The sequence below is a fragment of the Salmo salar genome, unplaced genomic scaffold (genome assembly GCF_905237065.1).
Source record: "Salmo salar unplaced genomic scaffold, Ssal_v3.1, whole genome shotgun sequence".
NCBI lineage: Eukaryota > Metazoa > Chordata > Actinopteri > Salmoniformes > Salmonidae > Salmo > Salmo salar.
Window position 1 is genome coordinate 333,813 of NW_025549356.1, and position 72,089 is coordinate 405,901.

General features: G+C 43.0%; 1 protein-coding gene across 1 annotated transcript; it reads left to right on the forward strand.

The window, feature by feature from the left end:
• The first annotated feature begins 36,652 nt into the window (after positions 1 to 36,652).
• LOC123736406 (fibroblast growth factor 16-like) lies at positions 36,653 to 45,590 on the forward strand. Its single transcript, XM_045713189.1, has 2 exons — positions 36,653 to 37,539; positions 45,451 to 45,590. Exons 1-2 carry the CDS (start codon positions 37,266 to 37,268, stop codon positions 45,561 to 45,563), a joined length of 387 nt encoding a protein of 128 aa, XP_045569145.1. The 5' UTR covers positions 36,653 to 37,265; the 3' UTR covers positions 45,564 to 45,590.
• The last annotated feature ends 26,499 nt before the right edge of the window (positions 45,591 to 72,089 follow it).

The following is a 72,089-nucleotide window of genomic DNA, read 5'->3' on the forward strand; positions in this document are numbered from 1 at the left end:
TTACACTGTAACGGCTGTCTTCTGTAGAAATGGACCAAGGCGCAGCAGGTATGTGAATACTCATCTTTAATTAAAATAAAGGAGTAGAGCATCCACTTAACAATTCAAACAATATATACGACAGGAACAGTTTTGCAGGCACACAACACGCAGTGCAAAAACAACTACCCACAAAACCAAGTGACAAACACACTCCTACATATATTACTCCCAATCAGGAACAACGATCCCCAGCTGTTCCTGATCAGGAGTCACAAGACCAACACAGAACAATCACACACACAAGACTGCCACGTCCTGACCCCAAAACTACAACAACAGCTCCATCTGCTGGTCAGGACGTGAAAGTACCCCCCCTCAAGGTGCAGACCCCGGAATGCACCTAACAAACGAAAAAAACACCAACAAACAAAATCCCCAACAAAACCCATAAACAATAACCCCTAAACAATAAGGGAGGGAAGGGAGGGTGGCTGCCGTCAACGACGGCACTGTGCTACACCCTCCCTCCCCAACCCACCTATCCTGGAGGTGGCTCCGGTGCAGGACGTGGACCCTGCTCCACCCTCGGCGTCGCCCACTTCGGTGGAGCCGATAGCTGCGCCAGGCAGACGGACCCCTCGAGCCGGGCCGGAGGACAGGAGGGCCCCTCGGGCCGGGCCGGGGGACAGGAGGGCCCCTCGGGCCGGGCCGGGGACAGGAGGGCCCCTCGGGCTGGGCCGGGGGACAGGAGGGCCCCTCGGGCTGGGCCGGGGGCAGGAGGGCCCCTCGGGCTGGGCCGGGGGCAGGAGGGCCCCTCGGGCTGGGCCGGGGAGCAGGAGGGCCCCTCGGGCTGGGCCGGGGAGCAGGAGGGCCCCTCGGGCTGGGCCGGGGAGCAGGAGGGCCCCTCGGGCTGGGCCGGAGAGCAGGAGGGCCCCTCGGGCTGGGCCGGAAGGCATGCGGGCCACTCGGGCTGGGCCGGAAGGCATGCGGGCCACTCGGGCTGGGCCGGAAGGCATGCGGGCCACTCGGGCTGGGCCGGAAGGCATGCGGGCCACTCGGGCTGGGCCGGAAGGCATGCGGGCCACTCGGGCTGGGCCGGAAGGCATGCGGGCCACTCGGGCTGGGCCGGAGGGCAGGAGGACCACTCGGGCTGGGCCGGAGGGCAGGAGGACCACTCGGGCTGGACCGGAGGGCAGGAGGACCACTCGGGCTGGACCGGAGGGCAGGAGGACCACTCGGGCTGGACCGGAGGGCAGGAGGACCACTCGGGCTGATCCTGACAGGCCGGGCACCCTGGCAGATCAGGGCAGGCGGGCACCTCTGGCTGAACCGGGCAGTCTGGCCACTCTGGCAGAACAGGGCAGTCCGGCCACTCTGGCAGAACAGGGCAGTCCGGCCACTCCGGCAGAACAGGGCAGTCCGGCCACTCCGGCAGAACAGGGCAGTCCGGCCACTCCGGCAGAACAGGGCAGTCCGGCCACTCCGGCAGTTCAGGGCAGTCCGGCCACTCCGGCAGTTCAGGGCAGTCCGGCCACTCCGGCAGTTCAGGGCAGTCCGGCCACTCCGGCAGTTCAGGGCAGTCCGGCCACTCCGGCAGTTCAGGGCAGTCCGGCCACTCCGGCAGTTCAGGGCAGTCCGGCCACTCCGGCAGTTCAGTGCAGTCCGGCCACTCCGGCAGTTCAGCGCAGTCCGGCCACTCCGGCAGTTCAGCGCAGTCCGGCCACTCCGGCAGTTCAGCGCAGTCCGGCCACTCCGGCAGTTCAGCGCAGTCCGGCCACTCCGGCAGTTCAGCGCAGTCCGGCCACTCCGGCAGTTCAGCGCAGTCCGGCCACTCCGGCAGTTCAGCGCAGTCCGGCCACTCCGGCGACTGTTGACTGGCGGGCAGCTCCGACGACTGTTGACTGGCGGGCAGCTCCGACGACTGTTGACTGGCGGGCAGCTCCGACGACTGTTGACTGGCGGGCAGCTCCGCCCGACTGTTGACTGGCGGGCAACTCTGGTGACTGTTGACTGGCGGGCAGCTCTGATGACGACTGTTGACTCCTGATGCGTGGGGCAGGTATTGGACGTACCAGCCTGGAGACACGCACCTCCATGCTAGTGTGTCTAGCGGGAAACACCGGACCGAAAGGGCGCACTGGCGGTCTTGAGTGCAGGGTTGGCATCACCCCTTCCGGCTCGATGCTCCCCTTGCCCTGGCACCTGCGGGGCGCTGGTACTGGGCGAAGTGGGCTGTGCGTCCGTATAGGCGAGATGGTGCGCACCTCAGCGTAACATGACGCCCTCCACCTCGCACGCACCTCCCTGTAGTCACGGGTAGCTGGCTTACGGCTCTTCCCTGGCCTGGCCAAACTACCCGTGTGCCCCCCCCCAAAAAAATCTTGGGGCTGCCTCTCGGGTTCCCTTAGCTCCCTTAACTTGTCCGCCCAGAATTTTCTTTCGTCCTGCCAGGTCCATTCTTCCATTTTCTTCTCCTGTGGCTTCCTCCTCTTCTGCTGCTTGGTCCTTTGGTGGGTAGTTCTGTAACGGCTGTCTTCTGTAGAAATGGACCAAGGCGCAGCAGGTATGTGAATACTCATCTTTAATTCAAATAAAGGAGTAGAGCATCCACTTAACAATTCAAACAATATATATGACAGGAACAGTTTTGCAGGCACACAACACGCAGTGCAAAAACAACTACCCACAAAACCAAGTGACAAACATACTCCTACATATATGACTCCCAATCAGGAACAACGATCCCCAGCTGTTCCTGATCAGGAGTCACAAGACCAACACAGAACAATCACACACACAAGACTGCCACGTCCTGACCCCAAAACTACAACAACAGCTCCATCTGCTGGTCAGGACGTGACATACACTGACTGGTATCAGACTATTACCAGGGTTAGTTAGGGTTACACTGACTGGTATCAGACTACTACCAGGGTTAGTTAGGGTATACTGACTCCTATCAGACTATTACCAGGGTTAGTTACACTGACTGGTATCAGACTATTACCAGGGTTAGTTAGGGTTACACTGACCGGCATCAGACTGTTACCCGGGTTAGTTATGGTTACAATGACTGGTATCAGACTATTACCAGGGTTAGTTAGGGTTACATTGACTGGTATCAGACTGTTACCAGGTTTAGTTAGGGTTACACTAACTCCTAACAGACCATTTCCAAGGTTAGTTAGGGTTACACTGACTGGTATCAGACTATTAACAGGGTTAGTTACAATGACTGGTATCAGACTATTACCAGGGATAGTTACACTTACTGGTATCAGACTATTGCCAGGGTTAGTTAGGGTTACACTGAATCCTATCATACAATTACCAGAGTTAGTTACACTGACTGGTATCAGACTATTACCAGGTGTCCTTAGGGTTACACTGACAGGTATCAGACTGTTACCAGGGTTAGTTAGGGTTACACTGACTGGTATCAGACTATTACCAGGGTTAGTTATGGTTACACTGACTGGTATCAGACTATTAACAGGGTTATTTAGGGTTACACTGACTCCTAACATACCATTACCAGGGTTAGTTAGTGTTACACTGACTGGTATCAGACTATTACCATGGATTGTTAGAGTTACACTGACTGCTAACAGACTATTACCAGGGATAGTGAGGGTTACACTGACTGGTATCAGACTATTACCAGGGTTAGTTAGGGTTACACTGACTGGTATCAGACTATTACCAGGGTTAGTTAGGGTTCCACTGACTTGATCAGTCTATTACCAGGGATAGTTAGGGTTACACTGACTGGTATCAGACTATTACCAGGGTTTGTTAGGGTTACACTGACTCCTATCAGACTATTACCAGGGTTAGTTACACTGACTTGTATCAGACTATTACCAGGGTTAGTTAGGGTTACACTGACTGGTATCAGACTATTACCAGGGTTAGTTACACTGACTGGTATCAGACTATTAACAGGGTTAGTTAGGGTTAAACTGACCGGTATCAGACTATTACCAGGGTTAGTTAGGGTTACACTGACTGGTATCAGACTTATACCAGGGTTATTTAGGGTTACACTGACTGGTATCAGACTATTACCAGGGTTAGTTAGGGTTACACTGACTCCCATCAGACTATTATCAGGGTAAGTTAGGGTTACACTGACTGGTATCAGACTATTACCAGGGTTAGTTAGTGGTACACTGACTCCTATCAGACTATTACCAGGGTAAGTTATGGTTACACTGACTGGTATCAGACTATTACCAGGGTTAGTTACACTGACTGGTATCAGACTTTTACCAGGGTTAGTTAGGGTTACACTGACTGGTATCAGACTATTACGAGGGTTAGTTAGGGTTACACTGACTGCTAACAGACCATTACCATGGTTAGTTAGGGTTACACTGACTGGTATCAGACTGTTTCCAGGGTTAGTTAGGGTTACACTGACTGGTATCAGAGTATTACCAGGGTTAGTTAGTGGTACACTGACTCTTATCAGACTATTACCAGGGTAAGTTATGGTTACACTGACTGGTATCAGACTATTACCAGGGTTAGTTACACTGACTGGTATCAGACTTTTACCAGGTTTAGTTAGGGTTACACTGACTGGTATCAGACTATTACGAGGGTTAGTTAGGGTTACACTGACTGCTAACAGACCATTACCATGTTTAGTTAGGGTTACACTGACTGGTATCAGACTATTACCAGGGTTAGTTAGGGTTACACTGACCGGCATCAGACTGTTACCAGGGTAAGTTATGGTTACACTGACTGGTATCAGACTATTACCAGGGTTAGTTAGGGTTACACTGACCGGCATCAGACTGTTACCAGGGTTAGTTAGGGTTACACTGACTGGTATCAGACTATTACCAGGGTTAGTTAGGGTTACACTGACTCGTATCAGACTTATACCAGGGTTAGTTATGGTTACACTGACAGGTATCAGACTATTACCAGGGTTAGTTAGTGTTACACTGACTCCTATCAGACTATTACCAGGGTAAGTTATGGTTACACTGACTGGTATCAGACTATTACCAGGGTTAGTTACACTGACTGGTATCAGACTATTACCAGGGTTAGTTAGGGTTACACTGACTACTATCAGACCATTACCAGGTTTAGTTAGAGTTACACTGACTGGTATCAGACTGTTTCCAGGGTTAGTTAGGGTTACACTGACTGGTATCAGACTATTACCAGGGTTAGTTACACTGACTGGTATCAGACTATTACCAGGGTTAGTTAGGGTTACACCGACTCCTATCAGACTATTACCAGGGTCAGTTAGGGTTACACTGACTGGTATCAGACCATTACCAGGGTTAGTTAGGGTTACACTGACTGGTATCAGACTATTACCAGGGTTAGTTAGGGTTACAGTGACTCCTATCAGACTATTACCAGGGTTAGTTACACTGACTGGTATCAGACTATTACCAGGGTTAGTTGGGGTTACACTGACTGGCATCAGACTGTTACCAGGGTTAGTTAGGGTTACACTGACTGGTATCAGACTGTTACCAGGGTTAGTTAGGGTTACACTGACTGGTATCAGTCTATTACCAGGGTTAGTTAGGGTTACAATGACTCCTATCAGACTATTACCAGTGTTAGTTAGGGTTACACTGACTGGTATCAGACTTTTACCAGGGTTAGTTAGTGTTACACTGACTAGTATCAGACTATTACCAGGGTTAGTTAGGGTTACACTGACTGGTATCAGACTATTACCAGGGTTAAAGGGTTACACTGACTGCTAACAGACCATTACCATATTTAGTTAGGGTTACACTGACTGGTATCAGACTATTACCAGGGTTAGTTACACTGACTGGTATCAGAGTATTAACAGGGTTTGTTAGGGTTACACTGACTCCTATCAGACTGTTACCAGGGTTAGTTACACTGACTGGTATCAGACTATTACCAGGGTTTGTTAGGGTTACACTGACTGTTATCAGACTATTACCAGGGTTAGTTACACTGACTGGTATCAGACTATTACCAGGGTTAGTTAGGGTTACACTGACTGGTATCAGACTATTACCAGGGTTGAAAAGGGTTACACTGACTACAAACAGACCATTACCATATTTAGTTAGGGTTACACTGACTTGTATCAGACTATTAACAGGGTTAGATACACTGACTGGTATCAGACTATTAACAGGGTTAGTTAGGGTTACACTGACTCCTATCAGACTATTACCAGGGTTAGTTACACTGACTGGTATCAGACTATTACTAGGGTTTGTTAGGGTTACACTGACTGGTATCAGACTATTGCCAGGGTTAGTTAGGGTTACACTGACTGGAATCAGTCTATTACCAGGGTTAGTTAGGGATACACTGACTGGTATCAGACTTTTACCAGGGTTAGTTAGGGTTACACTGACTGGTATCAGACTATTACCAGGGTTAGTTAGGGTTACACTGACTGGTATCAGACTATTACCAGGGTAAGTTAGGGTTACACTGACTGGTATCAGACTATTACCAGGGTGTTAGGTTACACTGACTGGTATCAGACTATTACCAGGGTTAGTTAGGGTTACACTGACTACTATCAGACCATTACCAGGGTTAGTTAGGGTTACACTGAGTGGTATCAGACTGTTACCAGGGTTAGTTAGGGTTACACTGACTTGTATCAGACTATTAATAGGGTTAGTTAGGGTACTGACTTGTATCAGACTATTAACATGGTTTGTTAGGGTTACACTGACTGCTATCAGACTATTACCAGGGTTAGTATACACTGACTGGTATCAGACTATTACCAGGGTTAGTTAGGGTTACACTGACTCCTTTCAGACTATTACCAGGGTTAGTTAGGGTTACACTGACTGGTATCAGACTATTACCAGGGTTAGTTATGGTTACAATAACTGGTATCAGACTATTACCAGGGTTAGTTACACTGACTGGTATCAGACTATTACCAGGGTTAGTTAGGGTTACACTGACTGGTATCAGACTATTACCAGGGTTAGTTAGGGTTACACTGACTGGTATCAGACTGTTACCAGGGTTAGTTAGGGTTACACTGACTTGTAACAGACTATTACCAGGGTCAGTAACACTGACTGGTATCAGACTATTAACAGGGTTAGTTAGGGTTACACTGACTCCTATCAGTTTATTACCAGCGTTAGTTAGGGTTACACTGACTGGTATCAGACTATTACCCGGGTTAGTTATGGTTACAATGACTGGTATCAGACTATTACCAGGGTTAGTTAGGGTTACACTGACTGGTATCAGACTGTTACCAGGGTTAGTTAGGGTTACACTAACTCCTAACAGACCATTTCCAGGGTTAGTTAGGGTTACACTGACTGGTATCAGACTATTAACAGGGTTAGTTACAATGACTGGTATCAGACTATTACCAGGGATAGTTACACTTACTGGTATCAGACTATTGCCAGGGTTAGTTAGGGTTACACTGAATCCTATCATACAATTACCAGAGTTAGTTACACTGACTGGTATCAGACTATTACCAGGTTTCCTTAGGGTTACACTGACAGGTATCAGACTATTACCAGGGTTAATTAGGGTTACACTGACTGGTATCAGACTATTACCAGGGTTAGTTATGGTTACACTGACTGGTATCAAACTATTACCAGTGTTAGTTAAACTGACTGGTATCAGACTATTACCAGGGTTAGTTAGGGTTACAATTACTGTTATCAAGCTAATACCAGGGTTAGTTTGGGTTACTCTGACTGGTATAAGACTATTACCAGTGTTAGTTACACTGACTCCTATCAGAATATTACCAGGGTTAGTTAGGGTTACACTGACTGGTATCAGACTATTACCAGGGTTAGTTACACTGACTCCTATCAGACTATTACCAGGGTTAGTTACACTGACTGGTATCAGACTGTTACCAGAATTAGTTAGGGTTACAATGACTGGTATGAGACTTATACCAGGGTTAGTTAGACTGACTGGTATCAGACTATTACCAGGGTTGGTTAGGGTTACACTGACTCCTATCAGACTATTACCAGGGTTAGTTAGGGTTACACTGACTGGTATCAGACTATATCCAGGGTTATTTAGAGTTACACTGACTCCTTACAGACCATTACCAGGGTTAGTTAGGGTTACACTGACTGGTATCAGACTGTTACCAGGGTTAGTTAGTGTTACACTGACTGGTATCAGACTATTACCAGGGTTTGTTAAAGTTACACTGACTCCTATCAGACTATTACCAGGGTTAGTTACACTAACTGGTATCAGACTATTAGCAGGGTTAGTTAGGGTTACACTGACTGGTATCAGACTGTTACCAGGGTTAGTTATGGTTACAATGACTGGTATCAGACTATTACCTACCAGGGTTAGTTAGGGTTACATTGACTGGTATCAGACTATTACCAGGGTTAGTTAGGGTTACACTAACTCCTAACAGACCACTTCCAGGGTTAGTTAGTGTTACACTGACTGGTATCAGTCTATTAACAGGGTTAGTTACAATGACTGGTATCAGACTATTACCAGGGATAGTTAGGGTTACACTGAATCCTATCAGACAATTACCAGAGTTAGTTACACTGACTGGTATCAGCCTATTACCAGGTTTCCTTAGGGTTACACTGACGGTATCAGACTGTTACCAGGGTTAATTAGGGTTACACTGACTGGTATCAGACTATTACCAGGGTTAGTTACACTGACTTGTATCAGACTATTACCAGGGCTATTTAGGGTTACACTGACTCCTATCATACTATTACCAGTGTTAGTTAAACTGACTGGTATCAGACTATTACCAGGGTTAGTTAGGGTTACAATGACTGTTATTAAGCTAATACCAGGGTTAGTTTGGGTTACTCTGACTGGTATAAGACTATTACCAGTGTTAGTTACACTGACTTCTATCAGACTATTACCAGGGTTAGTTAGGGTTACACTGACTGGTATCAGACTATTACCAGGTTTAGTTAGGGTTAGAGTGACTCCTATCAGACTATTACCAGGGTTAGTTAGGGTTACACTGACTGGTATCAGACTTATACCAGGGTTAGTTAGTGTTACACTGACTAGTATCAGACTATTACCAGGGTTAGTTAGGGTTACACTGACTGGTATCAGACTATTACCAGGGTTAGTTACACTGACTGGTATCAGACTATTACCAGGGTTAGTTAGGGTTACACTGACTGGTATCAGACTATTACCAGGGTTAGTTAGGGTTACACTGACTACTAACAGACCATTACCAGGTTTAGTTAGGGTTACACTGACTGGTATCAGACTGTTACCAGGGTTAGTTAGGGTTACACTGACTTGTATCAGACTATTAACAGGGTTAGTTAGATTGACTGGTATCAGACTATTACCAGGGTTTGTTAGGGTTACACTGACTCCTATCAGACTATTACCAGGTTAGTAACACTGACTTGTATCAGACTATTACCAGGGTTAGTTAGGGTTACACTGACCTGCATCAGACTGTTACCAGGGTTAGTTAGGGTTACACTGACTGGTATCAGACTGTTACCAGGGTTAGTTATGGTTACAATGACTGGTATCAGAATATTACCTACCAGGGTTAGTTAGGGTTAAATTGACTGGTATCAGACTATTACCAGGGTTAGTTAGGGTTACACTAACTCCTAACAGACCATTTCCAGGGTTAGTTAGTGTTACACTGACTGGTATCAGTCTATTAACAGGGTTAGTTACAATGACTGGTATCAGTCTATTACCAGGGATAGTTAGGGTTACACTGAATCCTATCAGACAATTACAAGAGTTAGTTACACTGACTGGTATCAGCCTATTACCAGGTTTCCTTAGGGTTACACTGACAGGTATCAGACTATTACCAGGGTTAATTAGGGTTACACTGACTGGTATCAGACTATTACCAGGGTTAGTTACACTGACTTGTATCAGACTATTACCAGGGCTATTTAGGGTTACACTGACTCCTATCATACTATTACCAGTGTTAGTTAAACTGACTGGTATCAGACTATTACCAGGGTTAGTTAGGGTTACAATTACTGTTATTAAGCTAATACCAGGGTTAGTTTGGGTTACTCTGACTGGTATAAGACTATTACCAGTGTTAGTTACACTGACTACTATCAGACTATTACCAGGGTTAGTTAGGGTTACACTGACTGGTATCAGACTATTACCAGGTTTAGTTAGGGTTACAGTGACTCCTATCAGACTATTACCAGGGTTAGTTAGGGTTACACTGACTGGTATCAGACTTATACCAGGGTTAGTTAGTGTTACACTGACTAGTATCAGACTATTACCAGGGTTAGTTAGGGTTACACTGACTGGTATCAGACTGTTACCAGGGTTAGTTAGGGTTACACTGACTGGTATCAGACTGTTACCAGGGTTAGTTATGGTTACAATGACTGGTATCAGAATATTACCTACCAGGGTTAGTTAGGGTTAAATTGACTGGTATCAGACTATTACCAGGGTTAGTTAGGGTTACACTAACTCCTAACAGACCATTTCCAGGGTTAGTTAGTGTTACACTGACTGGTATCAGTCTATTAACAGGGTTAGTTACAATGACTGGTATCAGTCTATTACCAGGGATAGTTAGGGTTACACTGAATCCTATCAGACAATTACAAGAGTTAGTTACACTGACTGGTATCAGCCTATTACCAGGTTTCCTTAGGGTTACACTGACAGGTATCAGACTATTACCAGGGTTAATTAGGGTTACACTGACTGGTATCAGACTATTACCAGGGTTAGTTACACTGACTTGTATCAGACTATTACCAGGGCTATTTAGGGTTACACTGACTCCTATCATACTATTACCAGTGTTAGTTAAACTGACTGGTATCAGACTATTACCAGGGTTAGTTAGGGTTACAATTACTGTTATTAAGCTAATACCAGGGTTAGTTTGGGTTACTCTGACTGGTATAAGACTATTACCAGTGTTAGTTACACTGACTACTATCAGACTATTACCAGGGTTAGTTAGGGTTACACTGACTGGTATCAGACTATTACCAGGTTTAGTTAGGGTTACAGTGACTCCTATCAGACTATTACCAGGGTTAGTTAGGGTTACACTGACTGGTATCAGACTTATACCAGGGTTAGTTAGTGTTACACTGACTAGTATCAGACTATTACCAGGGTTAGTTAGGGTTACACTGACTGGTATCAGACTATTACCAGGGTTAGTTACACTGACTGGTATCAGACTATTACCAGGGTTAGTTAGGGTTACACTGACTGGTATCAGACTATTACCAGGGTTAGTTAGGGTTACACTGACTACTAACAGACCATTACCAGGTTTAGTTAGGGTTACACTGACTGGTATCAGACTGTTACCAGGGTTAGTTAGGGTTACACTGACTTGTATCAGACTATTAACAGGGTTAGTAAGATTGACTGGTATCAGACTATTACCAGGGTTAGTTAGGGTTACACTGACTGGTATCAGACTATATCCAGGGTTAGTTAGGGTTACACTGACTCCTTACAGACCATTTCCAGGGTTAGTTAGGGTTACACTGACTGGTATCAGACTGTTACCAGGGTTAGTTAGTGTTACACTGACTGGTATCAGACTATTACCAGGGTTTGTTAAAGTTACACTGACTCCTATCAGACTATTACCAGGGTTAGTTACACTAACTGGTATCAGACTATTAGCAGGGTTAGTTAGGGTTACACTGACTGGTATCAGACTGTTACCAGGGTTAGTTATGGTTACAATGACTGGTATCAGACTATTACCTACCAGGGTTAGTTAGGGTTACATTGACTGGTATCAGACTATTACCAGGGTTAGTTAGGGTTACACTAACTCCTAACAGACCATTTCCAGGGTTAGTTAGTGTTACACTGACTGGTATCAGTCTATTAACAGGGTTAGTTACAATGACTGGTATCAGACTATTACCAGGGATAGTTAGGGTTACACTGAATCCTATCAGACAATTACCAGAGTTAGTTACACTGACTGGTATCAGCCTATTACCAGGTTTCCTTAGGGTTACACTGACAGGTATCAGACTATTACCAGGGTTAATTAGGGTTACACTGACTGGTATCAGACTATTACCAGGGTTAGTTACACTGACTTGTATCAGACTATTACCAGGGCTATTTAGGGTTACACTGACTCCTATCATACTATTACCAGTGTTAGTTAAACGGACTGGTATCAGACTATTACCAGGGTTAGTTAGGGTTACAATTACTGTTATTAAGCTAATACCAGGGATAGTTTGGGTTACTCTGACTGGTATAAGATTATTACCAGTGTTAGTTACACTGACTTCTATCAGACTATTACCAGGGTTAGTTAGGGTTACACTGACTGGTATCAGACTATTACCAGGTTTAGTTAGGGTTACACTGACTAGTATCAGACTATTAACAGGGTTAGTTAGGGTTACACTGACTCCTATCAGACTATTACCAGCGTTAGTTGGGTTACACTGACTGGTATCAGACTATTACCAGGGTTAGTTATGGTTACAATGACTGGTATCAGACTATTACCAGGGTTAGTTAGGGTTACATTGACTGGTATCAGACTGTTACCAGGGTTAGTTAGGGTTACACTAACTCCTAACAGACCGTTTCCAGGGTTAGTTAGGGTTACACTGACTGGTATCAGACTATTAACAGGGTTAGTTACAATGACTGGTATCAGACTATTACCAGGGATAGTTACACTTACTGGTATCAGACTATTGCCAGGGTTAGTTAGGGTTACACTGAATCCTATCATACAATTACCAGAGTTAGTTACACTGACACCTATCAGACTATTACCAGGGTTAGTTAGGGTTACACTGACTGGTATCAGACTATTACCAGGGTTAGTTACAGTGACTCCTATCAGACTATTACCAGGGTTAGTTACACTGACTGGTATCAGACTGTTACCAGAGTTATTTAGGGTTACACTGACTGGTATGAGACTTATACCAGGGTTAGTTAGACTGACTGGTATCAGACTATTACCAGGGTTGGTTAGGGTTACACTGACTCCTATCAGACTATTACCAGCGTTAGTTAGGGTTACACTGACTGGTATCAGACTATTACCAGGGTTAGTTAGGGTTACACTGACTGGTATCAGACTATTACCAGAGTTAGTTAGGGTTACACTGACTGGTATCAGACTATATCCAGGGTTAGTTAGGGTTACACTGACTCCTTACAGACCATTTCCAGGGTTAGTTAGGGTTACACTGACTTGTATCAGACTGTTACCAGGGTTAGTTAGTGTTACACTGACTGGTATCAGACTATTACCAGGGTTTGTTAAAGTTACACTGACTCCTATCAGACTATTACCAGGGTTAGTTACACTAACTGGTATCAGACTATTACCAGGGTTAGTTAGGGTTACACTGACCGGCATCAGACTGTTACCAGGGTTAGTTAGGGTTACACTGACTGGTATCAGACTGTTACCAGGGCTAGTTATGGTTACAATGACTGGTATCAGACTATTACCTACCAGGGTTAGTTAGGGTTACATTGACTGGTATCAGACTATTACCAGGGTTAGTTAGGGTTACACTAACTCCTAACAGACCATTTCCAGGGTTAGTTAGTGTTACACTGACTGGTATCAGTCTATTAACAGGGTTAGTTACAATGACTTGTATCAGACTATTACCAGGGCTATTTAGGGTTACACTGAATCCTATCAGACAATTACCAGAGTTAGTTACACTGACTGGTATCAGCCTATTACCAGGTTTCCTTAGGGTTACACTGACAGGTATCAGACTATTACCAGGGTTAATTAGGGTTACACTGACTGGTATCAGACTATTACCAGGGTTAGTTACACTGACTTGTATCAGACTATTACCAGGGCTATTTAGGGTTACACTGACTCCTATCATACTATTACCAGTGTTAGTTAAACTGACTGGTATCAGACTATTACCAGGGTTAGTTTGGGTTACTCTGACTGGTATAAGACTATTACCAGTGTTAGTTACACTGACTACTATCAGACTATTACCAGGGTTAGTTAAGGTTACACTGACTGGTATCAGACTATTACCAGGTTTAGTTAGGGTTACACTGACTGGTATCAGACTATTACCAGGGTTAGTTAGGGTTACACTGACTGGTATCAGACTATTACCAGCGTTAGTTAGGGTTACACTGACTAGTAACAGACTATTACCAGGGTTAGTTAGGGTTACACTGACTGGTATCAGACTGTTACCAGGGTTAGTTACACTGACTGGTATCAGACTATTACCAGGGTTAGTTAGGGTTACACTGACTGGTATCAGACTATTACCAGGGTTAGTTAGGGTTACACTGACTACTAACAGACCATTACCAGGTTTAGTTAGGGTTACACTGACTGGTATCAGACTGTTACCAGGGTTAGTTAGGGTTACACTGACTTGTATCAGACTATTAACAGGGTTAGTTAGATTGACTGGTATCAGACTATTACCAGGGTTTGTTAGGGTTACACTGACTCCTATCAGACTATTACCAGGTTTAGTAACACTGACTTGTATCAGACTATTACCAGGGTTAGTTAGGGTTACACTGACCGGCATCAGACTGTTACCAGGGTTAGTTAGGGTTACACTGACTGGTATCAGACTATTACCAGGGATAGTTAGGGTTACACTGAATCCTATCAGAAAATTACCAGAGTTAGTTACACTGACTGGTATCAGCCTATTACCAGGTTTCCTTAGGGTTACACTGACAGATATCAGACTATTACCAGGGTTAATTAGGGTTACACTTACTGGTATCAGACTACTACCAGGGTTAGTTATGGTTACAATGACTGGTATCAGACTATTACCTACCAGGGTTAGTTAGGGTTACATTGACTGGTATCAGACTATTACCAGGGTTAGTTAGGGTTACACTAACTCCTAACAGACCATTTCCACGGTTAGTTAGTGTTACACTGACTGGTATCAGTCTATTAACAGGGTTAGTTACAATGACTGGTATCAGACTATTACCAGGGATAGTTAGGGTTACACTGAATCCTATCAGACAATTACCAGAGTTAGTTACACTGACTGGTATCAGCCTATTACCAGGTTTCCTTAGGGTTACACTGACAGGTATCAGACTATTACCAGGGTTAATTAGGGTTACACTGACTGGTATCAGACTATTACCAGGGTTAGTTACACTGACTTGTATCAGACTATTACCAGGGCTATTTAGGGTTACACTGACTCCTATCATACTATTACCAGTGTTAGTTAAACTGACTGGTATCAGACTATTACCAGGGTTAGTTAGGGTTACAATTACTGTTATTAAGCTATTACCAGGGTTAGTTTGGGTTACTCTGACTGGTATAAGACTATTACCAGTGTTAGTTACACTGACTACTATCAGACTATTACCAGGGTTAGTTAGGGTTACACTGACTGGTATCAGACTATTACCAGGTTTAGTTAGGGTTACAGTGACTCCTATCAGACTATTACCAGGGTTAGTTAGGGTTACACTGACTGGTATCAGACTTATACCAGGGTTAGTTAGTGTTACACTGACTAGTATCAGACTATTACCAGGGTTAGTTAGGGTTACACTGACTGGTATCAGACTATTACCAGGGTTAGAGTTACACTGACTGGTATCAGACTATTACCAGGGTTAGTTAGGGTTACACTGACTGGTATCAGACTATTACCAGGGTTAGTTAGGGTTACACTGACTACTAACAGACCATTACCAGGTTTAGTTAGGGTTACACTGACTGGTATCAGACTGTTACCAGGGTTAGTTAGGGTTACACTGACTTGTATCAGACTATTAACAGGGTTAGTTAGATTGACTGGTATCAGGCTATTACCAGGGTTAGTTAGGGTTACACTGACTGGTATCAGACTATATCCAGGGTTAGTTAGTGTTACACTGACTGGTATCAGACTATTACCAGGGTTTGTTAAAGTTACACTGACTCCTATCAGACTATTACCAGGGTTTGTTACACTAACTGGTATCAGACTATTACCTACCAGGGTTAGTTAGGGTTACATTGACTGGTATCAGACTATTACCAGGGTTAGTTAGGGTTACACTAACTCCTAACAGACCATTTCCAGGGTTAGTTAGTGTTACACTGACTGGTATCAGTCTATTAACAGGGTTAGTTACAATGACTGGTGTCAGACTATTACCAGGGATAGTTAGGGTTACACTGAATCCTATCAGACAATTACCAGAGTTAGTTACACTGACTGGTATCAGCCTATTACCAGGTTTCCTTAGGGTTACACTGACAGGTATCAGACTATTACCAGGGTTAATTAGGGTTACACTGACTGGTATCAGACTATTACCAGGGTTAGTTACACTGACTTGTATCAGACTATTACCAGGGCTATTTAGGGTTACACTGACTCCTATCATACTATTACCAGTGTTAGTTAAACGGACTGGTATCAGACTATTACCAGGGTTAGTTAGGATTACAATTACTGTTATTAAGCTAATACCAGGATTAGTTTGGGTTACTCTGACTGGTATAAGACTATTACCATTGTTAGTTACACTGACTTCTATCAGACTATTACCAGGGTTAGTTAGGGTTACACTGACTGGTATCAGACTATTACCAGGTTTAGTTAGGGTTACAGTGACTCCTATCAGACTATTACCAGGGTTAGTTAATGTTACACTGACTAGTATCAGACTATTAACAGGGTTAGTTAGGGTTACACTGACTCCTATCTGACTATTACCAGCGTTAGTTGGGTTACACTGACTGGTATCAGACTATTACCAGGGTTAGTTATGGTTACAATGACTGGTATCAGACTATTACCAGGGTTAGTTAGGGTTACATTGACTGGTATCAGACTGTTACCAGGGTTAGTTAGGGTTACACTGACTCGTAACAGACTATTACCAGGGTTAGTTAGGGTTACACTGACTGGTATCAGACTATTAACAGGGTTATGGTTACAATGACTGGTATCAGACTATTACCAGGGTTAGTTAGGGTTACAATGACTGGTATCAGACTATTACCAGGGTTAGTTAGGGTTACACTGACTGGTATCAGACTATTACCAGGGTTAGTTAGGGTTACACTGACTGGTATAAGACTATTACCAGTGTTAGTTACACTGACACCTATCAGACTATTACCAGGGTTAGTTAGGGTTACACTGACTGGTATCAGACTATTACCAGGGTTAGTTACACTGACTCCTATCAGACTATTACCAGGGTTAGAAACACTGACTGGTATCAGACTGTTACCAGAGTTAGTTAGGGTTACACTGACTGGTATGAGACTTATACCAGGGTTAGTTAGACTGACTGGTATCAGACTATTACCAGGGTTGGTTAGGATTACACTGACTCCTATCAGACTATTACCAGCGTTAGTTAGGGTTACACTGACTGGTATCAGACTATTACCAGGGTTAGTTAGGGTTACACTGACTGGTATCAGACTATTACCAGGGTTAGTTAGGGTTACACTGACTGGTATCAGACTATATCCAGGGTTAGTTAGGGTTACACTGACTCCTTACAGACCATTACCAGGGTTAGTTAGGGTTACACTGACTGGTATCAGACTGTTACCAGGGTTAGTTAGTGTTACACTGACTGGTATCAGACTATTACCAGGGTTTGTTAAAGTTACACTGACTCCTATCAGACTATTACCAGGGTTAGTTACACTAACTGGTATCAGACTATTAGCAGGGTTAGTTAGGGTTACACTGACTGGTATCAGACTGTTACCAGGGCTAGTTATGGTTACAATGACTGGTATCAGACTATATACCAGGGTTAGTTAGGGTTACACTGACTGGTATCAGACTATTACCAGGGTTAGTTAGGGTTACACTGACTCCTAACAGACCATTACCAGGGTTAGTTAGGGTTACACTGACTGGTATCAGTCTATTACCAGGGTTAGTTACAATGACTGGTATCAGACTATTACCAGGGATAGTTAGGGTTACACTGAATCCTATCAGACAATTACCAGAGTTAGTTACACTGACTGGTATCAGCCTATTACCAGGTTTCCTTAGGGTTACACTGGCAGGTATCAGACTATTACCAGGGTTAATTAGGGTTACACTGACTGGTATCAGACTATTACCAGGTTTAGTTACACTGACTTGTATCAGACTATTACCAGGGCTATTTAGGGTTACACTGACTCCTATCATACTATTACCAGTGTTAGTTAAACTGACTGGTATCAGACTATTACCAGGGTTAGTTAGGGTTACACTGACTGGTATCAGACTTATACCAGGGTTAGTTAGTGTTACACTGACTAGTATCAGACTATTACCAGGGTTAGTTAGGGTTACACTGACTGGTATCAGACTATTACCAGGGTTAGTTACACTGACTGGTATCAGACTATTACCAGGGTTAGTTAGGGTTACACTGACTGGTATCAGACTATTACCAGGGTTAGTTAGGGTTACACTGACTTGTATCAGACTATTAACAGGGTTAGTTAGATTGACTGGTATCAGACTATTACCAGGGTTTGTTAGGGTTACACTGACTCCTATCAGACTATTACCAGGGTTAGTAACACTGACTTGTATCAGACTATTACCAGGGTTAGTTAGGGTTACACCGACCGGCATCAGACTGTTACCAGGGTTAGTTAGGGTTACACTGACTGGTATCAGACTGTTACCAGGGTTAGTTATGGTTACAATGACTGGTATCAGTTTATTACCTACCAGGGTTAGTTAGGGTTACATTGACTGGTATCAGACTATTACCAGGGTTAGTTAGGGTTACAATTACTGTTATTAAGCTAATACCAGTGTTAGTTTGGGTTACTCTGACTGGTATAAGACTATTACCAGTGTTAGTTACACTGACTTCTATCAGACTATTACCAGGGTTAGTTAGGGTTACACTGACTGGTATCAGACTATTACCAGGTTTAGTTAGGGTTACAGTGACTCCTATCAGACTATTACCAGGGTTAGTTAGGGTTACACTGACTGGTATCAGACTATTACCAGGGTTAGTTACACTAACTGGTATCAGACTATTACCAGGGTTAGTTAGCGTTACACTGACTGATATCAGACTATTACCAGGGTTAGTTAGGGTTACACTGACTACTAACAGACCATTACCAGGTTTAGTTAGGGTTACACTGACTGGTATCAGACTGTTACCAGGGTTAGTTAGGGTTACACTGACTTGTATCAGACTATTAACAGGGTTAGTTAGATTGACTGGTATCAGACTATTACCAGGGTTTGTTAGGGTTACACTGACTCCTATCAGACTATTACCAGGGTTAGTAACACTGACTTGTATCAGACTATTACCAGGGTTAGTTAGGGTTACACTGACCGGCATCAGACTGTTACCAGGGTTAGTTAGGGTTACACTAACTGGTATCAGACTGTTACCAGGGTTAGTTATGGTAACAATGACTGGTATCAGACTATTACCTACCAGGGTTAGTTAGGGTTACATTGACTGGTATCAGACTATTACCAGGGTTAGTTAGGGTTACACTAACTCCTAACAGACCATTTCCAGGGTTAGTTAGTGTTACACTGACTGGTATCAGTCTATTACCAGGGATAGTTAGGGTTACACTGAATCCTATCAGACAATTACCAGAGTTAGTTACACTGACTGGTATCAGCCTATTACCAGGTTTCCTTAGGGTTACACTGACATGTATCAGACTATTACCAGGGTTAATTAGGGTTACACTGACTGGTATCAGACTATTACCAGGGTTAGTTACACTGACTTGTAGCAGACTATTACCAGGGCTATTTAGGGTTACACTGACTCCTATCATACTATTACCAGTGTTAGTTAAACTGACAGGTATCAGACTATTACCAGGGTTAGTTAGGGTTACACTGACTGGTATCAGACTTATACCAGGGTTAGTTAGTGTTACACTGACTAGTATCAGACTATTACCAGGGTTAGTTAGGGTTACACTGACTGGTATCAGACTTATACCAGGGTTAGTTAGTGTTACACTGACTAGTATCAGACTATTACCAGGGTTAGTTAGGGTTACACTGACTGGTATCAGACTATTACCAGGGTTAGTTACACTAACTGGTATCAGACTATTACCAGGGTTAGTTAGGGTTACACTGACTGATATCAGACTATTACCAGGGTTAGTTAGGGTTACACTGACTACTAACAGACCTTTACAAGGTTTAGTTAGGGTTACATTGACTGGTATCAGACTGTTTCCAGGGTTAGTTAGGGTTACACTGACTTGTATCAGACTATTAACAGGGTTAGTTAGATTGACTGGTATCAGACTATTACCAGGGTTTGTTAGGGTTACACTGACTCCTATCAGACTATTACCAGGGTTAGTAACACTGACTTGTATCAGACTATTACCAGGGTTAGTTAGGGTTACACTGATCGGCATCAGACTGTTACCAGGGTTAGTTAGGGTTACACTGACTGGTATCAGACTGTTACCAGGGTTAGTTATGGTAACAATGACTGGTATCAGACTATTACCTACCAGGGTTAGTTAGGGTTACATTGACTGGTATCAGACTATTACCAGGGTTAGTTAGGGTTACACTAACTCCTAACAGACCATTTCCAGGGTTAGTTAGTGTTACACTGACTGGTATCAGTCTATTAACAGGGTTAGTTACAATGACTGGTATCAGACTATTACCAGGGATAGTTAGGGTTACACTGAATCCTATCAGACAATTACCAGAGTTAGTTACACTGACTGGTATCAGCCTATTAACAGGTTTAGTTAGGGTTACACTGACATGTATCAGACTATTACCAGGGTTAATTAGGGTTACACTGACTGGTATCAGACTATTACCAGGGTTAGTTACACTGACTTGTAGCAGACTATTACCAGGGCTATTTAGGGTTACACTGACTCCTATCATACTATTACCAGTGTTAGTTAAACTGACAGGTATCAGACTATTACCAGGGTTAGTTAGGGTTACACTGACTGGTATCAGACTTATACCAGGGTTAGTTAGTGTTACACTGACTAGTATCAGACTATTACCAGGGTTAGTTAGGGTTACACTGACTGGTATCAGACTATTACCAGGGTTAGTTACACTGACTGGTATCAGACTATTACCAGGGTTAGTTAGGGTTACACTGACTGGTATCAGACTATTACCAGGGTTAGTTAGGTTTACACTGACTACTAACAGACCATTACCAGGTTTAGTTAGGGTTACACTGACTGGTATCAGACTGTTACCAGGGTTAGTTAGGGTTACACTGACTTGTATCAGACTATTAACAGGGTTAGTTAGACTGACTGGTATCAGACTATTACCAGGGTTTGTTAGGGTTACACTGACTCCTATCAGACTATTACCAGGGTTAGTAACACTGACTTGTATCAGACTATTACCAGGGTTAGTTAGGGTTACACTGACCGGCATCAGACTGTTACCAGGGTTAGTTAGGGTTACACTGACCGGTATCAGACTTATACCAGGGTTAGTTAGTGTTACACTGACTGGTATCAGACTTATACCAGGGTTAGTAAGGGTTACACTGACTGGTATCAGATTTATACCAGGGTTAGTTAGTGTTACACTGACTAGTATCAGACTATTACCAGGGTTAGTTAGGGTTACACTGACTGGTATCAGACTATTAACAGGGTTAGTTAGACTGACTGGTATCAGACTATTAACAGGGTTTGTTAGGGTTACACTGACTCCTATCAGACTATTACCAGCGTTAGTTAGGGTTACACTGACTGGTATCAGACTATTACCAGGGTTAGTTATGGTTACAATGACTGGTATCAGACTATTACCAGGGTTAGTTACACTGACTGGTATCAGAGTATTAACAGGGTTTGTTAGGGTTACACTGACTCCTATCAAACTATTACCAGGGTTAGTTACACTGACTGGTATCAGACTATTACAAGGGTTTGTTAGAGTTACACTGACTCCTATCAGACTATTGCCAGGGTTAGTTAGGGTTACACTGACTGGAATCAGTCTATTACCCAAGGTTAGTTATGGTTACAATGACTGGTATCAGACTATTACCAGGGTTAGTTACACTGACTGGTATCAGACTATTATCAGGGTTAGTTAGGGTTACTCTGAGTGGTATCAGACTGTTACCAGGGTTAGTAAGGGTTACACTGACTTGTATCAGACTATTAACAGGGTTAGTTAGACTGACTGGTATCAGACTATTAACAGGGTTTGTTAGGGTTACACTGACTCCTATCAGACTATTACCAGGGTTAGTAACACTGACTGGTATCAGACTATTACCAGGGTTAGTTAGGGTTACACTGACTCCTATCAGACTTTTACCAGCGTTAGTTAGGGTTACACTGACTGGTATCAGACTATTACCAGGGTTAGTTATGGTTACAATTAGTGGTATCAGACTATTACCAGTGTTAGTTACACTGACTGGTATCAGACTATTACCAGGGTTAGTTAGGGTTACACTGAATGGTATCAGACTATTACCAGGGTTAGTTACACTGACTGGTATAAGACTATTACCAGGGTTAGTTAGGGTTACACTGACAGGTATCAGACTGTTACCAGGCTTAGTTAGGGTTACACTGACTTGTATCAGACTATTAACAGGGTTAGTTACACTGACTGGTATCAGAGTATTAACAGGGTTTGTTAGGGTTACACTGACTCCTATCAAACTATTACCAGGGTTAGTTACAATGACTGGTATCAGACTATTACCAGGGTTAGTTAGGGTTACATTGACTGGTATCAGACTATTACCAGGGTTAGTTAGGGTTACACTGACTGGTATCAGACTGTTACCAGGCTTAGTTAGGGTTACACTGACTTGTATCAGACTATTAACAGGGTTAGTTACACTGACTGGTATCAGACTATTACCAGGGTTTGTTAGGCTTACACTGACTCCTATCAGACTATTGCCAGGGTTAGTTAGGGTTACACTGACTGGTTTCAGTATATTACCAGGGTTAGTTAGGGTTACACTGACTGGTATCAGACTATTACCAGGGTTAGTTAGGGTTACACTGACTGGTATCAGACTTATACCAGGGTTAGTTAGGGTTACACTGACTGGTATCAGACTATTACCAGGGTTAGTTAGGGTTACACTGACTCCTATCAGACTATTACCAGGGTAAGTTAGGGTTACACTGACTGGTATCAGACTATTACCAGGGTTAGTTACACTGACTGGTATCAGACTATTACCAGGGTTAGTTAGGGTTACACTGACTACTAACAGACCATTACCAGGTTTAGTTGGGGTAACTCTGAGTGGTATCAGACTGTTACCAGGGTTAGTAAGGGTTACACTGACTGGTATCAGACTATTACCAGGGTTAGTTATGGTTACAATGACTGGTATCAGACTATTACCAGGGTTAGTTACACTGACTGGTATCAGACTATTACCAGGGTTAGTTACACTGACTGGTATCAGACTATTACCAGGGTTAGTTAGGGTTACACTGACTGGTATCAGACTGTTACCAGGGTTAGTTAGGGTTACACTGACTTGTATCAGACTATTACCTGGGTTAGTAACACTGACTGGTATCAGACTATTAACAGGGTTAGTTAGTGTTACACTGACTCCTATCAGACTATTACCAGCGTTAGTTAGGGTTACACTGACTGGTATCAGACTATTACCAGGGTTAGTTATGGTTACAATGACTGGTATCAGACTGTTACCAGGGTTAGTTAGGGTTACATTGACTGGTATCAGACTATTACAAGGGTTAGTTAGGGTTACACTGAATGGTATCAGACTATTAACAGGGTTAGTTACAATGACTGGTATCAGACTATTAACAGGGATAGTTACACTTACTGGTATCAGACTATTGCCAGGGTTAGTTAGGGTTACACTGAATCCTATCATACAATTACCAGAGTTAGTTACACTGACTGGTATCAGACTATTACCAGGTTTCCTTAGGGTTACACTGACAGGTATCAGACTATTACCAGGGTTAATTAGGGTTACACTGACTGGTATCAGACTATTACCAGGGTTAGTTATGGTTACACTGACTGGTATCAAACTATTACCAGGGTTAGTTACACTGACTTGTATCAGACTATTACCAGGGCTATTTAGGGTTACACTGACTCCATTCAGACTATTACCAGTGTTAGTTAAACTGACTGGTATCAGACTATTACCAGGGTTAGTTAGGGTTACAATTACTGTTATAAAGCTAATACCAGGGTTAGTTTGGGTTACTCTGACTGGTATAAGACTATTACCAGTGTTAGTTACACTGACTCCTATCAGACTATTACCAGGGTTAGTTAGGGTTACACTGACTGGTATCAGACTATTACCAGGGTTAGTTACACTGACTGGTATCAGACTATTACCAGGGTTAGTTACACTGACTGGTATCAGACTATTACCAGAGTTAGTAAGGGTTACACTGACTGGTATGAGACTTATACCAGGGTTAGTTAGACTGACTTGTATCAGACTATTACCAGGGTTGGTTAGGGTTACACTGACTCCTATCAGACTATTACCAGCGTTAGTGAGGGTTACACTGACTAGTATCAGACTATTACCAGGGTTAGTTAGGGTTACACTGACTGGTATCAGACTATTACCAGGGTTAGTTCGGGTTACACTGACTGGTATCAGACTATATCCAGGGTTAGTTAGGGTTACACTGACTCCTTACAGACCATTTCCAGGGTTAGTTAGGGTTACACTGAGTGGTATCAGACTGTTACCAGGGTTAGTTAGTGTTACACTGACTGGTATCAGACTATTACCAGGGTTTGTTAAAGTTACATTGACTCCTATCAGACTTTTACCAGGGTTAGTTACACTAACTGGTATCAGACTATTAGCAGGGTTAGTTAGGGTTACACTGACTGCTATCAGACTATTACCAGGGTTAGTTAGGGTTACACTGACTCCTATCAGAAAATTACCAGGGTTAGTTAGGGTTCCACTGACTGGTATCAGTCTATTACCATGGTTAGTTAGGGTTACACTGACTGGTATCAGACTATATCCAGGGTTAGTTAGGGTTACACTGACTCCTTACTGACCATTACCAGGGTTAGTTAGGGTTACACTGACTGGTATCAGACTGTTACCAGGGTTAGTTAGTGTTACACTGACTGGTATCAGACTATTACCAGGGTTTGTTAAAGTTACACTGACTCCTATCAGACTATTACCAGGGTTAGTTACACTGACTGGTATCAGACAATTACCAGGGTTAGTTAGGGTTACACTGACTGGTATCAGACTTTTACCAGGGTTAGTTAGGGTTACACTGACTGGTATCAGATTATTACCAGGGTTAGTTACACTGACTGGTATCAGACTATTACCAGGTTTAGTTAGGGTTACACTGACCGGTATCTGACTATTACCAGAGTTAGTTAGGGTTACACTGACTGGTATCAGACTTATACCACGGTTAGTTAGGGTTACACTGACTTGTATCAGACTATTACCAGGGTTAGTTAGTGTTACACTGACTCCTATCAGACTATTACCAGGGTAAGTTAGGGTTACACTGACTGGTATCAGACTATTACCAGGGTTAGTTACACTGACTGGTATCAGACTATTACCAGGGTTAGTTAGGGTTACACTGACTGGTATCAGACTATTACCAGGGTTAGTTAGTGTTACACTGACTCCTATCAGACTATTACCAGAGTAAGTTAGGGTTACACTGACTGGTATCAGACTGTTACCGGTTGGTTAGGTTACACTGACTTGTATCAGACTATTACCAGGGTTAGTTAGTTACACTGACTGGTATCAGACTATTAACAGGGTTAGTCAGGGTTACACTGACTACTAACAGACTATTACCAGGTTTAGTTAGGGTTACACTGACTGGTATCAGACAGTTGCCAGGGTTAGTTAGGGTTACACTGACTTGTATCAGACTATTACCAGGTGTTAGGGTTACACTGACTGGTATCAGACTATTACCAGGGTTAGTTAGTGTTACACTGACTCCTATCAGACTATTACCAGAGTAAGTTAGGGTTACACTGACTGGTATCAGACTATTACCTTGGTTAGTTACACTGACTGGTATCAGACTATTACCAGGGTTAGTTAGGGTTACACTGACTGGTATCAGACTATTACCAGGGTTAGTTAGGGTTACACTGACTACTAACAGACCATTACCAGGTTTAGTTAGGGTTACACTGACTGGTATCAGACTGTTGCCAGGGTTAGTTAGGGTTACACTGACTTGTATCAGACTATTACCAGGGTAAGTTACACTGACTGGTATCAGACTATTAACAGGGTTTGTCAGGGTTACACTGACTCCTATCAGACTATTACCAGGGTTAGTTACACTGACTGGTATCAGACAATTACCAGTGTTAGTTAGTGTTACAATGACTCCTATCAGACTATTACCAGGGTCAGTTAGGGTTACACTGAATGGTATCAGACTATTACCAGGGTTAGTTAGGGTTACACTGAGTGGTATCAGACTATTACCAGGGTTAGTTAGGGTTACACTGACTGGTATCAGACTATTACCAGGGTTAGTTATACTGACTGGTATCAGACTATTACCAGGGTTAGTTAGGGTTACACTGACTGGTATCAGACTATTACCAGTGTTAGTTAGTGTTACAATGACTCCTATCAGACTATTACCAGGGTAAGTTAGGGTTACACTGACTGGTATCAGACTATTACCAGGGTCAGTTAGGTTACACTGACTGGTATCAGACTATTACCAGGGTTAGTTACACTGACTCCTATCAGACTATTACCAGGGCTACTTAGGGTTACACTGACAGGTATCAGATTTTTACCAGGGTTAGTTAGGGTTACACTGACTGGTATCAGACTATTACCAGGGTTAGTTACACTGACTGGTATCAGACTATTACCAGGGTTAGTTACACTGACTGGTATCAGACTATTGCCAGGGTTAGTTAGGGTTACACTGACTGGTATCAGACTATTACCAGTGTTAGTTAGGGTTACAATGACTCCTATCAGACTATTACCAAGGTTAGTTAATGTAACACTGACCGATATCAGACTATTACCAGGGTTAGCTAGGGTTACACTGACTGGTATCAGACTATTACCAGGGTTAGTTACACTGACTGGTATCAGACTATTACCAGGGTTATTTACACTGACTGGTATCAGACTATTGCCAGGGTTAGTTAGGGTTACACTGACTGGTATCAGACTATTACCTGGGTTAGTTAGGGTTACACTGACTCCTATCAGACTATTTCCAGGGTTAGTTAGGGTTACACTGATCCCTTTCAGATGTCATTTTGACAAGATTGACCCTCCCATGATCACCAGGTTTGAGAAGGCCTTCCTTGGGACATCCTGAGTCAGCACCAGGCCCTGCTCACCACAATCTCACCACGACAGCTGATGCCAAACTGAAGGAGATTGTGTTGACCTTCCTGTCCAGCTCTGAGTAATGAGTGAAACTGTTGGCTTATCATTATTCATGGATAACAATAGTTGTTCCACCTCTCCCAGAATAACTTGACCAAATTCAAAACAGCAATCCTTCTCTTTCATTACTAGATATTTTATACAAAGACATGATGGCTCACTGTTCAATGATGTCATTTCACTTCTGAGCTTTTCCATTTTACTAGTGCAATAGTTATTGAAATGATTGGCTAATATCGAATGGTTGTGTTATAAATGACCAATCAACTTCAATGATCGATGGATATGAATTGGATTTTCTGCCCGTGATAGAATTTAAAGGACCTCAGTCTTTTCCCATTGTGTTTTATTTGATTTATCTTGGTTTGGTAATATTCTTATATTTGTTAAGTTTAGTCACAAAATGTCTAAATGTCCAGTATGTCAACCAATCAGCTGAGCAGCTTGACTTGTTTGACACCTCTTTTGAATCATTTCTTTGAACCATCAATTCATCATCAATCCAGGCTGCTCTAACAGCTGTCACAGTTAGTTTCTTAACAGGTGCTGGTCAACAACTGGCATGAATAGTTTTACAAATACTTCCAGTGCTGCATCTGGATTCACTTCTTCATACACATCAGACCAACGTACATGTTTTACATCTTCAACAAAAAGGAAAACATTTTGTGTGATCTCTTATAAATTACTTTAGGCCCAATGTTTGGCACTTTGATTTTCCTTGTTATTGCCACAATGTTATGGTCACTACAGCCAATGGGAACTGATATTGTTTTGGAGCAAAGCCCTGCAGCATTAGTGAAGATATGATCAATACAAGTGGATGTCACAGATCCAACACTATTGGTATCCACTGTAGTTGGTTGAGTGATAACCTGGGTCATGTTGCAGGCATTAGTTACAGTTAGAAGCTTCCTCTTTAGAAAGGAAAGGAAAGGGGGATACCTAGTCAGTTGTACAACTGAATACCTTCAACTAAAATGTGTCCTCCTCATTTAACCCAACCCCTCTAAACCAGAGAGGTGCGGGGGGCTGCCTTAATCGAAATCCAAGTCTTCGGTGACCAGGGAACAGTGAGTTAACTGTCATGCTCATTGGCAGAATGACAGATTTTACCTTGTCAGCTCTGGGATTCAATCCAGCAACCTTTCGGTTACTGGCCCAACGCTCTAACCACTAGTCTACCTGCCCAACGCTCTAACCACTAGGCTACCTGCCCAACGCTATAACCACTAGGCTAAATGCCCAACGCTCTAACCACTAGGCTACCTGCCCAACTCTCTAACCACTAGGCTACCTGCCCAACGCTCTAACCACTAATCTACCTGCCCAACACTCTAACCACTAGGCTACCTGCCCAACGCTCTAACCATTAGGCTACCTGCCCAACGCCCTAACCACTAGTCTACCTGCCCAACGCCCTAACCACTAGTCTACCTGCCCAACGCTCTAACCACTAGTCTGCCTGCCCAACACTCTAACCACTAGGCTACCTGCCCAACACTCTAACCACTAGGCTACCTGCCCAACACTCTAACCACTAGGCTACCTGCCCAACGCTCTAACCACTAGGCTACCTGCCCAACGCCCTAACCACTAGTCTACCTGCCCAATGCCCTAACCACTAGTCTACCTGCCCAACGCTCTAACCACTAGGCTACCTGGCCAACGACCTAACCACTAGGCTACCTGCCCAACGCCCTAACCACTAGGCTACCTGCCCAACGCTCTAACCACTAGGTTACCTGCCCAACGCTCTAACCACTAGGCTACCTGCCCAACGCTCTAACCACTAGGCTACCTACCCAACGCTCTAACCACTAGTCTACCTGCCACACACTCTAACCACTAGGCTACCTGCCCAACGCCCTAACCACTAGGCTACCTGCCCAACGCTCTAACCACTAGGCTACCTACCCAACGCTCTAACCACTAGTCTACCTGCCACACGCTCTAACCACTAGGCTACCTGCCCAACGCCCTAACCACTAGTCTACCTGCCCAATGCCCTAACCACTAGTCTACCTGCCCAACGCTCTAACCACTAGGCTACCTGGCCAACGACCTAACCACTAGGCTACCTGCCCAACGCCCTAACCACTAGGCTACCTGCCCAACGCTCTAACCACTAGGTTACCTGCCCAACGCTCTAACCACTAGGCTACCTGCCCAACGCTCTAACCACTAGGCTACCTACCCAACGCTCTAACCACTAGTCTACCTGCCACACACTCTAACCACTAGGCTACCTGCCCAACGCCCTAACCACTAGGCTACCTGCCCAACGCTCTAACCACTAGGCTACCTACCCAACGCTCTAACCACTAGTCTACCTGCCACACGCTCTAACCACTAGGCTACCTGCCCAACGCCCTAACCACTAGGATACCTGCCCAACGCTCTAACCACTAGGCTACCTACCCAACGCTCTAACCACTAGTCTACCTGCCCAACGCTCTAACCACTAGGCTACCTGCCCAACGCTCTAACCACTAGGCTAAATGCCCAACGCTCTAACCACTAGGCTACTGCCCAACGCTCTAACCACTAGGTTACCTGCCCAACGCTCTAACCACTAGGCTACCTACCCAACGCTCTAACCACTAGTCTACCTGCCCAACGCTCTAACCACTAGGCTACCTGCCCAACGCTCTAACCACTAGGCTACCTGCCCAACGCTCTAACCACTAGGCTACCTACCCAACGCTCTAACCACTAGTCTACCTGCCCAACGCTCTAACCATTAGGCTACCTGCCCAACGCTCTAACCACTAGGCTAAATGCCCAACGCACTAACCACTAGGCTACCTGCCCAACTCTCTAACCACTAGGCTACCTGCCCAACGCCCTAACCACTAGTCTACCTGCCCAACGCCCTAACCACTAGTCTACCTGCCCAACGCTCTAACCACTAGGCTACCTGCCCAACGCTCTAACTACTAGGAATACCTTCCCAACGCTCTAACCACTAGTCTACCTGCCCAACGCTCTAACCACTGGGCTACCTGCCCAACACACTAACCACTAGGCTACCTGCCCAACGCTCTAACCACTAGGCTACCTGCCCAACGCTCTAACTACTAGGCTACCTTCCCAACGCTCTAACCACTAGTCTACCTGCCCAACACTCTAACCACTAGGCTACCTGCCCAACACTCTAACCACTAGGCTACCTGCCCAACACTCTAACCACTAGGCTACCTGCCCAACGCTCTAACCACTAGGCTACCTGCCCAACGCCCTAACCACTAGGCTACCTGCCCAACGCTCTAACCACTAGGCTACCTGCCCAACGCTCTAACCACTAGGCTACCTGCCCAACGCTCTAACCACTAGGCTTCCAGCCCAACGCTCTAACCACTAGGCTTCCAGCCCAACGCCCTAACCACTAGGCTTCCAGCCCAACTCCCTAACCACTAGACTACCTGCCCAACGCTCTAACCACTAGGCTTCCAGCCCAACACTCTAACCACTAGGCTACCTGCCCAACGCCCTAACCACTAGGCTACCTGCCCAACGCTCTAACCACTAGTCTACCTGCCCAACGCCCTAACCACTAGGCTACCTGCCCAACGCCCTAACCACTAGTCTACCTGCCCAACGCCCTAACCACCAGGCTACCTGCCCAACGCCCTAACCACCAGGCTACCTGCCCAACGCTCTAACCACTAGGCTACCTGCCCAATGCTCTAACCACTAGTCTACCTGCCCAACGCCCTAACCACTAGTCTACCTGCTCAACGCCCTAACCACTAGTCTACCTGCCCAACGCTCTAACCACTAGTCTACCTGCCCAACGCTCTAACCACTAGGCTACCTGCCCAACGCTCTAACTACTAGGCTACCTTCCCAACGCTCTAACCACTAGTCTACCTGCCCAATGCTCTAACCACTAGGCTACCTGCCCAACACACTAACCACTAGGCTACCTGCCCAACGCTCTAACCACTAGGCTACCTGCCCAACGCTCTAACTACTAGGCTACCTGCCCAACACTCTAACCACTAGGCTACCTGCCCAACACTCTAACCACTAGTCTACCTGCCCAACACCCTAACCACTAGGCTTCCAGCCTTGGAAAGGGAGTTGGGCCTTTTCGCAGCACGCTTGAAAGGCTCTGATTGTCCGAAATGGTTCCTACAAGTCTTCTACTTTTGTCCTTCTCTGTATTTGTCCAGAACTTTCCTTACATTCATTCTTGAAGATGCTTCTTTGAAGCCAACCAACCAACCACACACACACACACACTTCTTCTTCTTCGGTTATCCAGCCGTATTGATGGTTCCCCAGTGGGGTGATGAGATTAGCAAAATACGATGGTTTGAGCAGAGTACCAGGATGGTCCTACTTAATTTCGCTTTTCAAAGATGCTTTAATTAGAACAGCTACTCAGCCATACCTGTGATTGTGCGGGAGGGGTGTTTATCATCTTTACCTTGTGTTGAGATTCAAAGTTCAAACCACTTTAAACGTACAGCTGCAGCTTCACATCTTTCTGGTCCGGTATGTTAATTATTAACCCATCGTTGATACCGTTTGCAGGAAAGGCCGGCACGGTCCCTGACGTCACTCAGGGACGGTAACTACTCACTGTGTAAAGTCTATAGAAAACAATTATCTCTTATAACTTTTCAAATCACATCCCTCTCTTAACAGAAAACGATTTCATCATTTTTCATATTACATTCACAAAGCATAGTATGGAAACTTCATATATGTAGTGGGTATACTTTCCAAGTTACAGGATTTCCTTTATAACACTTCTAATGACATCACAAAGTATAAAAACAAAATGACATTAGTGTTCTATAGATCACCTCTGACTATTCCCCTTGTTCTATGTTAGAAATATTGTTCCTGTATTCGCTTTTGAACGTGTTAGAGTTTCAGCAGGGAAAAAGGGTCTGTTGAAACACGAACATTCCTTTGGGGAATGTTGAGAGTGCAGACCTGAGTTGTCCTCTTGAGTTACAACAGGGTGTGAATTGTTAACCCCTACTAGCCCCCCGCTACGGGTGAAAGGGGGTCTGATTGAAGTTATTCATTGTCAACCTGATCTGACCTATTTGGATTCTCGTGGACAGTCATGACAATACACTCTCACACACAAAACACACACATACATGCATATTGTCGCCACACACACACACTCACATATAGATACACGTTCACACTCTTCACATCTGCTGCTGCTACTCTGTTTATTATCTATCCTGATTGCCTAGTCACTTTAACCCTTACCTACATGTACATATTACCTCAATTACCTCAACTACCTGGTACCCCTACCTACATTATATTACCTACAACTACCTGGTACCCCTACCTACATTATATTACCTACAACTACCTGGTACCCCTACCTACATTATATTACCTCAACTACCTGGTAACCCTACCTACATTATATTACCTCAACTACCTTGTACCCCTACCTACATTATATTACCTCAACTACCTGGTACCCCTACCTACATTATATTACCTCAACTACCTGGTACCCCTACCTGCATTACATTACCTCAACTACCTGGTACCCCTACCTACATTACATTACCTCAACTACCTGGTACCCCTACCTACATTATATTACCTACAACTACCTGGTACCCCTACCTACATTATATTACGTCAACTACCTGGTACCCCTACCTACATTATATGACCTACAACTACCTGGTACCCCTACCTACAACTACCTGGTACCCCTACCTACATTATATTACCTCAACTACCTGGTACTCCTACATATTGACTGGGTACTGGTACTCCTTGTATATAGCCATGTTACTACCTGGTACTCCTGCATACTGACTAGGTACTGGTACTCCTTGTATATAGCCATGTTACTACCTGGTACCCCTGCATACTGACTAGGTACTGGTACTCCTTGTATATAGCCATGTTACTACCTGGTACCCCTGCATACTGACTAGGTACTGGTACTCCTTGTATATGGCCATGTTACTACCTGGTACCCCTGTGTACTGACTAGGTACTGGTACTCCCTGTATATAGCCATGTTACTACCTGGGGCCACTGCATACTGACTAGGTACTGGTACTCCTTGTAGCCTCGTTATTGTTATTGCTTGTAAGTAAGTAATTACCTGGTACCCGCTGTATATAGCCATGTTATTACCTGGTACTCCCTGTATATAACACCACACACACACCAACCACACACACACACCAACCACACACCACACCAACCACACACCACACACACCAACCACACTACACACACCAACCACACACCAACCACACACCACACCACCCACCAACCACACCACACCACACCAACCACACTCATCACACATACAACACACACCACACCAACCACACCACACCACACACACCACACACCACACACACCACCAGGTGAAAGCTATGATCCCTTATTGATGTCACTTGTTAAATCCACTTCAATCAGTGTAGATGAAAGGGAGGAGACAGGTTAAGGAAGGATTTTTAAGCCTTGAGACAATTGAGACATGTGTAGGATTGTGTTTGTTTTATATATTATTTTATTTTATTTAACTATGCAAGTCAGTTAAGAACAAATTCTAAAGGTTGACATTTGATGAGCCTTTGCTGTGTTAAAACCTCTACAGTGTAAAGCGTCTGTGTGTAGCTGGGTGTAGCTGGTGAGATCAGTCAGGCGCAGGACAGCAGACATGAGAAATGAAAGCAATTTACTCAATAATATCACAATACACGTTGTAAAAATACAAAGCCTCAAATACGGACCGCAATACAATAAACAATTCCTCACAAACAAACATGGGGGAACGGAAGGTTAAATAATGAACAAGTAATTGGGGAATTGAACCCAGATGTGTAAGACAAAGCCAAACAAAATAAATGGAAAATGAAAAGTGGATCGGCGATGGCTAGAAGACCGGTGACGTCGACCGCCGAACACCGCCCGAACAAGGAGAAGGACCGACTTTGGCAGAAGTCATGACATACAGGATCGGTGTTCCCCCCCGTGGGACGGTTGAGCTAATGTGGCATAATGTGATTAGCATGAGGCTGTAAGTAACAAGAAATTGTCTGATATGGGTAGAAAGCTTAAATTCTTGTTAATTTAACTGCACTGTCCAATTTACAGTAGCTACTACAGTGAAAGAATACCATGCTATTGTTTGAGGAGAGTGCACAGTTATGAACTTGAAAATGTATTAATAAACCAATTAGGCACATTTGGGCAGACTTCATACAACATTTTGAACAGAAATTCAATGGTTCATTGGATCAGTCTAAAACTTTGCACATGCACTGCTGCCATCTAGTGGACAAAATCTAAATTGCACCTAAGCTGGAATAATAGTGTCGCCTCTCTTGCATTTCAAATATAATGGAACAAACAAAACAAAAACTTTTTTTTCTTTGTATTATCTTTTACCAAATCTAATGTGTTATATTCTCCTACATTCATTTCACATTTCCACAAACTTCAAAGTGTTTCCATTTCAAATGGCATCACGAATATGCATATCCTTGCTCGGATCCTGAACTACAGGAAGTTAGATTTGGGTATGTCATTTCAGGTGGAAATTGGAGGAAAAAAAGTGTCCAATCCTGAAGAGGTTTTAAGAACAAATTCTTACTTACAATGACGGCCTACCAGAAGGCAAAAGGCCTCCTGCGGGGAGAAAAATATAGGACAAAACATACATGACGACAAGAGAGACAACACAACACTACATAAAGAGAGACCTAAGACAACAACATAATATGGTAGAAACACAACATGGTAGCAACACAACATGACAACAACATGGTAGCAGCACAACCTGGTAGCAGCACAACCTGGTAGCAGCACAACCTGGTAGCAGCACAAAACGTGGTACAAACATTATTGGGCACAGACATTATGTGTGCCATTCAGAGGGTGAATGGGCAAGACAAAATATTTAAGTGACTGTCACGTCCTGACCAGCTGTTCCTCGTTGCCTCTAATTGAAGGTCCTATTTAGTAGGGGTGTTTTTCCATGGGTTTTGTGGGTAGTTGTTCTTTGTATAGTCTATTGTACCTTACAGGACTGTTTTTTGTCGTTGTTTTGGTTTCCTTCTAATAAAAGAAGATGAGTATTCATATACCCGCTGCGTTTTGGTCCACTTTTTACGACGAACCTGACAGTGACTTTGAACGGGGTGTGGTAGTAGGTGACACGCGCACTGGTTTGTGTCAAGAATTGCAACGCTGCTGGGTTTTTCACGCTCAACAGTTTCCCGTGCGTATCAAGAATGGTCCACCACCCAATGAACATCCAGCCAACCTGACACAACTGTGGGAAGCATTGGAGTCAACAGAGAACCGTGGTGCTCTCCCAGAAGCTTGGCAGGGGCATAAAACCCAATTCAGACAAACAAAGAGGTATAATGGGTACGCACTCAAAAAGTTAACTTCATTATTCCATGTTTTTACATTATTTTCACTGTATCAGGGATAACGTACACAGACGTGGTGGCTTTACAGCCTTCTTCAGTGTGTAAGTACTATTTTATTTTAATTCAAAACAGCATTTGTAAAGAACAACCAATGAGCAGCAGGTGCTTCTAATCAGTGTTGCCACTCATCTGCCAATCAGGGATGGGGCTTCTCTGGTCTACCTGTATACAAGTTAGTCACAAAGAGATACTGAATTATAGGGTATGGGAGTGAACACAAAGGGCAAGCATTGGAGTGAACATTGTAGTCAATTTCCCCGACTAATTGAGGCTTTTTTGAGGGCAAAGGGGGGTGCAACTCAATATCAGGAAGGTGTTACTAATGTTTTGTAAATTCAGTCTATGTAGCTGTTGAACTGCCATTGTTTTTAAGTCATCAAAGATCATAATTTTCCCCCACCCAATGTCTCCTCTTGTAAGGCAGCACCAGCTCCAGAACCAGCTCTGTATGTATCTAGCAGCTCCCGGACAGACGGACACAGAGACAGAGAGAGACAGAGACAGAGACAGAGACAGAGACAGAGAGAGAGAGAGAGAGAGAGAGAGAGAGAGACAGAGAGAGACAGAGACAGAGACAGAGAGAGAGACAGAGACAGAGACAGAGACAGAGACAGAGACAGAGAGAGAGAGAGAGAGAGAGAGAGAGAGAGAGAATAAACCCTTTCATCCAAACTTCCAATTCTAAATTCCAGCGGCTCGAATAACACTCAGAACAGAAGACAGAGTTAATGACTGACTGGCGGCACCGTTATAAAATGGGACCGAGTTGAACGGAGATTTTCTGTTTGAAATCCGCAAAAGACATTAGGACGGGGCTTCTTGACTTTCTTAGATGGAAGATAATAGAGGCACCCCTGCGGTTTTAGATAGAAATGATACGAGTCAAAACAGTGAAGGGTTATTTTAAGAGTTTATATGGATGGATTGTGAACGTGACAGACTCATTGGTAGCCTGATGCAGTGAAACATGTAGTTTATCAACTCTTGTGTCAACTTCCATCGGTGTTTTAATGATGATTGCGTCTTTCATTCCGGTATCTGTTCATTATTTCAATGCACTACAAACTATCACCAGAGTTTCCGTGCTCTTGGTTCCGTGGTGGTTTTATCAGCAGAAAGCCACAGAGAGCCGAGCAGGGAGGTTGTTCTACTACAGCCTGCTGGAGTGAAGAGTAGGTGGCTGGGATTGTTAGTTCATAAGACCGGTGATCCTACAGCGGCATCAGGACGAGCGGGTCGCAGAGCGACACAAAATAAAAACTGGATGACGCATTACATCGGGTAGCATACCATCGCAGCTTTGTTTTGTTTTTTGCGCATGGGATTTGACTTTGTATGTTGCTTCCTTGATTCAGCTGATATTTTAATTTCATTAACAGATCCCGTCAGTTGTGCGCCATGACGGAGGTTGGGGGATTTCTAGGGACACTAGACTTGGATTTACAGAGTTTCCACGCACTAGGAAGTATGCCCTTGGCAGAGGCGCCAGCGGGGTTACTGGATGAGAGGCTGGGACAGATCGAGGGGAGGTTACAGCGGGGCTCGCTGACAGATTTCGGGCACCTTAAAGGGATTCTGCGGCGGAGGCAGCTGTACTGTAGAACCGGCTTCCAGCTGGAGATATTCCCCAACGGGACCGTGTACGGGACAAGACAGGACCACAGCAGATTTGGTGAGCGTCCAACAGTTGCATGTGAACTTGGTGCGGTTTTGTGTGCACAGACCAAGAGCAACATCTTCTGCAACAATTTTTACATTTGAAACCTGGTTATTTATTTAACGGGTTTTCCTTTCCCAAAGCCTTGGGTGCGATGATAGAGCAGCATTTTTTCTGGTAATATTTTCCCAGTAATATAGATGTCATATTTAAATGGTAACAGAAGAAATGCCATATTTAACCGGTAACAGAAGATGTGTCATATTTAACCGGTAACAGAAGGATTTTAATGCAGGCCATTTGACACCTAATTATGTCTGCCTTCTCAGAATATGATCAGTCATTTTGCTGAAGGGTTTCAGGTGTGTGTGTGTGTGTGTGTGTCATCCAGTCAGCAGTGCAGCCACATGCCTTCCTTCTCCAGGTCAACCCACCAAGCCCCTAAGCGGCGCAGGAGCAGCAGGCAGGCAGGTGGCTACCGAGAGAGAGAGAGCTGGACAGGCAGTGGTCCGTGTCTGGTTCTCTGTTTAACTGGTTCAAAGGGACCTGCCGCCAGCCCACACTGGCTCTCTCTCTCCTAATGCACATTCTCTGCACCTCATGTCCATGCAGTCATTCTGCAGGTGCAGTCTCTCTGTTAGGCTCACTGCCTGCCTGAGAGAGAAAGAGAGAATTGGGGGTGGGGGGGGGGGATGATGGGGGAGATGGAGAGAGAGAGATGGGGAGAAGGAGAGAGCAAGGGGGGAGAGAGAGAGAGAGAGAGATGATAAAGGGAGAGAGAAAGAGAGATGGGGGGAGAGAGAGAGAATAGCTGCAAATTAAACCATGACCAGGGAGAATCCAGAGATGGTTTAAAGCTGGCGGTCTGCAGTCAAGGTAAGCCGATGGTGTACATGTCTGAGGAGGGCTGAGGAGGGCTGGGGAGGGCTGAGGAGGGCTGAGGAGGGCTGGAGAGTGCTGAGCAGGGCTATGGAGAGCTGAGGAGATCTGAACAGGGCTGAGGAGGGCTGAGAAGGGCTGAACAGGGCTGAGGAGGGCTGAACACGTTTGAACAGGACTGAGGAGGGCTGAACAGGGCTGAGGAGGGTGAAACGGGGCTGAGGAGGGCTGGAGAGTGCTGAGCAGGGCTATGGAGGGCTGGAGAGTGCTGAGCAGGGCTACGGAGGGCTGAGGAGGTCTGAACAGGGCTGAACACATTTGAACAGGGCTGAACACATTTGAACAGGACTGAGGAGGGCTGAACAGGGTTGAGGAGGGCTGAACAGGGTGGACAGGGCTGAACAGGGTTGAGGAAGGCTGAACAGGGCTGAGGAGGGCTAAACAGGGCTGGGGAGGGCTAAACAGGGCTGGGGAGGGCTAAACAGGGCTGGGGAGGGCTGGGGAGGGCTGAACAGGGCTGAGGAGGGCTGAACAGGGTTGGGGAGGGCTGGGGAGGGCTGGGGAGGGCTGAACAGGGCTGAGGAGGGCTGAACAGGGCTGAGGAGGGCTGAACAGATTTGAGGAGGGTGGAACAGGGTTGGGTGGTGTTTGTTTCTGACTTCACTTTGGGTTAGAATGCAGAGCAGGTGTCAGTGCTGGGAGGAGATGGGTTTGATTAAAAGGTCGTCAGAATCAGAGAGAGCTGGTGTTTCATTCCCTGGCAGCATTATCGTAGAGGATCAGAGAGAGCTGGTGTTTCATTCCCTGGCAGCATTTTCGTAGAGGATCAGAGAGAGCTGGTGTTTTATTCCCTGGCAGCATTATCGTAGAGGATCAGAGAGAGCTGGTGTTTCATTCCCTGGCAGCATTATCATAGAGGATCAGAAATAAATCACTGACAGTGTCACTAGCAAAGCACCCCCACACCATCACACCTCCTCCTCCATGCTTCACGGTGGGAACTACACATGAGGAGATTATCCGTTCACCCTTACCGCGTCTCAGAAAGACAGCGGTTGGAACCAAAAACCTCACATTTGGACTCATCAGACTAAGGAGAGATTTTCACCGACCTAATGTCCATTGCTCGTGTTTCTTGGCCGAAGCAAGTCTCTTCTTCTTATTGGTGTCCTTTAGTAGTGGTTTCTTTGCAGCAATTTGACTATGAAGGCCTGATTCACATAGTCTTCTCTGAACAGTTGATGTTGAGATTGAACCCTGTGAAGCATTTATTTGGGCTGCAATTTCTGAGGCTTGTAACTGTAATGAACTTATCCTCTGCAGCAGAGGTAACTCTGGGTCTTCCTTTCCTGTGGCAGTCCTCATGAGAGCCAGTTTCATCACAGCGCTTGATGGTTTTTGAGACTGCACTTGAAGAAACTTTCAAAGTTCTTGAAATGTTCTGGATTGACTGACCTTCATGTCTTAAAGTAATGATGGAATGTCGTTTCGCTTTGCATATTTTAGCTGTTTTTGCCATAATATGGACTTGGTCTTTTACCAAATATGGCCGTCTTCTGTATAACACCCCTACCTTGTCACAACACAACTGATTGACTCAGATGCATTAAGAAGGAAAGAAATTCCACAAATGAACTTCTCAGAAGGCACACCTGTTAATTGAAATGCATTCCAGGTGACTACCTCATGAAGCTGGTTGAGAGAATGTCAAGAGTGTGCAAAGCTGTCAACAAGGCAAAGGGTGGCTACTTTGAAGAATCTCATATATAAAATATATATTTTGATTTGTTTAATACTTTTTTTGGCTTCTACAACAAACCAAAAAATGTTGATGCACAAAACAATGTAACCAAGAATCTTGATATTGACATCTAGCCACTTAGCTAGCAAGTTAGCAAACCAGCTGGAGTCCTGAGCTGGATATCATTTATTTATCTTAGATCTCCTGTAGATATACTGAATTTATAGTTATATTTATTATAGTTACAGTATACTAATATAACTTAGTTATATTTATTATAGTTACAGTATACTAATATAACTTAGTTGTACATATTTATTAGTTACAGTATACTAATATAACTTTGTTATATTTATTATATTTACAGTATAGTAATAACTTAGTTATATTTCGTATAGTTACAGTATACTAATATAACTTATAGTTATACATATTTATTATAGTTACAGAATACTAATATAACTTATTGTTACATATGTATTACAGTTACAGTATACTAATATAACTTAGTCATACATTTTTTTATTGTTACAGTATACTAATAAAACGTATAATTATATTATATATATACTAATATAACTTAGTATAGATATAATTATAAGTTATAATTATAAGTTTAATTATAGTTATAATTATAAGTTTATTTCTTATACAGTGGCAAGATAAAGTATGTGAAGCCTTTTGAAATACCTGGATTTCTGCATAAATTGGTCATAAAATCTGACCTTCATCTAAGTCACAACAATAGACAAACAGTCTGCTTAACCTAATGACACAAACAGTTATACGTTTTCATGTCTTTATTGAACACACCGTGTAAACATTCAACGTGCAGGGTGGGAAAAGTACGTGAACCCTTGGATTTAATAACTGGTTGACCCTCCTTTGGCAGCAATAACCTCAACCAAAAGTTTTCTGTAGTTGCGGATCAGACCTGTACAACGGACAGGAGGAGTTTTGGACCATTCCTCTTTACAAAACTGTTTCAGTTCAGCAATATTCTTGGGATGTCTGGTGTGAACTGCCCTCTTGAGGTCATGGCACAGCATCTCAATCGGGTTGAGGTCAGGACTCTGACTGGGCCACTCCAGAAGGCGTATTTTCTACTGTTGAAGCCATTTTTTTCTCCACACATAGTGTTGTGTGTTCCTTCCAAAAAACTCAACTGTAGTTTCATCTGTCCACAGAATATCTGTCCAGCAGTGCTGTGGAGCATCCAGGTGCACTTTTGTGAACTTCAGACTTACAGCAATGTTTTTTGGGGGGACAGCAGTGGCTTCTTCCATGGTGTCCTCCCATGAACACCATTCTTGTTTAGTGTTTTACGTATCGTAGACTCGTTAACCTCTATGGGCTAGGTGGGACGCAAGCGTCCCACCCGTGGTGCACTCCATCAACAGCAGGTGCATTTCAAGAGCGGCAAATTTGAATCCAAATAAATGTCAAAATTCTAATTTTTCAAACATACAACTATTTTACACCCTTTGAAAGATAAACATCTCCTTAATCTAACCACGTTTTACGATTTCAAAAAGGTTTTACGGCGAAAGCATAAATTTAGAGTATGTTAGGACAGTACATTTACAAGAGTTGTGTGTAATGTTTTGTCAATTCAAAGACAGGGTCACCAAAACCATAAAACCAGCTAAAATGATGCACTAACCTTTTACAATCTCCATCAGATGACACTCCTAGGACATTATGTTAGACAATGCATGCATTTTTAGTTCTATCAAGTTCATATTTATATCCAAAAACAGCGTTTTACTATGGCATTGATGTTGAGGAAATCGTTTCCCTCCAATAACCGGCAGTCAAGTCAGCACCACAAATTAAATAATTAAAATTAGAAAACATTGGTAAAATATTATATTTTCATTTAAAGAATTATAGATTTACATCTCTTGAACGCAATCAACTTGCCAGATTTAAAAATAACCTTACTGGGAAATCACACTTTGCAATAATCTGAGCACTGCGCCCAGAAAAATACGCGTTGCGATACAGACTAAGCGTCATGTTGGGGAGATCTAAAATCGAAAATACTATGTAAATAATCCATTACCTTTGATTCTCTTCATCAGATGTCACTTCCAGGTATCACAGGTCCATAACGAATGTAGTTTTGTTCAAAAAAGCTCATAATTTATGTCCAAAAATCTCCGTCTTGTTAGCACATGATCTAAGCCCGCCGGACTTCACTTCATGAACGAGGGGAAAAAATATATTTACGTTCGTTCAAACATGTCAAGCGTTGTATAGCATAAATCATTAGGGCCTTTTTAACCAGAACATGAATAATATTCAAGGTGGACGAATGCATCCTCTTTTATAACGTATTGGAACGAGGGTACCCAACATGAACTCGCGCGCCAGGTGTCTAATGGGCCATCATCGTTCCATGGCTCTTGTTCGGTCAGATCTCCCTCCAGAAGACTCAAAACACTTTGTAAAGGCTGGTGACATCTAGTGGAAGCAATAGGAAGTGCCAAAATATTCCTCAGCCCCTGTGTTTTTCAATGGCATAGGTTTAAAGGTAATACAACACATCAGGTATCCACTTCCTGTCAGAAAATGTCTCAGGGTTTTGCCTGCCAAATGAGTCCTGTTATACTCACAGACACCATTCAAACAGTTTTAGAAAATTTTGGGTGTTTTCTATCCATATATAATAAGTATATGCATATTCTAGTTACTGGGTAGGATTAGTAACCAGATTAAATCGGGTACATTTTTTTATCCAGCCGTGCAAATACTGCCCCCTAGCCCCAACAGGTTAACAGAGATGTTAGCATGTTCCAGAGATTTCTGTAAGTCTTTAGCTGACACTCTAGGATTCTTCTTAAAACCTGTTGGGGCTAGGGGGCAGTATTTTCACGGCCAGATAAAAAACGTACCTGATTTAAACTGGTTACTGCTCTTGCCCAGAAACGAGAATATGCATATTATTATTAGATTTGGATAGAAACACTCTAAAGTTTCTAAAACTGTTTGAATAGTGTCTGTGAGTATAACAGAACTCATATGGCAGTCAAAACCCTGAGACAAATCCTAACAGGAAGTGGAAATCTGATGTGTGGAATCACTTTCAAGCCCATGCCTATGAAACACACAGTGAGTTAGGATTCATTTAGCACTTCCTAAGGCTTCCACTAGATGTCAACAGTCTTTACAAAGTGGTTTGAGTCTTCTCCTGTAAAAACTGACTGAACGAGAGGCCTGGAAAGTTTGTCATAGGGGGAGGGCCATTACTACTATGACGCGCATGCATGTGGGTACTCTTTCGTTCCGAAACGTTTTGTAAAACAATGCAATCGTCCGCCTTGAATATTATTGAAGTTCTGATTGAAAAAGGCCCTAAAGATTTATGCTATACAATGTTTGACATGTTTGAACGAACGTAAATAAAAAAAAAAAATGGTACTTTCGTGGCGACATGTTCCGGGCGCTTTGTACATTTTGAGTAGCCTTCGGAACGCGCTAACAAGAAGGAGCTATTTGGACATAAATTATGAACTTCTTTGAACAAAACAACATTTGTTGTGGACCTGGGATGCCTGGAAGTGCCTTCTGATGAAGATAATCAAAGGTAAGGGAATATTTACAATAGTATATTTCATTTTAGATGACTCCAAGATGGCGCTAGTCTGTATCGCCTAGCCTATTTTTCTGAGCATAGTACCTCGTTTATTGCAAAGTGTGATTTCCCAGTAAAGTTATTTTGAAATCTGGCAATGCGGTTGCATTCACGAGATGTTAATCTATAATTCTTTGAATGACAATATTATATTTTACCAATGTTTTCGAATAGTAATTTTGTACATTTTAGCGCTGATTCACCGGCAGTTTTGGAGGCTAAATATTTTCTGAACATCACCGCCATTGTAATATGCTGTTTTTGGATATAAATATGAACTTGATAGAACAAAAAATGCATGTATTGTCTAACATAATGTCCTAGGAGTGTCATCTGATGAAGATTGTCAAAGGTTAGTGCATAATTTTAGCTGGTTTTCTGCTTTTGTTGACGCCTGTCTTTGCATTGAAAATAGCTGTGTGTAATGTTTTGTCAATGTTTTGTCAATGTACTGTCCTAACATAATCTAACTTTATGCTTTCGCCGTAAAGCTTTTTTGAAATCGGACAACGTGGTTAGATTAAAGAGATGTTTATCTTTCAAAGGGTGTAAAATAGTTGATTGTTTGAGAAATTTAAATTATTCGATATTTGCTGTTTTGAATTTCGCTCCATGTATCTTGTCAAGCAATCCCGTTACCGGGATCTGAACAGGAAGGGGTGGCCCCAACAGGTTTAACCTCATTGAGCATTCTGCACTGTGCTCTTACAGTCATCTTTGCAGGACGGCCACTCCTAGTGAGAGTAGCAACAGGGCTGAACTTTCTCCATTTATAGACAATTTGTCTTATCGTGGACTGATGAACATCAAGGCTTTTAGAGATACTTTTGTAACCCTTTCCAGCTTTATGCAAGTCAACAATTCATAATCTTGGGTCTTCTGAGATCTCTTTAGTTCAACGCATGGTTCACATCAGGCAATGCTTCTTGTGAATAGCAAACTCACATTTTGTGAGTGTTTTTATAGGGCAAGGCAGCTCTAACCAACATCTCCAATCTCACCTCATTGATTGGACTCCAGGTTAGCTGACTCATGACTCCAATTAGCTTTTGGAAAAGTCATTAGCCTAGGGGTTCACATACTTTTTTCAACCTACACTGTGAATGTTTAAATTATGTATTCAATATAGACAAGAAAAATACAATAATGTGTGTTATTAGTTTAAGCAGACTGTGTTTGTCTATTGTTGTGACTTAGATGAAGATCAGATCAAATTTTATGACCAATTTATGCAGAAATCCAGGTAATTCCAAAGGGTTTACATACTTGCCTCTGTAGCTATACTAATATAACTTAGAGTTGTACTAATGTAACTTAGAGTTGTACTAATGTAACTTAGAGTTATATTTCTTATAATTAGTTATACTTATATAACTTAATAAGCAGTGGCGTGTACTTATTTCTTTTTTTTCTCACAATATTGAAAATCATACTGTCTGTATTTCAAAATACCCCGGGATGTGGTATAAACATTATATCACCCAAACCTAGAATGTATGGTGTAATGTGTTGTCTGTCCAGGTATCCTAGAGTTCATCAGTCTGGCTGTAGGTCTGGTCTATATCTCTGACAGGTGTTGTCTCTGTCCTCTCCAGGTATCCTAGAGTTCATCAGTCTGGCTGTAGGGCTGGTCTATATCTCTGACAGGTGTTGTCTCTGTCCTCTCCAGGTATCCTAGAGTTCATCAGTCTGGCTGTAGGGCTGGTCAGTATTAGAGGAGTGGATGCAGGACTCTACCTGGGCATGAACGAGAGAGGAGAGCTCTATGGGTCGGTAAGTTAAACACTCCTCCTCTCCTCTACACATTCCTCCTCTCCGCTTCTCCCTCCTCTCCCCTCTTCTCCCCTCTACCTCTCCCCTCTTCTCCCCTCTCCTCGCCTCTCCCCGCCTCTCCTCTACTCCCTCCTCTCCTTGACTCTCCTGTCCTCTACTCTCTCCTCTACTCTCTCCTCTCCTCTCTCCTTTTCTCTCTCACATCTACTCTCTCCTCCTCTCTTCCCTCCTCTCCTCTACACTCTCTTCTCCTCTATTCAATCAATCAATCATATTGATTTATAAAGCCCTTTTTACATCAGCAGATGTCACAAAGTGTCATACAGAAATCCAGCCTAAAACCCCAAACAGCAGGCAATGCAGATGTAGAAGCATGGTGGCTAGGAAAAACTCCCTAGAAAGGCAGGAATCTAGGAAGAAACCTAGAAAGGAACCAGGATCTGAGGGGTGGCCAGACCTCTTCTGGCTGTGCCTGGTGGAGATTATAACAGTACATGGCCATTTAAGGCCAGATTGTTCTTCAAAATGTTAAAACGTTCATCGATGTCCAGCAGGGTCAAATAATAATCACAGTGGTTGTACATTTACATTTACATTTAAGTCATTTAGCAGACGTTCTTATCCAGAGCGACTTACAAATTGGAGAGGGTGCAACAGGTCAGTACCTCAGGGGTAAATGCCAGTTGGCTTTTCATAGCCGAGCATTCAAAGGTCGAGACTGCAGGTGCGGTAGAGAGAGAGAGTTGAAAACAGCAGGTCCGGGACAAGGTAGCACGTCCGGTGAACAGGTCAGGGTTCCATAGCCGCAGGCAGAACAGTTGAAATTGGAGAAGCAGCATGACCAGGTGGACTAAGGACAACCAGGAGTCATCAGGCAGGTAGTTTGAGGCTAGATCCTAGGGATAAGACAGGAGAATTACACCAGATATAACAGACTGACCCTAGCCCATCAACACATAGTCTCCAGTATCTATGCTGCAATAGTCTGGTGGATCGAGGAACAGTGTGGCCCCGTCCGACGATACCCCCGGACAGGGCCAACCAGTCAGGATATAACCCCAACCACTTTACCGAAGCACAGCCCCCACACCACTAGAGGGATATCAACAGACCAACAATTTACTATACTTTGACAAGCCACTGTATGAGCCCGAGGGGGCGCAAAACCGGACAGGAAGATCATGTCTGTGACGCACTCCTCCTAGGGACAGCATGGAAGACCACTAGTAAGCCAGTGACTCAGCCCCTGTAATAGGGTTAGATGCAGAGAATCCCAGTGGAGAGAGGAGAACTGGACAGGCAGAGACAGCAAGGGCGGTTCGTTGCTCCAGTGCCTTTCCGTTCACCTTCACACTCCTGGGCCAGACTACACTCAATCATATGACCTACTGAAGAGATGAGTCTTCAAAGAAGAGTTAAAGGTTGAGACCGAGTCTGCATCTCTCACATTGGTAGGCAGACCATTCCATAAAAATTGAGCTTTATAGGAGAAAGCCCTAAGCCCTAAGGAGAAAGCCTCTAAGTTTGCTTAGAAATTCTAGGGACAATAAGAAGGCCTGCGTCTTGTGACCGTAGCGTACGTGTAGGTATGGACGGCAGGACCAAATCGGAAAGATAGGTAGGAGCAAGCCCATGTAATGCTTTGTAGGTTAGCAGTAAAACCTTGAAATCAGCCCTTGCCTTAAAACCTCTCTAGGGTATGTGGGACGAAATCGTCCCACCTACTCAACAGCCAGTGGAATCCCGTGGTGCGATATTCAAATACCTTAGAAATGCTATTACTTCAATTTTTCAAACATATGACTATTTTACACCATTTTAAAGACAAGACTCTCGTTAATCTAACCACACTGTCCGATTTCAAAAAGGCTTTACAACGAAGGCAAAACATTAGATTATGTCAGCAGAGTACCCAGCCAGAAATAATCAGACACCCATTTTTCAAGCTAGCATATAATGTCACATAAACCCAAACCACAGCTAAATGCAGCACTAACCTTTGATGATCTTCATCAGATGACACTCCTAGGACATTATGTTATACAATACATGCATGTTTTGTTCAATCAAGTTCATATTTATATCAAAAACCAGCTTTTTACATTAGCATGTGACGTTCAGAACTAGCATACCCACCGCAAACTTCCGGTGAATTTACTAAATTACTCACGATAAACGTTCACAAAAAACATAATTATTTTAAGAATTATAGATACAGAACTCCTTTATGCAATCGCTATGTCCGATTTTAAAATAGCTTTTCGGCAAAAGCACATTTTGCAATATTCTGAGTAGATAGCTCGCCATCACGGGCTAGCTATTTTGACACCCACCAAGTTTGGCCCTCACCAAACTCAGATTTACTATAAGAAAAATTGGATTACCTTCACTGTTCTTCGTCAGAATGCACTTCCAGGACTTCTACTTCAATAACAAATGTTGGTTTGGTTCAAAATAATCCATAGTTATGTTCAAATATCCTCTGTTTTGTTCGTGCGTTCAAGACACTATCCGAAGGGTGACGCGCCCGACGGGTTTCGTGACAAAAAAATTCTAAATATTCCATTACCGTACTTCGAAGCATGTCAACCGCTGTTTAAAATCAATTTTTATGCGATTTGTCTCGTAAAAAAGCGCTAATTTTCCGACCGGGAAACCCTGTTTTCGTTCAAAGACGAAAAAATAAAAACATGGTGTCGGCTCGTGCACGCGTCCTCATTCTCATTGTTCTCTGATCGACCACTATCCAAATGCGCTACTGTTTTTCAGCCATGGCCTGCAAAGTCATCCTTTAACGTTTTGCCGCCTTCTGAGAGCCTATGGGAGCCGTAGGAAGTGTCACGTTACAGCAGAGATCCTCAGTTTTCAATAAAGAGAGTGTAGAAGGCCAAGAAATGGTCAGAGAGGGCACTTCCTGTAAGGAATCTTCTCAGGTTTTTGCCTGCCATATGAGTTCTATCCAAATCAAACAATTATACGCATATTCTAGTTTCTGGGCAGTAGTAATAACCAGATTAAATCGGGTACGTTTTTTATCCGGCCGTGCAAATACTGCCCCCTACCCTAGAGAGGTTAACAGGAAGCCAGTGTAGATGCTAGCACTGGAGTAATATGATCAAATTTTGGGGTTCTAGTCAAGATTTTAGCAGCCGTGTTTAGCGCTAACTAAAGTTTATTTAGTGCTTTATCCGGGTAGCCGGAAAGTAGAGCGTTCCAGTAGTCTAATCTAGAAGTGGCAAAAGCATGGATGAACTTTTCTGCATAATTTTTGGACAGAAAGTTTGATTTCTTTCAATGTTACGAAGATAGAAAAAAGCTTTCCTTGAAACAGTCTTGATATGTTCGTCAAAAGAGAGATCAGGGTCCAGAGTAACGCCGAGGTCCTTCACAGTTTTATTTGAGACGACTGTACAACCATCAAGATTAATTTTCAGATCCAACAGAAGATCTCTTTGTTTCTTGGGACCTAGAACTAGCATCTCTATTCTGTCTGAGTTTAAAAGTAAAACATTTGCCGCCATTCACTTCCTTATGTCTGAAACACAGGCTTCCAGGGAGGGAAATTTTGGGGCTTCACCATGTTTCATCGAAATGAACAGCTGTGTTTTGTCCGCATAGCAGTGAAAGTTGACATTGATGTCATTCGGAAACACTAAGAAGTAGAATATAAAGTGATAACAGTAGTGGTCCTAAAACGGAACCGAAATGTACTATTGATTTTTCTGAAGACAAACCATCCACAGAGACGAACTGATATCTTTCAGACAGATAAGATCTAAACCGTGTAGACCAATTTGGGTTTCCAATCTCTCCAACAGAATGTGGTGATCGATGGTATCAAAAGCAGCACTAAGGTCTAGGAGCACGAGAACAGATGCAGAGCCTCGGTCTGACACCATTAAAAGGTCATTTACCACCTTCACGAGTGCAGTCTCAGTGCTATGATGGGTTCTAAAACTAGACTGAAGCGTTTCGTATACATTGTTTGTCTTCAGGAAGGCAGTGAGTTGCTGCGCGACAGCTTTTTCTAACATTTTTGAGAGGAATGAGAGATTCGATATGGCCAATAGTTTTTAAAAAACATTTTTTTTTACATCTTCTGGGTCAAGGTTTGGCTTTTTCAAGAGAGGCTTGATTACTATAAATTTTAGTGAGTTTGGTTCACATCCAGTGGACAGAGAGGCATTTATTATGTTCAATATAGGAGGGGAAGCAGCTCTTTCAGTAGTTTAGTTGGAATAGGGTCCAGTTTGCAGCTTGAAAGTTTAGAGGCCATTACTATTATGTGTCAAGAGCTACAGGATTAAAAAACTTGAGTCTCCAGCTGTGTCCCATGTGAAATCCATAGCTTTGCGACAGTATCAAAAATACATTTTGGATTGTTCTTATTTTCCTCAATTAAGTTGGAAAAATTGGATGATCAAGCAGCAGTGAAGGCTCTTCGATACTGCACAGTACTGTCTTTCTGAGCTAGTCGGAAGACTTCCAGTTTGGTGGACCTGAGGACCTGAGTTCTTGGTAAAAGCTTGGAGGTAGGGGTGCAACCGTATCTACAGTAATACACAAGGTTAACTTAAGATCCTCAGTTAAGTGGTTAACTGATTTTTGTACTTCAACGTCCTTGGGTAGGTGGAGGGAGTCTGGAAGGGCATCTAGGAATCTTGAGGATACTAGTCAGGCTACTAGATCAGGATACTAGACTAGGTTACTAGATCAGGTTACTACATCAGGCTACTAGACTAGGTTACTAGATCAGGATACTAGACTAGGTTACTAGATCAGGTTACTAGACTAGGTTACTAGATCAGGTTACTAGATCAGGATACTAGACTAGGTTACTAGATCAGGATACTAGGTTACTAGATCAGGTTACTAGATCAGGATACTAGACTAGGTTACTAGATCAGGTTACTAGATCAGGATACTAGACTAGGTTACTAGATCAGGATACTAGATCAGGTTACTAGAGTAGGTTACGAGATCAGGTTACTAGTCAGGTTACGAGATCAGGTTACTAGACTAGGTTACTAGATCAAGTTACTAGTGGTATTCATGTAACGTCTGCTTCCAACTCACACTCTCCAACACATAGATCCCCTGAACCCAGCTCACTCTCCAGATCCCAATCACCTACATTCTGATCACCTGTATGTCATTATCACACACTATTTAGTTCAGTTCTTTGCACCCCATCATTGTGAGGTATTGTTTGTTTTGTGACACACTTCTATTAGGAGCTCTGTTTTTCCCAGTAATTTAATATTCCCGTGTATGATAGTTTTGGCCTGCCTCACTAACGACGCCTTTTGACCGTTATCAACTTATTGCCTGATCTCCCGGACGACATTACTAGCCTTTTCCCTGCCTGTACTGTTGCCTTTTTGGAGCCCCTGTGTATGACCTTCTGCCTCCTCCTATGGTCTTTTACAAATAAACACCTGCTGCGCCCTGCGTTTAAACCAGCTCTGTCTCCCATCGTGTTCATTACACTAGGAATCTTGGGTTGTTCGAGAATTTGTAGCACGGCTTTTGATGATCCTTGTTTGGGGTCTGAGCAGATTATTTGTTGCGATTGCAACAGGATTATGAGGAAAAACATTAAGATCCACAACATTTATTCCACGGGACAAAACTAGGTCCAGAGTATGACTGTGACAGTGAGAAGGTCCAGAGACATGTTGGAAAAAAACCCACTGAGTTGATGATGGCTCCGAAAGCCTTTTGGAGTGGGTCTGTGGACTTCTCCATATGAATATTAAAGTCATCAAAAATGTGAATATTATCTGCCATGACTTCAAGGTCCGATATGAATTCAGGGAACTCAGTGAGGAACGCTGTATTTGGCCCAGGAGGCCTGTAAACAGTAGCTTTAAAAAGTGAGTTGGCTGCATAGATTTCATGACTAATTTCATTTTAAAAATGTATTGAAATTTGCTGTCATAAATGTTAGCAACACCTCTGCCTTTGCGGGATGCATATGGTCACTAGTGTAACCAGGAGGAGAGGCCTCATTTAACACAGTAAATTCATCAGGTTTAAGCCATGTTTCAGTCAGGCCAATCACATCAAGATTATGATCAGTGATTAGTTGATTGACTGCCTTGGAAGTGAGGGATCTAACATTAAGTAGCCCTATTTTGAGATGTGAGGTATGACAATCTCTTTCAATAATAATGACAGGAATGGAGGAGGTCTTTATTCCAGTGAGATTGATAAGGCAAACACCGCCATGTTTAGTTTTGCCCATCCAAGATCGAGGCACAGACACGGTCTCAATGGGGACAGTTGAGCTGACTACACTGACTGTGCTAATGGCAGACTCCACTAAACTGGCAGGCTGGCTAACAGCCTGCTGCCTGGCCTGCACCCTATCTCATTGTGGAGCTAGGGGAGTTAGAGCCCTGTCTAGAGCCCTGTCTAGGTTCGTAGATAAGATGAGAGCACCCCTTCAGCTAGGATGGAGTCCGTCACTCCTCAGCAGGCCAGGCTTGGTCGTCTGTGGAGGGGGGGTTGCTGGGCCTGGCTCCTCAGTGGGTGGGCCTGGCTCCTCAGTAGGTGGGCCTGGCTTCTCAGTAGGTGGGCCTGGCTGTGCCCCATGTGAAATCCATAGATTATTTCATTTATTTTTATGAATTTATGTCAAATTGACTGATTTTTCTATGAACTGTAACTCAGTAGAATCATTGAAATTGTTGCGTTTTATATTTTTATATTTTATATATATATGTTTTATATTTTTGTTCAGTATATAATCACATTTGCGTGGTGACAAACAGTTGAGCAGACGTGGGCATTTTGTTATTGCAATGCATTTCAACTCCACGTTATATACATGATAGAAGACATTTTGGAACTTTATTTTTATCAAATCGGCTCATTATTGATTATTATTGTATATCATAGTTATAATTGTTATTTATTCATCTAAACCAGTTCTTTAAATATACTAAATGTGTTCATTGGCTAAATGAAGTTCGATCTTTTTAAAAGGTGTGCTCCATATTTAGTTTAAGATAGGTTAGCCTTTCTAGCGCAGGCGTTCCGCTAGCGACCCACCTCGACAACATCCGGTGAAATTGCAGAGCGCGAAATTCAAACTACAGAAATATAAATATTTAACATTTATGAAAATACATGTGTAATACATCAAAATAAAGCTTAACTTCTTGTTAATCCAGCCGCTGTGTCAGATCTCAAAAAGGCTTTACGGCGAAAGCACACCATGCGATTATCTGAGGACAGCGCTCTGCATACAAAACCATGAAAAACATTTTTCAACCAGGCAGGTGCGACACGAAAGTCAGAAATTGCGATATAATAAATGACTTACCTTTGATCTTCTTCTGATGGCACTCCAAAAGGTCTGTTACATTACAAATGGTCCTTTCGTTCGATAAAGTCCTTCTTTATAACCATAAAAACTCAGTTTAGCTGGCGCGCTTTAGTCAATAATCCACTCAGTTTCCCTCCTTCAAAATGCATACAAAATGAATCCCAAACGTTACCAATAAACTTATCCAAACAACGTTTATAATCAAACCTTAGCCTCTTGGGGCTATGTGGGACGCCACCCGTGGTGCACCCTATCAACAGCAGGTGCATTTCAAGAGCGACAAATTTGAAACCAAATAAATGTCAAAATTCAAATTTTTCAAACATACACTCTTTGAAAGATAAACATCTCCTTAATCTAACCACGTTGTCCGATTTCAAAAAGGCTTTACAGCGAAAGCAAAACATTAGATAATGTCAGCAGAGTACCAAGCCAGAAATAATCAGACACCCATTTTTCAAGCTAGCATATAATGTCACAAAAACCCAGAAGACAGCTAAATGCAGCACTAACCTTTTACAAACTTCATCAGATGACACACCTAGGACATCATGTTACACACAGCATGCATTCTTTTGTTCAATAAAGGTCATATTTATATATAAAAACATCATTTTACATCGGCGTCTGACGTTGACTAACTATTTTCCCCTCAAATGCGTCCCGGGAAACAGTGCATAATTCCCTTTATTACTATTCGAAAACAATTTTTAAATTTATATTGTCAATCTAACATTGATAGATGAATATCTCTTGAGAACACCTGTCATACCAGATTTTAAATTAACTTTACTGGGTAATCACACTTTGCGATAAAAGGAGATGCGATACTCAGAAAATGAGCCAGGAAAACTAGCGCCGCGCCATCTTGGAACAATCGCAAGTCACATCTGATCTTGTATAATATTGTCAATAATCGCCTACCTTTAGTTGTCTTCATCAGAAAGCACTTCCAGGAATCCCAGGTCCACAACAGATGTATTTTCGGTCGAAAAAGTCCATCCTTCATGTTCCATTAGCCTGCTGTTGGTAGCGTGTCCTAGGGCTGTCTCCAAATGCTCCGACGTGCGCGGGACAGTAGTTTCGGAAAATGTACTTTTTCCCTCCTCTAGGTTCGTTCAAACATGTCAAACGTTGTAAAACATTAATCTTCAGGGCCTGTAACACCAAGAGAGCCAATAAGATTCGACGGGGACGGTTGCAGAGTGTTTTAAAACATTTCCAAAGGTGGGGGTAGACTGGGCCGCCGACGTCATAATGGTGATGGCCCATCCCCTGTGACCAATTTCCAATGCGTCTCATTCACTGAGTTTCGACTGTATAAGGCTCAAACCACTGTGAAAAGACTGGGGACATCTAGTGGAAGCAATAGGAAGTGCTCAATGAACCATTGCTCACGGTGTGATTAATAGGCAAAGTGATGAAGTCGAGTCCACAATTCAGAATTCCACTTCCTGTTTCAATCGGTCTCGGGGTTTTGACTGCCATATGAGTTCTGTTATACTCACAGACACCATTCAAACAGTTTTAGAAACTTTAGGGTGTTTTCTATCCATCTATAATAAGTATATGCATGTCCTAGCTTCTGATTAGTAGGCCGTTGAAAATGGGAACGAATTTTTTTCAAAATGCGCTGTGGCGCCCCCTATCCTAGGGTATCCTCAAGAGGTTAGGTACCCTAATACGTAAATAAACAATACAATTTAAGACGGAGAATAGTATGTTCATTACCGGAGATAAATAACAAAGAGCGCGCTTTCCTCCAAGCGCATGGAAACACTACAGCCAAAATGGGAGCAACTTAGAAAAACTACAACTTCTAGCTCATTTTTCTAAAAACCAGCCTGAAACTCTTTCTAAAGACTGTTGACATCTAGTGGAAGCCCTAGGAACTGCAATCTGGGAGGTTTTCGCCTTATAATAAAAGTGACAGCCATTGAAAACAGTGGAAGGCTGAAATTGTTTTTTTGGGGGATGGTTTGTCCTCTGGGTTTCACCTGCCATATCAGTTCTGTTATACTCTCAGACATTATTGTAACAGTTTTAGAAACTTTAGAGTGTTTTCTATCCAAATCAACCAGTTATATGCATATCCTAGCTTCTGGGCCTGAGTAACAGGCAGTTTACTTTTGGCACGCTTTTCATCTGGACGTCAAAATACTGCCCCCTAGCCCAAAGAGTTTTAAAGTGGGCCTTCTACAGGGCCGGCCCTCCCAGTAGGCCTTCTGGGAGGCCTTCTGCAGGGCCGGCCCTCCCATTAGGCCTTCTGCAGGGCCGGCCCGCCCATTAGGCCTTCTGCAGGGCCGGCCCGCCCATTAGGCCTTCTGCAGGGCCGGCCCGCCCATTAGGACTTCTGCAGGGCCGGCCCGCCCATTAGGCCTTCTGCAGGGCCGGCCCGCCCATTAGGCCTTCTGCAGGGCCGGTCCGCCCATTAGGCCTTCTGCAGGGCCGGTCCGCCCATTAGGCCTTCTGCAGGGCCGGTCCGCCCATTAGGCCTTCTGCAGGGCCGGTCCTCCCATTAGGCCTTCTGCAGGGCCGGTCCTCCCATTAGGCCTTCTGTAGGGCCGGTCCGCCCATTAGGCAGGATTAAGCGGCCACCTACAGTGATAAGCAGTGCCCACTTTGTCAAAAGTAGGGGCAAAAAATATTTTGCTTTGTCCATACCGAGCGCACCTCTCCAGGCTGCTGTTGGAGAGACAAACCGCTGCGGCGCTCCACCAACGTTCTACCAACGTTCCGTCAAAACATAATCTAACATAAATTATGTAGCCTTTATCCTATGGTAGAAAGAGTATATGGCCTTTTCTGTAGCCTACGGGCTGGAGAACAAATGTATGACAATGTCATAAGACAGACAGTTTTACAACATACACGTTTTTCCGGTCAAAAAGCCAAACCTAAATGGCACCCAATCAAATAAAATAAATGTGCTTCGATGTAAATATGACATGTTAGCAAACATATCTTAAACACAAGACAGGTCAAAGTGAAATGGACAATATGGAATGGGCAATCAGGCTAATTACAACTGCTGTTCAGGAGTTTCACCCCGTGGGAAAAATGTTCATAATAGTTGGAGGTTTCAAGTTTATCCCTAAATTATGATGATCATGGCAAAAAATAAAATACTTCTGCATTTCCCGCTGTGTAAATATATTGATTTTCTCATTGCAAATCGGCTCTAGCTAACTCCTGATTAAGCTGGGTAGCTGATATTCATAGCTTTAATTGTCAAAATTATTAGTCACAGGAATCAGGACTAATAATGCCAATGCTAGTAACAGATGACATTCATATTCTAACAACCTCTAAAACTCACTTAGATAATACATTTGATGAGACAGTGGTAGCAATGCATGGTTATAACATCTACAGAAAAGACAGAAATGCCAATGGTGGAGGTGTTGCTGTTTATATTCAGAACCACATTCCTGTAAAGCTTAAAGAGGATCTCATGTTAAATACTGTTGAAGTAATATGACTACAGGTTAATCTGCCTTACTTAAAGCCCATTCTGGTGGGAAGCTGCTAAAGACCACCAAGTGCTAACAGTCAGTATCTGGATAACGTGTGTGAAATGCTTGATACTGTATGTGATATCAACAGAGATGTATATTTTCTGGGTGATTTAAATATTGACTGGCTTTCATCAAGCTGCCCACTCAAGAAAAAGCTTCAAACCATAACCAGTGACTGCAACCTGGTTCAGGTTATCAGTAACCTACCAGGGTAGTTACAAACCGCACAGGAATGAAATCATCAACATCTATTGATCACATCTTTACTAATGCTGCAGATATTTGTTTTAAAGCAGTATCCAAATCTATCAGATGTAGTGATCACAATATAGTAGCCATATCTAGGAAAACCAAAGTTCCAAAGGCTGGGCCTAATATACAGTTGTGGCCAAAAGTTTTGAGAATTACACAAATATTAATTTCCACAAAGTTCGCTGCTTCAGTGTCTTTAGATATTTTTGTCAGATGTTACTATGGAATACTGAAGTATAATTACAAGCATTTCATAAGTGTCAAAGGCTTTTATTGACAATTACATGAAGTTGATGCAAAGAGTCAATATTTGCAGTGTTGACCCTTTTTCAAGACCTCTGCAATCCACCCTTGCATGCTGTCAATTAACTTCTGGGCCACATCCTGACTGATGGCAGCGAATTCTTGCATAATCAATGCTTGGAGTTTGTCAGAATTTGTGGGGTTTTGTTTGTCCATCTGCCTCTTGAGGATTGACCACAAGTTCTCAATGGAATTAAGGTCTGGGGAGTTTCCTGGCCATGGACGCAAAATATTGATGTTTTGTTTCCCGAGCCACTTAGTTATCTCTTTTGCCTTATGGCAAGGTGCTCCATCATCCTGGAAAAGGCATTGTTTGTCACCAAACTGTTCCTGGATGGTTGGGAGAAGTTGCTCTCAGAGGGTGTGTTGGTACCATTCTTTATTCATGGCTGTGTTCTTAGGCAGAATTGTGAGTGAGCCCACTCCCTTGGCTGAGAAGCAACCCCACACACGAATGGTCTCAGGATGCTTTACTGTTGGCATGACACAGGACTGATGGTAGCGCTCACCTTGTCTTCTCCGGACAAGCTTTTTTCCGGATGCCCCAAACAATCGGAAAGGGGATTCATCAGACAAAATGACTTTACCCCAGTCCTCAGCAGTCCAATCCTTGTACCTTTTGCAGAATATCAGTCTGTCCCTGATGTTTTTCCTGGAGAGAAGTGGCTTCTTTGCTACCCTTCTTGACACCAGGCCATCCTCCAAAAGTCTTTGCCTCACTGTGCGTGCAGAGGCACTCACACCTGCCTGCTGCCATTCCTGAGCAAGCTCTGTACTGGTGGTGCCCCAATCCCGCAGCTGAATCAAGTTTAGAAGACGGTCCTGGCGCTTGCTGGACTTTCTTGGGTGCCCTGAAGCCTTCTTCACAACAATTGAACCGCTCTCCTTGAATTTCTTGATGATCCGATAAATGGTTGATTTAGTGCAATCTTACTGGCAGCAATATCATTGCCTGTGAAACCAATGATGACGGCACGTAAATGCATGTATTATGGCTTTACACCCCCTGCTATATTGTGGATTGAGAGTTAGCTAAGATGGGGAGAAGTCTGTCCATATTAAAGTGCTATTCTGCCTTCTTAACATTTTTAGTCATTTAGCAGATGCTCTTATCCAGAGCGACTTACAGTAGTGAATGCATACATTTCATTAAAAAAAAATTAATTTTCCGTACTGAGACCTTTAACAAGGCAGTCCTACAGGCCCTAGTTTTGTCACACCTACTGTTTGGTCATGTGGTCAGGTGCCACAAAGAGAGACCTTGGAAAATTACAATTGGCTCAGAACAGGGCAGCACGGCTGGCCCTTGGATGTACACGGAGAGCTAACATTAATGACATGCATCTAAATCTCTCATGGCTCAAAGTGGAAGAGAGATTGACTTTATCATTACTTGTTTCTGTAAGAGGTGTTGACAAGCTGAATACACCGAGCTGTCTGTTTAAACTACTAGCACACAGCTCAGACACCCATGCATACCCCATAAGACGAGCCACCAGAGGTCTCTTCACAGTCCCCAAGTCCAGAACAGACTATGGGAGGCGGACAGTACTACATAGAGCCATGACTACATGGAACTCTATTCCACATCAGGTAACTGATGCAAGCAGTAGAAACAGATTTAAAAAGCAGGTAAAAATACACCTTATGGAACAGCGGGGACTGTGAAGCAACACAAACATGCATACATGATAACATACGCACAATATACACACGCACACATGGATTTTGCGTTGTAGATATGTGGTCGTGGAATATGGGCCTGAGGGCACACACTCAGTGTGCTGTGAAATCTGTTGTGAATGTATTGTAATGTTTTTAAAATTGTATAACTGCCTTAATTATGCCGGACCCCAGGAAGAGTAATACAGAACTCATTGTGGCGTAATTCAGGAAATTCTTGTGTGAAACTACGTGGTGTGAGTCAAGACTGAGGCATCTCCAGATGAGATCCACCTGAAGGAAGACAGAGAGCTGTCAAAAAGCATTGAGGTGACACACCAGAATAAACTAACCCCAGAAGAAAGAACCTGTTAATTAAACCCTAACTAAACAATGTTTCTGGTGAGAGAGAGCAGGTGTTGGGTGAACAACAGCTCCATTGTCTCATCTGTAGATCACTTCCTGCCAGTGAAACATACAGTCATCACTCTTTGCAGGTACCTGTCACGACTTCCGCCGAAGTTGGTGCCTCTCCTTGTTCGTTCGGCGGTCATTTTCACCGGCTTTCTAGCTGCCACCGATCCATGTTTCTTTGTCCATTTGTTGTCTTGATTGTTCACACCTGGTTGCCATTTCGTTATGATTACTTCCCTATTTAAACCATCTGATATTCATGATGTTCTGTGTGTTATTGTTTTACTGTTGGTTGTGTTCGTTGTATGTATCGTTGTTTTATCCCTGCGTGGATTTTGTATGATGAACTTTTCCTAGAGTAAAGACGTATGTTTTACTCAGTTCGGTGTCCTGCGATTGACTCTATTTCTCATCTCCTATACACGGACACTGACAGTACCAGAATTCTTCACATCCAAATTAGCCTACTTATCAACATGTTTTAGGTAAATGAGAAAGATATGAACAAGATAAGATAAAAGCAGTAAGGAAACGGTTGTGAAGGTACCCAGGAAAGGGTTAGAGGTTGATCTGGGAAATGTCCAACCAGGGCTAACAGAAGACACCTTTATAGTGTTTTAGTCTATCTTTGAGAGGGGTCAAACAAGTTGTTCTACATGTCATTCCGTGAGGGCAGCTAGGCATGGCGTAATGCACTTTGACATCAACGTGGTGATTTAGGACATTGTGATGTAATGCTGTGTGTTTCTCTTGGAGAGGGGTCAAGGAAGTTAGCCTACCTCTCATAACTTCATGACAGAACTCAATGTGGCGTGATTCAGGACATTCTGCTGTGAAGCTACCTGGTGTGAGTCAAGACTGAGGCATCTAATATTGACAGGTGACATTTAGTTTATTTTTGCTTCCTTCAGGTGAACCTCATCAGGAGGAGCCTGAGAACAACGTAGAGGAGGACATTGTTGTGTTGTCTGAATATTCACATTAGTGTTTTCTCTTCTCTTCCTCATTCCTCTTTGAGAATCTTCTCAATCAGATGATAAACACACCTCACTAATGTACACAATGAGCCTCTGCGGTGACATTGTCAACCATTTCACAATGACACTGTGAATCTTCCCAGAAGGACAAGCTCTACTTCCTCAGTTTGGAGCATCAAGAATGATGAAGAGTGACAGAGAGGGACAGAGAGTGGTGCCGGTAAATGTGGCGCTCTCATTCCTCCATCTGGAGCATCAAGAATGCTCATAAAATTGGGTTATGTAGGTTTTACATGACAATACCATCCAACAAGCCTCTATCACCCCTCTCTCACTCCTCAGTCCTTTCACCCCTCTTTCACCCCTCTTTCACCCCTCTCTCACCCCTCAATCACTACTCTCTCACCTCTCACTCCTCTCACTCCCCCCTCTGTCCTCTCTCACCTCTCTCTCACCCCTCTCACCCCTCTTTCACTCCGTCACTCCCTTCTCACCCCTCTCTCACCCCTCTCGCTCGGAGGTAGTGAAGGAACATAAGGGCTGAGTAGAACAGTAAGTTGATTTTGCTGGAGAGACGACGGGCCAGGCCCAAATCCCCATCATTGGCATGAGGAAAAGACGGAAATACATGAGGTCGGGGGTCGGGGTGCCTTGTTAGAATTCTTCTTCAAGTTGTTAACCCGCCTCAACCATCCGTTCTACTGGCCAACGTGCATCACTGGAGAATCGACTTGATGATCTCTGTTCAAGACTATCCTGCCAAAGGGACATTAACAACTGGGATCTTATGTTTCACCCTGTCATAGCTGAACGACGCCACTGATAATATACATTTGGATGGTTTTTCCGTGCATCGGCAGGACAGAACAGCAACATCCGCACTGAGTTAAAGGCTAGAGCTGCCGCTTTCAAGGAGCGGGTCACTAATCCAAACGCATATAAGACATCTGGCAATGTCCTCAGATGAACCATCAAACAGGCAAAGTGTCAATACAGGACTAAGATTGAATCCTACTACACCGACTCTGACGCTCATCGGATGTGGCAGGGCTTGCAAACTATCTTCCCTAAAAAGGTACTTCTTCTATAAGTTATCAGTTACCAGTTCTGACCATTAAAGGCAAAGGTCCAGGGCTGGAGAGGTCCAGCAGGATAAGAGAGTCTGTCCTTTCGTAGTCCTGTGAGGTCACATGGTAGCACCCGTAGGTGTGAAGGGCCATTTTACGACCCTTTGTCTTGGAGAGAAAGATACTTGAAATTGAATTGAGATATACAGCGGTTGAATGCAAGCATTTCCCGGGACTGTGCCTAAAAACCTAATGTCTACCTGGCCCACCACTCCATCCTAGACTTGAACAGCCTTTACGACCAGGTCCACCTCTACAAGGCAGCAATCCCAACTTTTGGCAGGACCCTGAAGGACGTCACCCTCAACTGCAGCTCCGGGACCTTACACAGGAGCAACAGAGCAACGGACACCCCGCCCAGACCAGCGATACACCCTCCCAGACGTGCTAGACACTATGGAACACAAAGTTTTCACTATCTCATCCTGGAATATCCAAGGTCTGAGGTCTGCCTTTGGTCTACAGAGCAGTAACCCAGACTTCAAAGTAATCGGAAATACAATCATTATCATCTTACAAAAAACATGGTACAGAGGAGATGGACCCACTGGTTGCAGAGAGCTGGTAGTCCCATCTACCAAACTACCAGGTGTGAAATAGGGGAAGAGACTCAGGGGGAATGCTAATTAGGTATAGAACAGACCTAACCCACTCTATTACATTTCTCAAATCAGGGATATTTTACATCTGGCTAGAAATTAATAAGGAAATTATCTCAACAGAGAAAAATGTCCTCATGTACGCTACCTTTGTCCCCCCAATAGAATCCCATAGTCTGTGGTGACCTAAATGCCAGAACTGGACAAGACCTAACACCCTCAGCACACAGGGGGACAAACACCTGCCTGGAGGTGACAGCATTCCCTCCCGCATATGCCACCCTAGATAGCGGGGTGAACAGGCAGTGGCTCGGGTGATTATTGTCCTTGATGATCTTTTTGGCCTTCCTGTGACATCGGGTGGTGTAGGTGTCCTGGAGGGCAGGTAGTTTGCCCCCAGTGATGCGTTGTGCAGACCTCACTACCCTCTGGAGAGCCTTACGGTTATGGGCGGAGCAATTGCCGTACCAGTCAGTGATACAGCCTGGCAGGATGCTCTCGATTGTGCATCTGTAAAAGTTTGTGAGTGTTTTTGGGTGACAAGCTGTTGCGCCTTCTTCACCACATTGTCTGTGTGGGTGGACCATTTCAGTTTGTCCGTGATGTGTATGCCGAGGAACTTAAAACTTTACACCTTCTCCACTGCTGTCCCGTGGATGTGAATAGGGGGGTGCTCCCTCTGCTGTTTCCTGAATTCCACGATCATCTCCTTTGTTTTGTTAATGTTGAGTGTGAGGTTATTTTCCTGACACCACACTCCGAGGGCCCTCACCTCCTCCCTGTAGTCCGTCTCGTTGTTAGTAATCAAGCTTACCACTGTAGTGTAATCTGCAAACTTGATGATTGAGTTGGAGGCGTGCATGGCCACGCAGTCGTGGGTGAACAGGGAGCAGAGGGGGCTGAGAACGCACCCTTGTGGGGCCCCAGTGTTGAGGATCAGCGGGGTGGAGATGTTGTTTCCTACCCTCACCACCTGGGGGCAGCCCGTCAGAAAGTCCAGGACCCAGTTGCACAAGGCGGGGTCGAGACCCAGTGTCTAAAGCTTCATGATGAACTTGGAGGGTACTATGTTGATAAATGCTGAGCTGTAGACAATGAACAGCATTCAGTCAAGATGGGATAAGGCAGTGGGTAGTGTAATTGCAATTGCATCGTCTGTGGACCTATTGGGGTGGTAATCAAATTGGAGTGGGTCTAGGATGTCAGGTAGGGTGGAGTTGATATGATCATTGTATTGTTGTAGACTAGTCTAGAGAGGATCATTGTGTTATTGTAGACTAGTGTAGGGAAGGTCATTGTATTGTAGTAGACTAGTCTAGGGAGGATCATTATATTGTATTGTCGTAGACTAGTGTAGAGGATCATTGTATTGTTGTAGACTAGTCTACGGAGGATCATTGTATTGTTGTGGACCAGTGTAGAGTGGATCATTGTATTGTTGTAGACTAGTCTAGAGAGGATCATTGTATTGTTGTGGACTAGTCTAGAGGATCATTGTATTGTTGTAGTCTAGTCTAGGGAGGATCATTGTATTGTTGTAGACTCGTCTAGAGAGGATCATTGTATTATTGTAGACTAGTGTAGGGAGGGTCATTGTATTGTAGTAGACTAGTCTAGGGAGGATCATTGTATTGTATTGTTGTAGACTAGTCAAGGGAGGATAATTGTATTGTCGTAGACTAGTGTAGAGAGGATCATTGTGTTGTAGACTAGTCTAGGGAGGATCATTGATTTGTTGTAGACTAGTCTAGGGAGGATCATTGATTTGCTGTAGACTAGTCTAGAGAGGATCATTGTATTGATGTAGACTAGCATAGGGAGGATCATTGTATTGTAATGTTGCAGACTAGTCTAGAGAGGATCATTGTGTTGTTGTAGACTAGTCTCGGGGGGATCATTGTATTATTGTAGACTAGTCTCGGGAGGATCATTGAATTGTATTGTTGTAGACTAGTCTCGGGAGGATCATTGTATTGTTGTAGACTAGTCTAGGGAGGATCATTGTATTGTATTGTTGTAGACTAGTGTAGGGAGGATCATTGTATTGTATTGATGTAGACTAGTCTATAGAGGATCATTGTTTTGTTGTAGACTAGTCTAGGGAGGATCATTGTTGACTAGTCTAGGGATGATCATTGTATTTTTGTTGACTAGTCTAGGGAGGATCATTGTATTGTTGTAGACCAGTCTAGGGAGGATCATTGCATTGTTGTAGACCAGTCTAGGGAGGATCATTGTATTGTTGTAGACCAGTCTAGGGAGGATCATTGTATTGTTGTAGACCAGTCTAGGGAGGATCATTGTATTGTATTGTTGTAGACTAGACTAGGGAGGTTCATTGTATTGTTGAAGACCAGTCTAGGGAGGATCATTGTATTGTTGTAGACCAGTCTAGGGAGGATCATTGTATTGTTGTAGACCAGTCTAGGGAGGATCATTGTATTGTTGTAGACTAGTCTAGGGAGGATCATTGTATTGTATTGTTGTAGACTAGTCTAGGGAGGATCATTGTATTGTATTGTTGTAGACTAGTCTAGGGAGGATCATTGTATTGTTGTAGACTCGTCTAGGGAGGATCATTGTATTGTTGTAGACTCGTCTAGGGAGGATCATTGTATTGTTGTAGACTAGTCTAGAGAGGATCATTGTGTTATTGTAGACTAGTGTAGGGAAGGTCATTGTATTGTAGTAGACTAGTCTAGGGAGGATCATTATATTGTATTGTCGTAAACTAGTGTAGAGGATCATTGTATTGTTGTAGACTAGTCTACGGAGGATCATTGTATTGTTGTGGACTAGTCTAGGGAGGATCATTGTATTGTTGTAGACTAGTCTAGAGAGGATCATTGTATTGTTGTAGACTAGTCTAGGGAGGTTCATTGCATTGTTGTAGACTAGTCTAGGGAGGATCATTGTATTGTTGTAGACTAGTCTAGGGAGGATCATTGTATTGTTGTAGACTAGTCTAGGGAGGATCATTGTATTGTTGTAGACTAGTCTAGGGAGGATCATTGTATTGTTGTAGACTGGTCTAGAGAGGATCATTGTATTGTTGTAGACTAGTCTAGGGAGGATCATTGTATTGTAGTAGACTGGTCTAGAGAGGATCATTGTATTGTTGTAGACTAGTCTAGAGAGGATCATTGTATTGTTGTAGAATAGTTGGGTGAGGATCATTGTATTGTTGTAGACTAGTCTCGGAAGCATCATTGTATTGTTGTAGACTAGTCTAGGGAGGATCATTGTAATGTTGTAGACTAGTCTAGGGAGGATCATTGTATTGTTGTAGACTAGTCTAGGGAGGATCATTGTATTGTAGTAGACTAGTCTAGGGAGGATCATTGTATTGTTGTAGACTGGTCTAGGGAGGATCATTGTATTGTTGTAGACTGGTCTAGGGAGGATCATTGTATTGTTGTAGACTGGTCTAGGGAGGATCATTGTATTGTAGTAGACTAGTCTAGGGAGGATCATTGTATTGTTGTAGAATGGTCTAGAGAGGATCATTGTATTGTTGTAGACTAGTCTAGAGAGGATCATTGTATTGTATTGTTGTAGACTAGTCTCGGAAGGATCATTGTATTGTATTGTTGTAGACTAGTCCAGAGAGGATCATTGTATTGTTGAAGACTAGTCTAGGGAGAATCATTGTATTGTAGTAGAATAGTCAAGGGAGAATCATTGTATTGTAGTAGACTGGTCTAGGGAAGATCATTGTATTGTATTGTATTGTTGTAGACTAGTCTCGGGAGGATCATTGTATTGTTGTAGACTAGTCTCGGGAGGATCATTGTAACCTAGTCTAGAGGATCATTGTCTTGTTGTAAACTAGTCTAGGGAGGATCATTGTATTGTTGTAGACTAGTCTAGGGAGGATCATTGTTTTGTTGTAGACTAGTCTAGGGAGGATCATTGTATAGTTGTAGACTAGTCTAGGGAGGATCATTGTATTGTATTGTTGTAGACTAGTCTAGGGAGGATCATTGTATTGTAGTAGACTAGTCTAGAGAGGATCATTGTATTGTTGTAGACTAGTCTAGGGAGGATCATTGTATTGTTGTAGACTAGTCTAGGGAGGATCATTTTATTGTTGTAGACTAGTCAAGGGAGGATCATTGTATTGTTGTATTTTAGTCTAGGGAGGATCATTGTATTGTTGTAGACTAGTCTAGGGAGGATCATTGTATTGTTGTAGACTGGTCTAGGGAGGATCATTGTATAGTTGTAGACTAGTCTAGGGAGGATCATTGTATAGTTGTAGACTAGTCTAGGGAGGATCATTGTATAGTTGTAGACTAGTCTAGGGAGGATCATTGTATTGTATTGTTGTAGACTAGTCTAGGGAGGATCATTGTATTGTATTGTTGTAGACTAGTCTAGGGAGGATCATTGTTGTTGTAGACTAGTCTAGGGAGGATCATTGTTGTTGTAGACTAGTCTAGGGAGGATCATTGTATTGTTGTAGACTAGTCTCGGGAGGATCATTGTATTGTTGTAGACTAGTCTCGGGAGGATCATTGTAATGTTGTAGACTAGTCTAGGGAGGATCATTGTATTGTATTGTTGTAGACTAGTCTAGAGAGGATCATTGTATTGTTGTAGACTAGTCTAGAGAGGATCATTGTGTTATTGTAGACTAGTCTAGAGAGGATCATTGTATTGTTGTAGTCTAGTCTAGAGAGGATCATTGTATTGTTGTAGACTAGTCTATGGAGGATCATTATATTGTATTGTCGTAGACTAGTGTAGAGGATCATTGTATTGTTGTAGACTAGTCTATGGAGGATCATTGTATTGTTGTGCACTAGTCTAGGGAGGATCATTATATTGTATTGTCGTAGACTAGTGTAGAGGATCATTGTATTGTTGTAGACTAGTCTATGGAGGATCATTGTATTGTTGTGCACTAGTCTAGGGAGGATCATTGTATTGTTGTAGACTAGTCTAGAGAGGATCATTGTATTGTTGTAGACTAGTCTAGAGAGGATCATTGTATTGTTGTAGTCTAGTCTAGGGAGGATGATTGTATTGAATTGTTGTAGACTAGTCTAGGGAGGATCATTGTATTGGTGTAGACTAGTCTAGAGAGGATCATTGTATTGTTGTAGAGTAGTCTAGGGAGGTTCATTGCATTGTTGTAGACTAGTCTAGGGAGGTTCATTGCATTGTTGTAGACTAGTCTAGGGAGGATCATTGTATTGTTGTAGACTAGTCTAGTGAGGATCATTGTATTGTTGTAGACTAGTCTAGGGAGGATCATTGTATTGTTGTAGACTAGTCTAGGGAGGATCATTGTATTGTTGTAGACTGGTCTAGAGAGGATCATTGTATTGTTGTAGACTGGTCTAGGGAGGATCATTGTATTGTAGTAGACTGGTCTAGAGAGGATCATTGTATTGTTGTAGACTAGTCTATAGAGGATCATTGTATTGTTGTAGACTAGTCTAGGGAGGATCATTGTATTGTTGTAGACTAGTCTAGGGAGGATGATTGTATTGTATTGTTGTAGACTAGTCTAGGGAGGATCATTGTATTGTTGTAGACTAGTCTAGAGAGGATCATTGTATTGTTGTAGACTAGTCTAGGGAGGTTCATTGCATTGTTGTAGACTAGTCTAGGGAGGTTCATTGTATTGTTGTAGACTAGTCTAGGGAGGATCATTGTATTGTTGTAGACTAGTCTAGGGAGGATCATTGTATTGTTGTAGTCTAGTCTAGGGAGGATGATTGTATTGAATTGTTGTAGACTAGTCTAGGGAGGATCATTGTATTGGTGTAGACTAGTCTAGAGAGGATCATTGTATTGTTGTAGAGCTAGTCTAGGAAGGATCATTGCATTGTTGTAGACTAGTCTAGGGAGGATCATTGCATTGTTGTAGACTAGTCTAGGGAGGATCTTATTGTATTGTTGTAGACTAGTCTAGTGAGGATCATTGTATTGTTGTAGACTAGTCCAGGGAGGATCATTGTATTGTTGTAGACTAGTCTAGGGAGGATCATTGTATTGTTGTAGACTGGTCTAGAGAGGATCATTGTATTGTTGTAGACTGGTCTAGGGAGGATCATTGTATTGTAGTAGACTGGTCTAGAGAGGATCATTGTATTGTTGTAGACTAGTCTATAGAGGATCATTGTATTGTTGTAGACTAGTCTAGAGAGGATCATTGTATTGTTGTAGTCTAGTCTAGGGAGGATGATTGTATTGTATTGTTGTAGACTAGTCTAGGGAGGATCATTGTATTGTTGTAGACTAGTCTAGGGAGGATCATTGTATTGTTGTAGACTAGTCTAGGGAGGATCATTGTATTGTTGTAGACTAGTCTAGGGAGGTTCATTGCATTGTTGTAGACTAGTCTAGGGAGGATCATTGTATTGTTGTAGACTAGTCTAGGGAGGATCATTGTATTGTTGTAGACTAGTCTAGGGAGGATCATTGTATTGTTGTAGACTAGTCTAGGGAGGATCATTGTATTGTTGTAGACTAGTCTAGGGAGGATCATTGTATTGTTGTAGACTGGTCTAGAGAGGATCATTGTATTGTTGTAGACTAGTCTAGGGAGGATCATTGTATTGTTGTAGACTGGTCTAGAGAGGATCATTGTATTGTTGTAGACTAGTCTAGAGAGGATCATTGTATTGTTGTAGAACTAGTTGGGTGAGGATCATTGTATTGTTGTCGACTAGTCTCGGAAGCATCATTGTATTGTTGTAGACTAGTCTAGGGAGGATCATTGTATTGTTGTAGACTAGTCTAGGGAGGATCATTGTATTGTTGTAGACTGGTCTAGGCAGGATCATTGTATTGTGTAGACTGGTCTAGGGAGGATCATTGTGTTGTAGTAGACTAGTCTCGGGAGGATCATTGTATTGTTGTAGACTGGTCTAGAGAGGATCATTGTATTGTTGTAGACTAGTCTAGAGAGGATCATTGTATTGTATTGTTGTAGACTAGTCTCGGAAGGATCATTGTATTGTATTGTTGTAGACTAGTCCAGAGAGGATCATTGTATTGTTGAAGACTAGTCTAGGGAGGATCATTGTATTGTTGTAGACTAGTCTAGAGAGGATCATTGTATTGTTGTAGACTAGTCTAGGGAGGATCATTGTATTGTTGTAGACTAGTCTAGGGAGGATCATTGTATTGTTGTAGACTAGTCTAGGGAGGATCATTGTATTGTTGTAGACTAGTCTAGGGAGGATCATTGTATTGTTGTAGACTAGTCTAGGGAGAATCATTGTATTGTAGTAGAATAGTCAAGGGAGAATCATTGTATTGTAGTAGACTAGTCTAGGGAAGATCATTGTATTGTTTTGTTGTAGACTAGTCTCGGGAGGATCATTGTATTGTTGTAGACTAGTCTCGGGAGGATCATTGTAACCTAGTCTAGAGGATCATTGTATTGTTGTAGACTAGTCTAGGGAGGATCATTGTATTGTTGTAGACTAGTCTCGGGAGGATCATTGTATTGTTGTAGACTAGTCTCGGGAGGATCATTGTATTGTTGTAGACTAGTCAAGGGAGGATCATTGTATTGTATTGTTGTAGACTAGTCTCGGGAGGTTCATTGTATTGTTGTAGACTAGTCTAGTGAGGATCATTGTATTGTTGTAGACTAGTATAGAGAGGATCATTGTATTGTTGTAGACTAGTCTAGAGAGGATCATTGTATTGTTGTAGACTAGTCTAGGGAGGATCATTGTATTGTTGTAGACTAGTCTAGGGAGGATCATTGTATTGTTGTAGACTAGTCTAGGGAGGATCATTGTATTGTTGTAGACTAGTCTAGGGAGGATCATTGTATTGTTGTAGACTAGTCTAGGGAGGATCATTGTATTGTTGTAGACTAGTCTCGGGAGGATCATTGTATTGTTTTAGACTAGTCTCGGGAGGATCATTGTATTGTATTGTTGTAGACTAGTCTAGGGAGGATCATTGTATTGTATTGTTGTAGATTAGTCTAGGGAGGATCATTGTTAGTGTAGACTAGTCTAGGGAGGATCATTGTGTTGTTGTAGACTAGTCTCGGGAGGATCATTGTATTGTATTGTTGTAGACTAGTCTCGGGAGGATCATTGTATTGTTGTAGACTAGTCTCGGGTGGATCATTGTATTGTATTGTTGTAGACTAGTCTCGGGAGGATCATTGTATTGTTGTAGACTAGTCTCGGGAGGATCATTGTCTTGTTGTAGACTAGTCTCGGGAGGATCATTGTATTGTTTTAGACTAGTCTCGGGAGGATCATTGTATTGTTGTAGACTAGTCTCGGGAGGATCATTGTAACCTAGTCTAGAGGATCATTGTATTGTTGTAAACTAGTCTAGGGAGGATCATTGTATTGTTGTAGACTAGTCTCGGGAGGATCATTGTATTGTTGTAGACTAGTCTCGGGAGGATCATTGTATTGTTGTAGACTAGTCAAGGGAGGATCATTGTATTGTATTGTTGTAGACTAGTCTCGGGAGGATCATTGTATTGTTGTAGACTAGTCAAGGGAGGATCATTGTAACCTAGTCTAGAGGATCATTGTATTGTTGTAATCTAGTCTAGGGAGGATCATTGTATTGTTGTAGACCAGTCTCGGGAGGATCATTGTATTGTTGTAGACTAGTCTCGGGAGGATCATTGTATTGTTGTAGACTAGTCAAGGGAGGATCATTGTATTGTATTGTTGTAGACTAGTCTCGGGAGGATCATTGTATTGTTGTAGACTAGTCTAGTGAGGATCATTGTATTGTTGTAGACTAGTATAGGGAGGATCATTGTATTGTTGTAGACTAGTCTAGGGAGGATCATTGTATAGTTGTAGACTAGTCTAGGGAGGATCATTGTATTGTATTGTTGTAGACTAGTCTAGGGAGGATCATTGTATTGTATTGTTGTAGACTAGTCTAGGGAGGATCATTGTTGTTGTAGACTAGTCTAGGGAGGATCATTGTGTTGTTGTAGACTAGTCTCGGGAGGATCATTGTATTGTATTGTTGTAGACTAGTCTCGGGAGGATCATTGTATTGTTGTAGACTAGTCTCGGGAGGATCATTGTCTTGTTGTAGACTAGTCTCGGGAGGATCATTGTCTTGATTGTAGACTAGTCTCGGGAGGATCATTGTATTGTTGTAGACTAGTCTCGGGAGGATCATTGTCTTGTTGTAGACTAGTCTAGAGAGGATCATTGTAATGTTTTAGACTAGTCAAGGGAGGATCATTGTATTGTATTGTTGTAGACTAGTGTCGGGAGGATCATTGTATTGTTGTAGACTAGTCTAGTGAGGATCATTGTATTGTATTGTTGTAGACTAGTCTAGTGAGGATCATTGTATTGTATTGTTGTAGACTAGTCTAGTGAGAATCATTGTATTGTTATAGACTAGTCTAGAGAGGATCATTGTATTGTTCTAGACTAGTCTAGAGAGGATCATTGTATTGTTGTAGACTAGTCTAGGGAGGATCATTGTATTGTTGTAGACTAGTCTAGGGAGGATCATTGTATTGTTGTAGACTAGTCTAGGGAGGATCATTGTATTGTTGTAGACTAGTCTAGGGAGGATCATTGTATTGTTGTAGACTAGTCTAGGGAGGATCATTGTATTGTTGTAGACTAGTCTCGGGAGGTTCATTATATTGTTGTAGACTAGTCTAGTGAGGATCATTGTATTGTATTGTTGTAGACTAGTATAGAGAGGATCATTGTATTCTTGTAGACTAGTCTAGAGAGGATCATTGTATTGTTGTAGACTAGTCTAGTGAGAATCATTGTATTGTATTGTTGTAGTCTAGTGAGAATCATTGTATTGTATTGTTGTAGACTAGTATAGAGAGGATCATTGTATTGTTGTAGACTAGTCTAGTGAGGATCATTGTATTGTATTGTTGTAGACTAGTATAGAGAGGATCATTGTATTCTTGTAGACTAGTCTAGTGAGAATCATTGTATATTATTGTTGTAGACTAGTCTAGTGAGAATCATTGTATTGTTATAGACTAGTCTAGAGAGGATCATTGTATTGTTGTAGACTAGTCTAGAGAGGATCATTGTATTGTTGTGGACTAGTCTCGGAAGGACCATTGTATTGTTGTAGACTAGTCTCGGGAGGATCATTGTATTGTTGTAGACTAGTCTAGAGAGGATCATTGTGTTGTTGTAGACTAGTCTAGGGAGGATGATTGATTTGTTGTAGACTAGTCAAGAGAGGATCATTGTATTGTTGTAGACTAGTCTAGAGAGGATCATTGTATTGTTGTAGACTAGTCTAGGAAGGATCATTGTATTGTTGTAGACTAGTCTAGGGAGGAACATTGTATTGTTGTAGACTAGTCTAGGGAGGATCATTGTATTGTTGTAGACTAGTCTA

What these genes read in the sequence shown, in the direction of transcription:
- LOC123736406 (XM_045713189.1), top strand. Translation starts at nt 37,266, where the DNA reads ATGACGGAGGTTGGGGGATTTCTAGGGACACTAGACTTGGATTTACAG. An exon ending in ACAGGACCACAGCAGATTTG is followed by an intron (nt 37,540 to 45,450) that starts GTGAGCGTCCAA and finishes TGTCCTCTCCAG; the next exon opens with GTATCCTAGAGTTCATCAGT.